The 72,089-nt window shown below is 39.3% G+C and overlaps 2 protein-coding genes across 2 annotated transcripts; one reads left to right on the forward strand and one right to left on the reverse strand.

Annotated features, from left to right (window-relative positions):
• Positions 1–13,944: 13,944 nt before the first annotated feature.
• On the forward strand, positions 13,945–17,334 carry ACRALDRAFT_1025694 (uncharacterized protein; the record flags this gene model as incomplete). The annotated part of the gene is made up of 2 exons (XM_071014762.1): positions 13,945–14,167; positions 14,246–17,334. The coding sequence occupies 2 exons, from the start codon at positions 13,945–13,947 to the stop codon at positions 17,332–17,334; spliced, it is 3,312 nt and encodes a 1,103-aa protein (XP_070880275.1).
• Positions 17,335–68,407: 51,073 nt separating this feature from the next.
• Positions 68,408–70,808, reverse strand: ACRALDRAFT_1059114 (uncharacterized protein). Its single transcript, XM_071015972.1, has 4 exons — positions 70,308–70,808; positions 69,633–69,915; positions 69,295–69,540; positions 68,408–69,243 (listed from the first exon to the last, which is right to left on the reverse strand). Exons 1-4 carry the CDS (start codon positions 70,523–70,525, stop codon positions 68,842–68,844), a joined length of 1,149 nt encoding a protein of 382 aa, XP_070880276.1. The 5' UTR covers positions 70,526–70,808; the 3' UTR covers positions 68,408–68,841.
• Between the last annotated feature and the right edge of the window lie 1,281 nt (positions 70,809–72,089).

The raw sequence follows: 72,089 nt of genomic DNA on the forward strand, positions 1-72,089 counted from the left end.
CGGCGAAGATTATATTCCTAGAAAGAGCTTTTAGTAGCCGCCTCTATACCGCTCTTATTACCGCGAAACTTCTAAATAATTATTATACTTAGGTAGTAAAGATATAAAGTATTACTTAGAGACTCAAAGCCCTCGCTATAAGGCCATATTTTAGTTAAATACCCCGTAATAGTAATAATAATAATAACCACGCCCACGACTATAATAGTAATATAAAGATAGGAGGAGTTAATCGAGTATAGACTAGGAGGAAAGAGATAAGAGAGTGCTATAACTACGGAAAGAAGGGATACCTTACTAGGAAATACCGCTTAAAGAAAAAGGACGCTAAAGATTAAAAGGAGAGCCGTGTAGCTAAGGTCTTAGTAACCTCGGATAATAAGATAACCTATATAAAAGTTATAGATAATAATAAAGACTTACAAAAAGAATAGCCTTAGTGCGAAAACGGGTATTAGAGCCTATTATAAAGAAATAAAGGAATGAGAAAGAGTTTATATTATAGTTATAAAGTAGTTACTTAGCTTTTATATAAGCGCAGATAAATAAGAAGTTAATCACCGCTCTTATAGATACTAGATATAACTATGATACTACTATAAGCGAATATCTTATAAAGTCCCTCCGCGTCCTATTAGTCGATAAGACCAGAAGGCCCTTCTCGGGGTTCTCCGATACTATAGGGTCTACTAAGAGTTCTAGTATCGCTATATATAATCTCGAGATCGGTGGATATATATAATAATTATTCGCTTATATAATACTAGGATTAAATTATAATATATTCCTAGGGAAACCTTAGATAGAATATAACGATATCACTTATTACGTAAAAAGGCGTCGCCTTTATTATAGAGTGGCTCGGATTAAGATCCGACTCTAGGGCGAAAAAGAGCCTAATAATATTAGAGCTATTCGCGGAGCTTAAGTAATAACCGGGTTAGTATTTACCGGTATTATATATCGGTTATAAAGAAAGTAACGGTTTAAAAAAGAGGAATTAGCGCTCTATATAGTTAATATTAAAGATATCGATAAGGCCCTCTAAGGTAAGTCTTTAGTCGACCCCCGGAAGTATATCCTAAAGGAGATCCTATAACGATTTCCTGACTTATTCTCCGATTTATAAGCGAACCGCCTTCCCCCCTACTAACCCGGGGTTAACCACAAAGTAAACCTTATATAAGGGCCCGACGGTAAGGAGCCAGAACTGCCCTAGGGCCCTCTTTATAATATATTTAGAGAAGAACTGCTAGTCCTGCGGAAGACCCTTACCGACCTAATCGATAAGGGGTTTATATAAGCTAATAGCTTAGCCGCTAAAGCTCCTGTTTTATTTATAAAGAAGGTAGGAGGTAGGCTATAATTCTGCTATAATTACCGCGCCTTAAATACGATTATATAAAGAGACCGCTACCCTCTCTTACTAATTATAGAGATACTTTAAAACCTAGAGCGAGCTAAGTGGTTTATAAAACTCGATATAGTTACTATATTCTATAAAATCCGAATAGCCGCTGGCTATAAAGCGAAGATAGTATTCCGAACCCGATTTAGCTTATTTAAATAGTTAGTATACCCCTTCAGACTTAGCGGCGCCCCTATATCCTTTTAATAATATTAATAAAACGCTATGGCATTACCTTAACGATTTTATTACTGCCTATATTAATAATATCCTAATTTACTTAAGTAGATCCCTACGCGACTATAAGAAAAAAGTTAACCTAGTATTATAGTCACTAAGCGATATAGGGCTAACGCTTAACCTGGCGAAGTACGAGTTTAGCGCAAAGACCGTAAAGTATTTAGGGTTTATAGTTACCGCCGGTTAGGGTGTTTCGTGTAATCCTAATAAACTAAAGGCGATTTAAGAGTAGGAAGCCCCGACCTTAGTAAAAGGAGTCCGAAGCTTCTTAGGCTTTATAAACTATTACCGTATATTTATAAAGAATTTCGCTTATATCACGGCCGCCCTAATAAGACTAATAAAAAAGGATCGAGTATTCTCCTAGGGTCCTAATAAATAAGCGGCCTTCGAAGAGGTTAAGAAGAGGTTCTAGGAGGAACCGATCCTATAGTAATAGGTCTTAAGTAATAAGACCTTCGTGGAAACCGATTACTCGGGATTCGTACTAGGAGGTGTATTAGTTTAAGAAAATAAATAGGGATATTGTTATATAGTCGCCTATTACTCGGGGCGACTTATAGGAGCCGAGCATAATTACCCTATCTATAATAAGGAGATATTAGCGATTATAAGTTACGTAACGTATTAGAGAGCAAAGCTCCTAAGTTATAGTCGCTTTATAATCCTATCCGACTATAAGGCCTTAGAATACTTTATAACGAAGAAGATACTTAATAAGAGATTATTAATATCTGCTATTAATAACTACTTTATAGTTATAGGCGGTAGAATCAGGAGCAAAAAGATATATATCTTTATACTAATTTACCTATCTTAATACCTGATTATTAATATAGGTAATTAGTAATACAGAGATACAAAATATGAGCAGGGATAAAAGTCTATTACGTAATAAAGAATCTACTACGTAATATATTACGTAATAAAGACTGTACTACGTAATATATTATATAATAAAGAGTCTACTGCGTAATAAGGAAGTAGTCTATTATATAATAGGCAAAGCTTATTATTACTGCTTTAAGACTAGTCCGTCTATATACTATTTATCTATATATATCTACTTCCTCTTCTTCTTCTTTCACTCCTTTTCTTACACTTCTTTTTATATTTACTACATTCTACTATCAGTGCTATAGAATATTACTCTATTCGATTCACTTAGCCTTCTATTCCTTAAGCCCCTTTTACTATCTCCTTCTTTAATCTATAGCTTCTAGTTAAGCTTATAGAGTTTATCTAAACTCTTATAGGTTATAAGCCCGGTAAGCTTAAATACACGCAGGCGCCAGGTTTTATAAATCTCTTTATCCACTACTTAAAGCTTAAAATCTACTTTAAAAATAACGAAAAAGAGGTTCCTTTCCTACCTATTCTTAAACGCTACGCTCTTAATATAAGAGCTTCGCTAATCGAGCTTCTTAGAAGTACTCAGTATTTTCTGGATTAAAACGGACTCCTTCGACTAATAGTCTTAGACTCCCCTCCTTTTCTTTATAAGGAGAGTCTCTCCTTTCTCCCTTATAACGATTATCTAGTATCCTATGTCGAAAAAAGGCAATAAGAGTTTATTTATAAAAAGAAGACCTGTTTCTTAACTCCTTATTATATCCTAAACGAAAAACTTCGACCTTATATCGACTACTAAGAGCCGTACTTCGAAGCAGGAGGAATCAAGGAAAATATTAAATAAAATAAAAGAAACTAATAACTTCGCTATCCTTCTATACCACCTACCTATCCTTTTCCTTAGCTAAGAAACAGCCTAATCGACGAGTCTAAAGATATTATTAATCTTACTAACAATAATCAGGATTAATTTTTATCCTAAAACAACTCAGGTCCTAGTATCTACTCTCCTGGTTTATCCCTTTAGGAATTATTCTTATACGCTTCTTTTCTATCGGTCGCGTTTCTAACTTATTAATCTACGGCTCTTTTCTATTAGTCGCGTTTTTAATTTATTAATCCACGGCTCTTTTCTATCGGCCACGATCCGTTTTATCGGTTCCACGATCTATTCTATTAGTTCCACGATCCGTTCTATTAGTTTAATTACCTCTTCCGACTAATAAGGGTTTTTAAAATTACTACCTTTCGAATCGATCCGATTATCTATTATAAAGAAAAAATCAGAAAAACATAAAAACATAAAAATAAGTATTAATAAGAGCGGGGATTAAACGTATAAAACAGCTATATCTTTACCACTACGTCACTATTCCGTTAAGGTATATAATGACTTATAATTAACTAGTATATATACTTAGTTATAGTTAAGTAGAAGTCTTATATATTAGATATCATCTATAAAAATCAACCGTTTTAAATACCGTTTTTAGTTTCTAATTCCTCTATTATTCGTGTTATAAAAGCCCGACCTTATTCTCTATCTTTATTTATTTAAAAATAGGAAATAACGAAGATATTAAAGAGATTTCTATCTCTAAACCTCGAGGTTAAGAAGGCTATAAAACATGGACTCTTAATATTAAAGCTTACTTCTTTCGAAAAGGAAAGCTTCTAGAAGAGGTTATAGCCTTACTTCCGGCTAACCCTTCTAATAAATAAAGAGAAGAGTCCTTAAAAGCTATAGGAGATATTCTATCTACCTTATTAGCTAGACCTTTAACCCACGTTTATAACCTTAACTCCCTACACGAAATATAGGAAAGGCTTAAAGAATTATATAAATCTAAAGGCTTCTAGGCTGATTACGAGGTCCTACGTTCACTATTTAACCTTATGGTATCTGACTTCTCTAAGTTAGAAAACTTTCTGTATAAGGTATAAGAAAAGATAGTAGAACTATAGACCCGTAATATAGAACTATTACATAAGGTTATTTTTGCCTGGATCTTAAATAGCCTTAATAATAGATATAATTCTATAACTAGCTAAATAACTTAAGCCTTACGTTATAATATTCAAGAATATTCTCTTAATAGGCTTATAGGCGAGTTAATCGACGCCTCCCGTAAAGTGGAACGCTCTGATACTACGTTGCTTTTAAATAAAGGATGTAAAAAGTCCTCGAAACCTTAGAAAAAGACTAAGGGAAAACACTATAACTACTATAATAAAGCTAGTTATAATACTACCGATTACTTTAAATTACACCCTAAGAAGAAACCCAGTTAGTTTAACTCTAGGGGGGGTAAACAGTAAAAAGTCTCTAAAAAATAAAAGGATAAAAATACCAGATCTAAATCTGTTAATTTATCTAAAAGAGATCGGCAGATTTTAAATCTCCTATATAAAGGAGACCAGTTATCTAAAAAAGAGCAAAAGGTTATAAACCTTATATCTTAAAATCCAGACGGAGAAAATAATTTAAATAACTCCGAAGTCGTTAATATCATATAATAACGTTAATAAAGCCCTACTATTAATACTAAAGAACCTAGTATTAATAATGATATTATTTTTAAGGATACATATCCTTTACCTATCTATACAGAAAAAATGGATATAACAGAAGATAAAGAAAAGGTATTAAACCATTAATCTTCTTTATATTCACTATAATTCACTGATTTAAATATAGATCGAATAGTGGAAAAAGTTCACGAAGTCCAGTTATCTTCGTGCCCTTTAGATCTCGAACAGAACTTCTATATCGATAGTGGAGCTACGTCCTACGTTATATTTAATAAGGGATTATTTATTTCTATTAAATCCATGTCCAGAATAGCTAAATAGGGATAAGCAAATAGTATTTTCATTACTTAAATTAGAGATACCCTAGTTAAATTTAAGGATACTAATAAACAGCTTCTTCTAAAAGACTGTTTATATATTCCTAAACTAGGTACTAATATTATTAGTCTCCCTATTTTAGATACCGAAAATATTCGGGACTTATAGGGAATAAAAGACTAGTAATTTTTAATAATAAGTCTTTATTAAAATATACTACTGCTTTATTATATAAAGGTCTTTACTGGACCACTATACGGGCTATACGCGTTAAAAAATCTAAGCTATTTATATCTGATAATAAGCTTTAAAAACAAAAAAGAGGGAATTTAAAAAGAAGATCCCTTTATTTAAAAGATACTTTATCTTTATAGCATAACCGACTAGGCTATATTAATCCTAAGGCTTTAAGCAGTTTATCAGAAAATACCTTACTTCCAAAAGATATATCTATATCTAAAGAAGAGTTATAAAAGATTAATAGCTGCTATGCCTGAAAAAGCGTAAATCCTGTTACTTTAGTTAATAGGTATTCAGTTAATAAGAATAGGGTATATATCTATTTAGAGCGTGTTTATATAGACCTATATAGCCCTATTACACCCGCAACCTATAACCGAAAACGCTGGATCTTATTAATTCAGGACCGATTAACTAGATATATTTGGGTTATTTTACTACCCGATAAATCTAAGGAACTTGTTACTAAGGCCGTTACCGAATGGAAGTTATAAGTGGAAAATATATCTAAAACCACTATTAAAGAAGTGGATACCGATAGGGGAAGCGAATTCGTTAATAATTCGTTCAAGCGTCTATTTATAAGCGCTATACATCATATTAAACCCCCTTATACACACGAACCTCAAGGCTCCATTAAAAGAGCAATAGGGATTATAATCATTAAAATTAGGACTCTGTTATATCATTCAGAGCTACCTGTTTATCTTTAGGGAGAAGCAGCAATAACTATAGGTTATATATATAACCGAACCCCTAATTGAGCTATTAGCTTTAAAACGCCATATGAGTTAAAGAATAATAAAAAGCCTGATATTTGAAATATTAAGCTGTAGGGATCTATAACGTATTATAGGAATACGGACCCTAACCTTAGAAAATTAGGCCCACGAAATTTAGATGGTGCTTTAAGAGGCTTTAATAATTATAACTATAGAATATATAATCCAGATTTAAAAAGAATGATCTGGGTTCGAGATGTGTATGTTATTGAAAATCGGTTTTTAAAGTCTTTAACACAGCGCGAGGAGTTTGATTTAGTTATACCGACAGATCAGACTAAAACTTCCCCTTAAAGCGATCCTATAGAAAATACCTCTATCCAAAAAGAAAATAACTTACGGGCTACCTCTTATTGTAGTAATAGGGCTCTAACCGGGACTATAGATCCTAAAAAAGACCCACTATAAATAGGACTATCAACCTCTTATAAAGGTGATAATAAGGCTATTAAATATTCCAGAAACCCTCTAGATAATCTAGAAGTGGTGCTTCCACCTTTTAATAAAAAGGGAAGCTATAAGGATTTTATCTCTAAGTCCTTAGATCAATTTACAGATCAAAGAAGTAAGGCCTTACTATATTTATCAGAAGATACCCTATTAGGAAGTTTTCAACCGCTTACTATAGAGTCTATACTCTTAACTGCAAACACTATACTTAAACCAGCTACATACAAACAAGCCTTAAAAAGCCCTGAAAAAAACTATTAGATAGAGGCTATAGAAGCTAAGATTCAAGAATTAAACAAAAGAAATACCTGGAATATCATTGATATTAATACACTCCCAGAAAAGGAAAAACGCAGCCTACACGTCTTAGGGGAACGGTGGGTCCATAAAGTTAAATACGATAATACGGGAAAACCTATTAGATATAGGGCCCGTTAAGTTATACAAGGTTTTAATCAGGTACTCGATATAGATTACCTCGAAACCTTTAGTACTACCTATAGACCAGAACGCTATAGGTTAGCCCTTATCCTTAGAGTGCGTCTCGGTTAGCAATTTAAACAACTAGATATTACAAATACGTTCGTATGCGCTAATATAGATATTAAAAATATCTATACTATACAGCCTATTGGTTTTAAAAACCAAAATAAGGCTAATAGTCAAATATACAGGCTTAATAAGGCACTATATAGGTTAAAACAAAGCCCGCGTTTATAGTATTAATACCTTACTAAAATCCTAAATAATTTATAAGTAAAGGTATTACCTATAGATAATGGAATCTTTACGTATTATAAAGATAACGAAAAAGCCTTATTTTTATGTCACGTTAATAATATAATTATAATAAGCCCTGATAAAAAGACTATAAATTAGTTCTATACGGAATTATCTAAGGATATATCCCTTAAAGATTTAGGAACCTTAAGTACGCTTTTAGGCCATTAAATTACTATTAATTCCGAAAGTAAAGTAATTTATATAAGCCAAACGGCCTATACCGCTAGAATATTATAACGGTATAAAAATCAAAGCCTTAAACCAGCTAATACTCCTAGTATTATAAAAATAACTTTGTTTCCTACCCAGGAAACTGCCTATTAAACCAATATAAATCAATATCAACAGGATATAAGAGCACTACTATATTTATCCTTATATACTAGACCCGATCTAGCTTTTATAGTTAATAGATATACAAGATATATAAGTAATCCTTTAAAAGACCATTTTATGGCTTTAAATAGGATCTAGGCTTATTTAAATACCTATCCTAATATTAGTCTTATTTATAATTATAATAAAGACCTTAATATATTCGGTTACTCTGATTCAAGCTGGTCTGATATACCAGAAGACAGAACCTTAATAGGCGGTTATACCTGCTGTATAGGGTTAAATAATCCTATAAGCTGGAATTCACAGAAATAAAAAACTATAGCCTTATTATCTACAGAAGCCGAATACATAGCTTTAATTAAATCCTATAAGGAAGTCGTATATATCTATAACCTATATCAGGACCTTATTACAGGTCTTAGGTTAGATATATCATTATAAACTCCTACCGTTTTACTTAATAACGAAGGAGCAAAGAAAATAACTTAAAATCCCGAATTTCATAAAAGAGTAAAATATATCGATAGGCAATATTATTACTGCCGTTAATTATACTCAGATAGGAAAATTAAACCCGTATATATTAATACGGATTATAATATAGCCGATATATTAACTAAGGGTTTAGCAGCTCTAAAGCATAAAACTCTTAGTGGCTATATAAATTTAGGCACTATAGAAGAACTTCTAACAGAGTATAAAAAGCCTGATTTTACCTTATTAACTGAATTTAAATATTAAGAGTTAATCGATTAATAAAATCAGAGTAATTATGGGTTTTTTTATTCCTAAAAAAGGAATTTTCCTATAAAATTAGTGGGTTTTTACCTATACAGGTTTTTCCTACTATAAATATACTTAGGATATTTTTTCCTAGTATCAGGGTTTTTTACCTAAGTAAATATCACCTTTAATAAGCATAAATTGCTTTTAAACTTCTTATAACGAATAAGAAGAAACTAAGAAAAAGGGAAATAACTTATATACCTCCTATAGCAGCTATCAGGCTGATCTAAGCTAGATAGTCTAGCTTACGAGGGGGTGTTAATATCTGCTATTAATAACTACTTTATAGTTATAGGCAGTGGAATCAGGAGCAAAAAGATATATATCTTTATACTAATTTACCTATCTTAATACCTGATTATTAATATAGGTAATTAGTAATACAGATATACAAAGTACAAGCAGAGACAAAAGTCTATTACGCAATAAAGAATCTACTGCGTAATATATTACGCAATAAAGAGTCTACTGCGTCATATATTATGCAATAAAGAGTCTACTGCGTAATAAGGAAGTAGTCTATTGCATAATAGGCAAAGCTTATTATTACTGCTTTAAGACTAGTCCCTCTATATACTGTTTGTCTATATATATCTGCTTCCTCTTCTTCTTCTTTCACTCCTTTTCTTACACTTCTTTTTATAATTACTGTATTCTACTATCAGTGCTATAGAATATTACTCTATTCGATTCACTCAGCCTTCTATTCCTCAAGCCCCTTTTACTATCTCCTTCTTTAATCTACGGCTTCCAGTTAAGCTTGTAGATTTTATCCAAACTCTTACAGACATAAAGCCGATAGGCCGGCGAGCTAGCCTAGTTTAACTTTATACTAGAATACCGTAAGGGTGCCGATAGCTATACTACCGATACTCTTTTACGAAAAGAATAAGATAAACTAAAGGACTTCTTTAATAAACGGGAATAGGCATAATATATATAGTTAATCCCCGAGACCTTAATCCCCCTAAAGATCCGCCTCCTTTACGAATACCTATAAGTATTTGAAGCCGATAATAAATTATAATAGCTATAGGCCGCCACGGTAAAAAAGGATAACTAGTATCGCTAAGCTATATAAGCCATATCTAAGGGCGATTAATAGTTTCCTCCCTTATTAGGTCTCCGAGCCTAGATCACCGAATACAGGACTACCTTATAAGGACTACTAATATTCTGAGATCGCCTATAGGTGCTAGGAGCTTAAGAAGGGAGTATATTAGGAACACGAGTAATCTAATCTATACACGACTCCACGATTAGAGGCTATCTAGGGCGAGATAATATAATTACTCTTATAGCGAGACGCTTCTTCTAGCCGGGAATAAACTAAGATATACGTAGGTTTATACGTAACTACGATATCTATAACTAGAGCTATACGTGGAGGAACGCTTGACGAGGACTCTTAAAACCGCTCCCGATTCCTGAACGAATAAGGAGTGACCTGCTAATAGACTTTATAACGGATCTGCCCCCCGCTATACTAAAAGTATAGGGTTACTAAGGTTATTAACCCGCACGTTATAGAACTAGATATACCTTCGAACGTATACCCGAGGTTCTATATAGACCTCCTACGATATACGAGCGAAGACCCGCTTCCTAGTTAAATCTTATATAACCCCTAACCCGGACCGATTCGTGACGGTCTAGAAGAAGACGAATAGATAGTAAAGGAAATCCTGTGCGCTAGGAATAAGAAGGTAGGTAGAGGCATGGTAAGGGAGGCGTTAGTAAAGTAGGAAGGATATGCCTAGATGTCTTAGGAACCGACAGAGTCCTTATAAGAATTAACCGCCCTAGACCGCTATAAAGAGAAGTATAGCCCGATTAAAGTTAATAACGGACTACGCGAATATTATAAAAAGAAGAAGGGTTATAGGAAAGGCGGTAAGGATTAAATAAAGGTTAGAATAATAGTAAAACCGTTTATATTAATTAAATCGGGGCGGATAAGCCCCGCCCCTAGCTACCGGGTTTAGGCGTCGAGATTAATATCGTTATATTTATCCTCGTAACCGTTAACGCTTTCGGCGATAACGGGAGACGATATAGATAGCGCGACCTTAGCCTACCTATCCCTTTTTTTCCCTTAAAGGACTTAACGTCCTCCGCCTTAACTATAACCCCTATAATATTCTTAACCACCTATAGGAACCGGTTAAGCTAGCGTAGGCCTTCTATCCCTATAAAGGTAATCATTATACTAGGAACGGGCGTAAGGATAGTAGGAGGCGCTATAATAGGTATAGGTCTACCTGCTATAACGTAGGAGTCCCTGCGGGGAGGGGAGGCAATAGCTTATACCGATAAGCGAGGCTTATTAGCTCCTAAGTCGATAGGCGTTAAGATAGGCTCGTCCTCCTATAAAGTACTAGAAGCCTTTTTTAAGACCCCGGATGCCTTTTAGAAGGCCGAATAAGCCGCTACGAGCGCCTTTATCGCCTTAGGGCTATAAAAGGGGTTATCGTTAACCACCTTCGCCGCCTCTAAGAGTGCTACTAATAGACTAGCTATCCTAGGCGGAGGAGGAAGGTATTTATAACCGCCCTTTAAGTAGTTATAGTATTTAGGGTCGGCTAACCTCGCTCCGGATCCTGACTAGTCGCGATAGCGCTGCCTATCCTGGCCGGAGGTAATTGCTTTTATATAAGTGAAATAAAAGTCCTTACGGGTTCTTTTAGAAGGATATTTTATTCTATAAGCGCGCTTTACGGGGCTTTTAAGCACTATAAAAGTATTGCCTGCGGAACGCTTACCCTTAGCCTTAGCGGCTCGGGCTAGCTAGGCGCGGCGGTCTATAGCCAAGGCAGGAGTAGTGATCTCCTTACTAGCCGGGGCGGGAGTAAATACCTCCTTACTAGTATTATTATTATTATTATTATTAGCCCCCTATATTATATATATAAGTTAGTAAATATCGCGCGAGGCTTATAAGAAGAACGAGAAGATATACCTTAGCGGCCGGAGATAATCCCAGAAACTGAAATATCTTTTAGAGAGAGATAATAGGTTAGAACGATAAAACGGCGTACGAAAGGGTAGTAGGCGATAAAAAACGTACTATTAATAGTAAAGGATGTTATTAAAGAAGAGAAGAAAAATAGAACTATAGAGGTAACGGTGAAGTTAGTATTATTAATAAGCGAGTTATATAGTTAGGGAAGGTACGTATATCGGTTCCTTATATAAAAGGAACGATCCTATAACCCGCCTATAAATAATAATAATACCCTTATATAACACGTTAATTAACTTTATAACTATAAAGAAAGCCCGCCTTAAGTGCCCTTTAACGAATAAAAGAGTTATTTAGGGTAGCAGAGCTGCTAGAGGTCGTTATTTAATCGATAAAGAGACGTTATTTAATTAAATAATAACGCTTTACTAGTATACCGAAAATCGACGGCTTACCGAGGGGAGGAGGGGGGTAATATTACGGGTTAACCCCGAGGAGATAATCCGGTAGAGCACCGGACTTTCCGACTAATTATATTGCGCGTCTAGTGGGTCGCCGTGATATTATATTTAGGTTCTAAGCGCCTATAGAGATTTCTCCTTTTCCTCCTTTTCTCCTTAGCTTTAGATAATTCAATTATTCGGCCTTACTCTATGAATAACTTATGACCAGCCGCTTATACGGGTTAACCCCTTAAAAGTATAGTTCCGGTATAAGGCCGGAACCGCTAATTAGTATATAGACCCGACGCTTAGACCTCGCGCTACCCTTACCATGGATTCGTATAAACCTAGTAAATCCTATACTGCTTTATAGACCTTTTCCTTTCCTTTCCTTAATTCTAGTTAATATAATTATTCGGCCTTATTTAGTGCGATTAATCTATAACTAGCCGCTTATATAGACGTCTAGTTATATAGCTATAACTATATACTATTTATTTTAACTTAGATATTATACTTATAGGTATTATAATTATTACTTATTATAAGTATAATATTAACACTAACTATTAGAATAGTTAGAAAACTATGCTATAAAAGGAAAAAAGCTAAGCTAAGGCTAAGCAGCTAGAACTCTGGTTATATTAAAGGTTATTGCCTAATTAGCCGGCTAGATGTCTTTATTAGTTATATAACCTCCATATCCATAATAGATTATAGCCTAGCGGCCTTATCAGGGAGCTTAGGCATAAGTGCCTAATAACTGCTAATTCTATATAGGACTCTCTAGGGAGACCTCACGTTTTAATAAAGAGACCTTACACGTGACATTTTTATAGGGCCATAACAAAGCCGCTAAGCTCCCTAAGTATCCCATACAATTTATATATACAGCTTAAGTAGATTCCTGTACTTAACATTAACATCTCCATTTTTTAGGAAGAATTTTTAGGTCATTCCCGCCATGCCCACCCACAGGCCAGAGGGGCATATATATATATATATATATATATATATAAAGTAGTTACGACTTCGTATCTAGGTAGTACCATTATTCCTATACCCCTTCCTTCCCTGTACTAGATGCCCTTTTTAGGCGGCTTTTGCCTTAAACTATTACTGACTTAAGGGAATATCGAGTAGTGGTGTAAGACTACCTTAGTATAGTATAACGTATAGTTAGGCGTGTATATAAAAAGAGGTGCGGTACTTAAGCGGCCTTATGGCTTTGCCATGGCCCTATAAAAATATCACGTATAAGGTCTCTCTATAGAAATATAAGGTCTCCCTAGAGGGTCCCTTCTATATACGCTGTTTGTATAACAAATTTTCCCTTGATCCAGCAGATGACTCATATCCACTTCCGGGGCCGGAATAACCTATTCCGTTCCTATTTCGGTCCAGCCTGCGCAATATCTTCTTCCCCTTACGTGTACTCTCACTTTACCCTCCTATCAACACATACCGAACGCTCATTTACCGCCCGCTTTTGACGTTAATCAACAACTTCTTACTCGTCTTCGCGTTTTTCTTGCCGCTCCTCCTGCCTAGCCCTTAGACTGTGCAAAGGGGTTCCCTGCACGGCTACCTTCCTATATCCCATAGTCCCGTCACCGCAGCTTTATGCAGAATTGGCCTACCGACTCGTTAGCACAACCCTGTTCGCCGACCAACCCCCGTGAAAATCTTATCTCCGCCCAAGATGCCGATTGTGACCCGAAGCCTTCCCGGCCTGCCCACCGGCACTACGTCGGTGTCTCCAGCAACGCATCGTCTCAATATCTACCCGATGGGCAACTCGGCTCGTCGATGTATGTCGTCGATGCCGACCAGCTGGACGGACGATTATACGGGCTGAGCGTCAGCATAGGCCACTCCATCGGCTGTCCAAACCCAGTACCTGGTCAACGCATCATTGATTATGAAAAATGTGTGACCCATTCAGCTCTTAAGGATAAGACCTTTGGGGTTAAGGTCGTGAGGCGATCAGAATTCGTTTCCCACGGAATGCAGTTGACAGACTTCCCAAACGGTACGGCACGATGACTTTTCTTAGCCCTGGGAGTACCAGTATTGTTCAGCTAACGGGACTCGTGGCGCTTGGCAACAGAGATTTTGACCCATATCCTGTCACATCTCCGTCCTGATTCCCAGGCATCTGTGGCACTGGTTTCCAAGCGGTTCTACTCTCTTATCACCATGCCACATGTATGGCGGATGGCGTTTATCCGCCACTTTTTGGGACACGAGAGCATGAACTTGCTAAAATCTGAAATCACAGGCGTTGGTCCTCGGCAGCAGGAATACACGGACGTGGTGCGGCCCGAAACCCGATATTTTGCGCGTCTGACGGCCCTGGCAACGTGGCGGAGCGAATACCTGCTTCGCACACGCCTCCTTCGTGGCCTGGTGCGGGGCAAACCGGGTTCAGGGCTAGATTCTGGAAGCGGTGCTCCGACCAGGACCAACAAGAAGCTCAGTGCCGTTCTGACATACAATTCTAAGCTTCCATGGGCTGTAACCAACCTTCATGTCGTCTTTCTCAACGGCAAGAAGCCTTCTCTGGCTGTGCACGGCTCTGCTGACTTGGGTGTCGGCACGATGAGCGATCCAACCCTTGGAAAAGTGGAAAAGTGGGGCTCGGATGACCCCTTCATACTTCAACAGCTCCACGAGGTCTTTCCTAACCTCGAGCCATATGGGGTCGGAGAAGGACCCGCTGCCAGACCCAATGTCATGGACGTCAGTGCTCAGTATGGAAATTTGGCCGGTGAAGGGTTTCCAGGCGGTCGTCCCTACTATCGGCCCATATGCGACAAGCGCGGTCGATATCTGGGCCATGACACCGCCGTTGTGGACACCTGCGCTGATATTCCAAAGATCCCACAGTTGTCCGAAGCCATTTCCAGTGTTTGGATTGCCAAGTCAGCCGTTATTACATTCACAACCCAGTCTATGGTTGGAATGCTGACGGGTTCAACCTTGGGCGTTGTGACCTCGTATGCCCTGGGCTGTGACGCCAGCGGGGGTCTATTTTCTAACGGTGACATGACGGCACGATGGATCCTTAGCCCTGGGGTCCCAATCATCGCCCTTAAAGTCGATGACCAGTACAACCAAAAACGGAAGAGGGCCATGCGGGTCTGGGCAGTGGCCCTCAACGCACTCGGCGAAGTGTTTTATCTCACACAACCACCTGTACCCAAGTTTGATTGCGCCAAGGGGCAAGATATCATCAAGAATGCCTGGCATGCTGGTCGCACTGTCTACTGGGACCTGGTGCGGGATACTCGACGCCGTCCTCGCACCCATGAGACAGACAGCAGTGTGACTAAAGGACTCTACTCGGTTCGACCTGCCGCAGACGCGATGAAACTGAGCAAGGAACAGCGTATCGCAGAAGCTCGTGAGATCGATAAGTTTTTACGTCACAAACCTTCGCATTTCCGAACGTCGTGCGACGGATGGGACATGCGGAGGACGCTCGAAGTGGACTTCGCCAATGATGACGGGGCTGGGGCGGGAGAAATTGTTCTAGTAATTGAATCTGGGTGGGAGAAAGGCCCGGGGCCTAGTGTAACCCGATACACCCGATTATTAACACCGAGGCCCGTGAGCTCCCACACGCCTGCACCACCGGCCACTACGGCACGTTCGCATCTTCCAAACTCCATTTTTGGTGGCGTTGATAGTTTGGCGCCGACGCCAGGAGATACGGTAACTGAAGCTGACAACTTTTCATCCACCCCACAAGGTTTGGCAATCCAGAATCCAGCGGATGGGCTCAGTGACTGGGTGGTTACTACGCTGAGCCTCCTTGGCCATGAGAAGATCGAGCTCACCTCGTCAGCTCTGGATATATCGCTTCATGCGGTTTTGACGCTTTCCGAGGATCCCCTTTGGGACACAGGGAAGATCTTCGCCCCAATTGGCTCAAAGAGCTATACTCCTTCAGCGAGTGTCGGTGGTCCCGCGGAGATACCAGGAAGAAGAGCCCGTATGTGTGCTGTGGGTACCAAAGGTGGCTCTGTTCTGGTCTGGAATGTTAGAGAGCCAAGTCGATCATCTGCACCGCTTGACCCTGTTCGCGTCATTCAAACTACATCACCCGAGATCTCATGCCTGGCTTTGAACGGATTATACCTCGTCCATGGGGGAAGCGATGGGTTGGTTCAGGCCTGGGATCCATTAGCGTCGACGCAAGATCCACTCCGCACTCTCAACGCAAGGCCGTCTGGCAGGGTGCCTCGTTATATGCTTACGATGAACCCGACCCTGCCCGCCGACAATTACCCGGCGGCGAGAGCCATTGCGCTTGATCTAGACCCAACCAATCTCAGAGGCGTCGTGTCATTCGGCGCATTTCTACGGTACTGGGCGTATAGTGCGACGAGATACCCCCCTGGACGCAAACGCCGATTACGCCATTCCGACATTCACGGTCGTCTCCCTGGCCGTCGCCAGGGAGTGAAGGTCACGGGCTTCATTGCGGCCGAAGCTGCCGAGCTTCGACACGAACAAGCCCGTCAAAGCCAGGAGCAGGCCAGGCTACGTAACCGATTTGGGGTCGGCGCCTTGACCGAGGACGAGGCTATTCAGTATGCACAGATGATCTCCGAAGAGGCTTTTAAGATCGACGAGCTTCGACGAACAACTGCTAGTAGCACTGAATCGGCAGCTGATACGAGCTTCGATTCAGCTTTGTTATTTAGCGAGAGCCCTGTGTCAACGATGATACCAGAGCCGAGCGTGACGGGGATTTCCAGCAGTATCTTTAACCGCCCTCCAACAGTGGCAGAAGAGACTCAGTATGACATGCAAGTACAACAGGCACTGCGTCTATCTCTACTAGAAGGTGTCGATGACCATGGTCGGGCGCCTCGCAACATTGGCTCTGGCGACAACGAAGACCCCATTATACATGAAATGACGGCTATGGGGCCGAGTGCCAGGTCGGAATCGACGTCACCTCCTAACAGTCACGTCGTGTCAATGGCAAACATTGGCTCTTCTAGGCGTGAGGCCACGACTTATCCACAGGACGAAGCCGACCTCGCACTAGCGCTTAAGCTAAGCCTCCGGGAATATAAAACCACGGCTAATAACAGGGCCGTTAGAGACAGCATTATTAGGCAAGAGGAGTTTCCGGCCCTTGACTTCCAGGGCAAGGGAAAGGGAAAGGGAAAAGCAAGGATATAAGATTAGCCTAGTATAGCAGATATTTCGGTTGTATTTGCCTTATATTGTAGAGGCCCGTTATTCCAACTGTACTACTTGGTTATTCCGACTAGTTCCAATCAGACCCAATCTTCCTACTGCCTTACCGATTTATATCTTTAATCTACGTCGTCAACCTATATCGTCAATCTACGTCGTTAATCTACGTCGTCAATCTACGTCGTCAATCTACGTTACTATCTGCGGAATAGGAGGCGGCGTGTTTATTATCTCGTCACAGGAATAAGATAGCCGTGGGCGTGGGCGGCGTGGACATAGACGTGGAAGAGGCGTTACTATTACTGCTGCTATTAGCTTCGATCGAACTAATAAACTTATCCATTAATACAACGTAATTAATCCGAGCGATTAAATTAATTAACTTATTAAAAGACCTTAGAGTGGTTTACGATTATAGTTACTATTAGTATTCCGAAGAGTCTATCTAAGTTATATATATAAACTATAGTCGGAATAACTAAGTAGTATAGTCGGAATTACAAGTCTTATATTATAATAAAATAAAACCCTATATACTAAAGTATAGAAAAGATATTATAAAGGCTAGGATAGCTATAATTACTAAGTGTTATATAGGCTAGACGAAAATAAGAATATAACGGGTTATTCTTATAAGCGACTAGTCACGAGTTATTTATAAGGTAAGGCCGAATAATTAAATTATCTAAAGCTAAGAAGAAAAGGAGGAAAAGGAGAAATCTCTATAGGCGCTTACGACCTAAATATACTACCGCGGCGACCCGCTAGGAACACGATATAATTAGTTGGAAGATCGGGTACTCTACCGGATTATCTCCACAGGGTTAACCCGTAATAATTCTGTTCCGGAATAGATATAAGTTATCTTTAATAGGATTAAGGGGAGCGTTTTATAGTAAATTAGAATTATTTTATAGAGTTTATTAAATTAATAGATTTATTACTAATTGTATATACGATATTTATACGATAATTAATCCTTATATACTTATAGATCTTTTAAAGCTATATTCGCCGAGCTACCTATAGCGATAATCTATTATAATAACTACCCTATAACTATTATTAAAATAACGGACTTAGATACTATTTATCCAGATTCTAAAGACCAGGAAGTCTAGTCCTATTAGTACTAAATTGATTTCTGAAATCACGAGGTTTAGCGCTTTCCAAAGCCAGATAATCCGGATCCCAGGCTCGACTATCTAACTAAACCAGCCAGGACTGGCTTTCTAGTTGTATAAGGCTTAAATAGCCCTACCTAAACTATAGTCGACGTAATAGTTAATATAAAGACCTTCTATAATAAAGTATATTAATAATTCAAAAAGAGACGTAAGGAATACGATAAGGCCGAAAAGGGACGTAACGCTTCCTTAATTAGGCCGAAGATATAATTACCCCGAGCCGCTCAAGGGCTCTATTAAAGGGGACTACGCCTAAGACACTATACGCCTCTATAAAGGCCGACTTCGGCCCTTACTTAGCTACTCGAGAATGAGACTGATAGCTTAAATACGAATAATATAAAAGCAGGCCTCCTACTAACCCTTAGAAGGTAGGCGGCTAGCTAATAGAGTAAAAGGACCTACTAGGTTATTATTATAAAGCCGACATCTAAGACTTTAAGGATATATAGATTAATGACTTCTTCTAAGCTTATGCTTAGGATAAGGATCCCTTTCGCCTACTACACCTTATATCTAATTACCTTAATATTTTATAGCCAGGCGACTCTACAGCTAAGCCTCCTATATCCCTGGTAATTCTTTCTAAATGCGGCTTTATGGTTTCGAAGGATCTTTATTAAAAGCTGTGTTTCCTCGGGTAAGAGTATGAGAGGTATAGAGAGTATCCGTGAATTCGGGTCATAAGGCTCTGGGTTTCCTACTAAGAACAAGTACTGAACTCAAAAGTCGTATTATTATTAAGCCTTGGAGGCCTCTCTCAAAGAGACCCTAGGGGCTTAGACCTGACTACTAGGTGGCTACGTATATTAGAAGAGGCTTAACGTATATTAGAAGAGGCTTAACATATATTTAGGATATAAAAGGTAGTTTAGAGTATATAAAGGGGGCAAGAACCTTTATAGTAAGATTACCTTAGTTAATTAAGGTCCTTTAGTTACTTAGAGCTAAGATTATATACCTAATACCTTCCTAGTAAGTGGCTACTAGAGGTCTATAAATAAAGAACCTTTATGTAGATCTTCCTTAAAGAACTCAATGAATAATCTTATTATTATACCCCCTCCCTTAGTGTACGAATAGGCTTCTTTGTATATTCGCATAATAGCTTCCTTTACTCCTTACTTAAAGTCTATAATATTCTATTTGCTCTCTTCTTCTATACAGGTATAGTAACCGTCAAATGCTATTAGTAGACTTTAATTAAGTATATTACAATCCCCTTTATTACCTTATCCCCTTTAGTAGAGCTACCCTTCGTCTTTATTATAGGCCTAGGACGTCTTCTCTCTTCTAGTCCTAAGCCAGAGCCAGAGTATTACTCTAGCTCCGAACTTAGCGACCCTACCTCCGACTTAGGAGAATCTAATAATAATACTAATATTATAGCCTCTTATTCTCTACTACCTAATAAGTAGTAGCTAGGCCCGCCTACGTAGACTATTATTATAGTTATTCCGTTTTCGCACCCCTTTATAAAAGGTTTTATTCTATACCTATGCCTTAGACTCTAGGAGTGATATACACTAACCGTATATATCTCTAGCAAGCTAGTACTATAGGACCTATAAGAGGATTTAAGTAAGGTAATCTCAGGGTATAGTAAATAATATATAAATAGAATGGATTCTCTAAAGGAGAGGGTAAGGTTCCTGCTCTATATATCTACGAGGGAACCTAGGGCTATCTAAGGCTAGGAACTACACTAGATATAGTGCTAGGACGGTGCTAGCACCGATCTAGCGCTAACTGGTTTAGTGCTAGTATAGGGCTAGCATTAATCTAGCGCCATATGGGTTTAGTGCCCGTATAGTGCTAGTATTAATCCGGAGCTATATAGTTTTAGGTCCTAGTATAGTGCCGGATAGTAATATATAGTATATACCCCGGGAGAGATAAAGCCCTGTGTCCCGCGGGCTTCCCCTCGGTATATAGTCTACGTTATCTAACTTAGACTCGGTATAGCCGATTATTATACTAGTAATAGGTTATAGACAGGGTCAGGATAGTATCTATTTTAGCCGAGGCTAAATATATATAAAAAAGAATTATAGTATATAATAGCGCTCTATAGGGCGGTCTCCTAACTCCGTTAGGCTCCGTTTATAGCACTAGCAAGTATACCCGGATACCCGACCTCTATCATAGAATTACTAACCTCGGACTTAATATAAACAAAAGAAAATAACTAAGTAAAAGCAACGAGTACCGTCCAGCCCTACTCTATCCCAGAATTTCAATATCCGGGGCGTCCGGCTCTATATTAGGCAGGCCCTATTCCTATATAGGCAGCTTAAGGATAATAGCCGCGTCATCGGGGGAGATCTCGTCTAGACGACTCTTTAGGTTATTATCCACTAGGTCGTATAAGGCTAGAAGCTCCTTATAATTATTCTTAATATCATAGTCGTGAATAGCGGCGGTATAGTAAATAAGGTCTATTACCGTCTAGGCGCTATTAGTAGGGCGATGGGATATAGTGTTTTTCTTAGCCTCGTTTAGTTCTCCGTTACTCTCTAATTAAGCCACCTACGTATACTATTCCATACGCTATATTATGATAAGGAACGATAAATCGATTACCTACTAGACTTTATTAGATACCATATAGTCTTTAATAAACTATATTATAAACTTAGCGGTAAGTAAGGGGGTGATAATAGCGTGATGGCGCTAGCTTATAACAGCTAATATCTAGTTATCCGTCTCGAAGTCGGTGCGTTAAGCCTGGGCGTTAAGGTCTTTAAGCCTAGCGGCGAAGCCCTTAGCCGCCTATACCTAGATCTTATCTTCTCTTTACCTAGTAAAGAATAACGTTCTGCTTGGTCCTGAGAGGCCTATCTTGTTATATAGTCGCTTTCTAAAAGCGGTGGTATTACTAAGTATAGTAGCGCCGGTATTAGTCGGGGATAGTTATAAGCCAGTCTAAGCCAGGATATCTATAATAGAATAGATAGCGGACGTGAGCTATTCTTTAAATATCTATATATAATCCTTAATAGCCGAGGCGTAGCGTTAGATATACTCTCTATACTCTTTAGTTACCGCGATAAATAAGTCTAGATTAATACTCCCTTCGCTAAGCTTATTAACTATATCTATTAACGCGAGGCTAATACTATTAGTTTGTTTAATCTTCTTAATTATTTCGGCTAATAGGTTAGCACCGCGAAATACCAGAGTTTAGCGGCTTATAGGCGTGTTATTTATACGTATGGGAGAGCCCGTTTCTGTTACTATCACTCTGCTAGCCTGGCAGACCGATCTATATAGGAATTACCTATCTAGGCCGTGGGGTGTATTATATCTCGCTATTATAAGGTATTACTCGAATAACTAGTTAGATTACGGCTACTAGGCGATGGCCTGATTATTATCTAGCAGGAATTATAGCTGTAGATAATCTAGTATAATTTATTTAGCCCTGGCTATAGTAACGCACTTATTAGTAATAGGTTCTAGTACGAACATAGTGCGTTCTAATCGCCTGTTTTAATGATTATCGTATCCTCGTTTGGTGGTCTAGCGGTAATAACGCTTTATAATAGCCTCGTGATCTATAATCCGCTACTTAAATACTAGGCCGGCCGTTATAAGATAGTGGGCGACTCCGTTCTTATCGCTAAACAGACTAATAGCTCTAAAGTATCCTTTAAAGGTCAGTCCGGACCCGCCCCGTCTATTCTTAAACTAATAAGTAAACTCCTCGCGGAGTTCTTAGTCTTTAAAGCGATGGACGTCCGTAGGGTATATAACTATATAGAAGGTTACGTTAGGGGGTATAGAGTTATAGGTAGGCTGGTATACTAAGATTATAAAGGAATTAACAATTATAAAGAAATTAACGGGGGGTAATAATAAACTCGTAATAAAGAATGATTCTTAATATAGGAACGGAATATAATAAGGAAATAGGACTTAATAGATATACGCGATGGTTATGCTTAGGAATACCTAAGCGGGAATATAATTAGATCTATAATCGTGAACGTTATTATAATCGTTTAGCTAGAGGTAAAGGATAGAGGGAAATAGTAAAGCTATAGACGGCTAAGGGAAATGTTTTATTTTCGAGCCAGCTATACTACTTTACGTATACGCTAAGGCTATACGGCCGGCAGGGCTTCTATTCTTATTAGTTCGAGATTAGATAGTGTTATTCTTTTTATACCTGTTTTACCTGCTAAAGGAGCTTACTTTATTAAAGGGGACGGCCCTTTAGCTCTAGCCTGCCTCTGCCGCGAGGCTAAATAGGTCCCTTTAGTTCTTTAGAGCTCGCCGGGCTTAGGCCTTTTAACCTCCTTTACTCCCTTTAATACTAAACAAAGCACCTCTAAAGCTCTTTAACGGTTTTCGAATTCCGCTACTAGATTCGGAGCTTCTATCATATCTACCAGCATCTAGATATTCCACTAGTTCGGCTAATCTTTTTATCGAATAGGGTACTCGGTATATAGCCTGCCCCTTCCTTTACGGGTAATCTGTTTATCCAGGATACCCTTAATCTCGTAGTGCTTATACGGATCCAGCTATTACTCTTAGTCCTTATTATACACGTTAACAGGGCCTCTAGTATCTAGTATTTCCGGGAACCTAAGTATTTAAAGTTAAGTAGTACTAATAACAGGTTATATATTAAGGGTCTTAGGCAGATCTAATCGGTATACTAATAGCGATACTTACTTAAGGGCCTTAAAGGGGCCTCCCGTTAGGTACTAAACTTATAGTTAGCCTTACTTAGGAGCGAGTACCCGCGGCTAAGGCGGACGTATACGCGGTTACCGGGCTTAAACCGAATATTATCCTGTTTCTTATTATATAGACGCTTTATATATATCTATACTATTACGATAATAAGGTTCGTATCCTCCTAGAATATCTTATGTATAAACTTATAGTTAATATCGCCGATTAGGTTAAGCGGACTATTTATTTTCGTGTCGTATAGTATCTTATTTAGTATATAGCTAAGTATTTTATTAAAAGCGTTATTTAGGTTAAACTATAAGAGTATAATAACCTTCGGCTAGGGGCGTTTAGGTTATCCGCTAAGTATATATATATCCTGATCTTAACGGTTTAGCTTTTCCTCTCGGTGATATTATCGGTTTAGGGATACCAGGTCGTTAAGAACTTTAGCTTAGTTCCAGCTACCTTCTATAGAGTTATCCAGAAATCTAATAAGAACTTAGGGTTATAATCCGAGATAATAGCGCGGGGAATACCCTAATTACCTATCTAGAGGGCTTAAAAAAGCATAGACGCCTAGTCCTCCGCGGTATAGGTGCTATAGCCAGGGATAAACAGGGAGGCCTTTAAAAACTTATCCGTGACGGTTAGAAGGGCGTCTAATAAAGGGAAGCCTTCGCGTTACTAAGGTATCTATATAGAGGGTATTTTAGGTAGTCCGATAAAAAAGTCTATAATAATAGTGTAGAAAGGGATTAGAGGCGTTAGGATAGGCTATATCTCGCTAAGAGGAGCTTATTAATCCGTTTAATAGGTACGACATATCTTATATTAAGCGATATATAAGTCAACCTCCTTATAGAGTTATAGGATTACGAAGCGGCCAACTAAATTATATTCTATCTGGTTAGCTCCGAAATAATACTAATCGTTATAAGCGGCCTAAAGGAATTCCTTATATAGGGAGAAGGGGCTATAACGGCGTTTTCTCCTATTTAAATCTATTTGGTATAGGAGAATATTATCTACCTCGAAAAGGATCTTAACTAATAAGTTATATTAGTAGTTTAGGTAAGGATAGGTGCCTACTTTAAATCGTTAATATATCCTTTAATAATCCTTTATTATATATTATCCTTTATTTAGATTTCGCTAATATAGTATATAGCTTAGTCTTCCTAAATCCGGCCTAATTCCCCTAGACCTTTAGCCGGGGGCTATTAGTAGTAGGTAGCTAAGATAAAGCGTCGGCCACTATATTAGTCTTACTGGGAATATATTAATAATCTATCTAGAATTAACTAAGAAACTCGGAGGAGAGGGTAAGCTTTTTATTTAGCTTAGTCTTATCGGTATTAGATAGGATAATCGACTTTATAATACCGATAATAGCTATATAGTCTATAAAGACTATAGTCGGGTTACGATAAGCGGATTAAATAATAGTATAGGTTTTACGAACAGCCTATATAAGACAGGTAACCTTAAGTTCTATAGGCTAATACTTCTCTTTAGCAGTATTAAGCCCCTTACTAATATAAAGTATTAGTCGACTATCGGTTTTCTTAAAGGTTCCTTTAATAAGCTATTTAGTTTTATTAGCTAGTTAGAAGAGTATAGCGGAGAACCTATGCTTTTTACATCCTTCCTATACCTACCACCCACCACCCCCACTTTTATTAATACGGGAGATGATTCCCTAGCTAAATCCTTAATAGCCACCCTACTCCTAGGTACCACCCTGGACTTTAGGTTTAGGGAAGTCGCTAGAAATAGGGGAAAAAGGGTATCTGCTAAGAGCCCTTAATTCACGCTTCTTAGTAGTACCACGCGCACCACTCTACGGCACCTACGCTATACTATAAACGCCTTAGAAGGACGCTACGGTGCTACCTCCCCTAGGAAAAAGACCAAAAAATCTTCCTACGGACCTATAATAGCTAGACGGAAGAAGGCCTAAGCGCCTAAGCGCCTAAGCCGCTAGCTAATAGCGGGACGCAGCTAACCACTATAACTATCGGACCCCCCCTATAGGGTATAACAGTATAAGATAAGACTTTCGCGAATAGAGCCCGAAAATAATACTAATAGACTATAAACGAAGCCCTAAAGATACTATAGCGTCGAGGATACATTATCGATATCCTTATCTAGGCGGTTAAAGGAGGAGTCGAAAAAGCGAAGGTATCTAAGGAAGCCGACGTAACGCTAGCAGCCAGACTCGGTAACGAATTTATCGATCTAATTAGGACCAGAGGCCCGACTCTGCTTATAGGAACTATAGCCGATATAAAGATAAAGGAGGGTGCCCCGGCCCCCCCTACTAAACCACCGATTAGTATAAAGCCGGCCGGCCAGACTAACCCTAGCTTAATATCCGCTAGTATACCCCCTAGTACCCTAACGGAACTAAGCCAGTAAGATAACCCCTAGGAGCCTATAGTCGTTAAGAAAGGTAAAAAGAACGTAACCCCGAAGGGTACTATAAAGCCCCCTAAGAAGCAGCTATAGGGGGGAAAGTAGAAGGCAGACCTTAGGGTCTTCCTCCGATTCCTATCCTAGATTATCCCGGAACTAGAACGCTATAAAGCACTTATAATTATTAAGCGGACTATTATAGAGACCCGGAAGGTAGACGACCAGGATATTATCCGGATCGATTATACCCGTACCGGAGTCGCCCTATACCCGAGGAACGCCTAAGCTAAATAGAAGATTCTAAAGGTAGGGGATAATATTATTACCGTAACTAACGCCCTAGGTATATAAGGGGCGGAAGTCTAGTATACCTACGTAATCCATGAGGTAGTCGACTAGATTAGTAACCTTAAGGTTATAGAGGATATAGTAGAAGACGAAGCCTTATAAAGGACCTGGCTTAAGCCGGTACGGGTTTAGAGATAGAACTAACTAAACTATAGCGGACTCGTAAACTAGTTTATCTTATTCTAGATATAACCAAAGTATCGGTTCCGCTTATTTAAGACGTCTATAACCGCGAAGCCCCGGGAAAATAAGCGCTTTATTATATAATATAATAAATACTAGGGTTTTTACCCCTAGCACGCCTATAATAGGAAGGCCTAATACAGGGAGTACGGTTTTATTACTAAAGACTATACCTATAAGATCCGATATATTAACTGCTTTAGACCCTACCTAGCAACTAATCTAAATTACCCGGCACGGCTAAGGAGAGTAAATAAGAAAGTCACCTCCCCCTTTAAGGCAGAGCTCAGTAAGATTCGTGTAAAGGGTAACGCCCTCCGAGCAAAGCTTAACGCACCGCCCTAGACCTCCACGGATAAGGCTAATACCCCTAAAGATAGCGATACTACCTAGGGTAAAACCGTCTCCGATATTAGCGAAGCTAATATTAATAATAGCGAAGGGGATAATAATATTAATACTAGTAATAGCGGGGAGACCTAGAATAGCGTTAAGATAAACGTTAACGACCCTAAGACCCCCGAAGGGGACCCGGTCTAATACCCCTTATAGACTCCTAAAAGGAAGTCCGTAAAGAGGAACGATAAGATCCCGACTCTAGTATAGAATAAGAAACTAACGCTAATATACGCGTGGCTACGGAAGGCCCTAGCCGAAGAGGCCGGAGACCCTACTACCGGAGCTATAATAACCGAAACCCTAAAGGATAAATTATCGGCCTAAACGCTAGCACGGCTACTAGGGGGCCGGAATAACCTAGTCGGCTCTAATATATATTTAATAGAATATAGATAAGAACCGAGCGCTGCTTAGGGTAGTATTAGCGATAGCGTAAGAGGCCTGCCTTAATATACTAATATACTAGGAACTCCTAAAAGGAGATACTAGGAATAGAATACTACCTAACCTTCCTAGCTATAAGAAATACTTACTAATACGTATATAGCCCGACCCCGGGGAGGAACCCAGGGTTATTATATATATAAAGGCGAGCCTATACTTATAGTAACTAGAGTCGCCCCTACCCGGATCTAAGGACCTGCTTTTAGTTAAGGTGAATAGTATAAGCTTCTTAAATATCTACCGAGGTATAATATATAGTACCGATATATAGGAAGACTTTAAAGCCTCCGGATAAACGCCCCTATTAATATAACGATCGGGGGGGACTTTAATATAAGACACTATAACTAGGAACCGGGAGTCTCCTAGGTTACCGGTAAAGGTAACGAGATTACTAAGTGGATAGAATAGTATAGGCTAAGCCTATATAATACCCCCGGAGAGGTAACCTATAGCCGGGGGGGCGTATATACCGTTATAGACCTAGTCTTTTCGATAGCACTACTTATAGATATTAGAGTAAAGGCAGAGGCCGGCCCCCCGGTATACTATTACCTATTAATAGAATAAATCGGTATTGTATATATTACCCCGGAGAATACTACTACTAGACCGGACCGCTATAAACTGCTAGAAGAAGCAGATAAACGGGCTATAATCCGGAGGGTGGTCGTAGATAGCCTATAACTAATTAACCGCCCTTAGGTAAGGACCCTAGATTTAATTAATAAGTAAGTTAAATACCTAGTTAATATTATTATAAGCCCGCTTTAACGGCTCGGTAAGAAATACCGCGGACTAGCTAGTAATAGGAAACTATAGTAGAACGACGAATATAGAGTAGCCTATAGGGTAGCGATTAACCGTAGACGTTATAACCCCGACGATACCGAAGTATAGGATGCCTTCCGGAAAACTATAAAATAGGTTAGCAGGGAATATTAGAATAAGAGGATTAGGGGCGTTAAGAATGCCGATAAACTATATAAGATTATCGGCTAGTATAAAATAAGGGACGGTATAGCCGCCCCCCTAATCTTTTATAATAGTCTAGGCTACTTCGAAGACGCTAAGAAGGGGGAACTCCTTTATAAGACGAAACTAGCTAGGCGGCTAGATATCCCGGACCTAGAAGACCTATAGGACCGCCTATTAAAGGGACCGGTCAGGGCTATTCCGGAGGATAACCCTATCCTTAGGGATAAGGTAAGACGATAGACGGTAGAGGTTAATACCACGGCCCTAGGTAGTAATAACGCTAGCGTCCCCCTACTCTAATTAATCTAGCCCGAAATTAAGAAGGAGGTCATAGAACTCTTCGAAGCGTGTAGGCTAACCGGCTACTACCCCCGACCCTTCTAAAAAGGAGATATGGTAGTAATTAATAAACCAGGGAAGGATACTAGCTTTATCGCCGGCTATAGACCGATCCAGCTACTTAGCGTACTAGGTAAAGGCCTAGAACGTATTATAGTAAAAAGGACGGCCTATAAGGCGATGAACGCTAGAATCCTAAACCCTTAGTATATCGGGGTATTACTAGGGCGGTCCACGATTAACTTAATAGCGATCCTAATATATAAGGTTAAATTATAGCTTATATAGGGGAAGCAGGTTATTATAGTAACTAATAATATAAAAGGGGTATTCGATACTATACTATACGGTTAGTTTATCTATAAGCTACGTAAATAAGGCTAGGATATACCGACTATACGATAATAAGAAAGCTTCGCCTTAGTATAAAGGGTTAAAGTAATCTTCGGTGCCTCCTACCCCGAAGAATATACCCTACTAGACCTAGTAGGCCTCCTGTAAGGCTCCCCGGCCTTACTAATCGGATACGCACTTAGTATTATAAAAATACACCGTTTACCTAATAAGGAGAACCGATTCGGATACGCTAATAATATATATATTATCGTAGCGTATACCGATACTAAGATAGCGGTAAAGATAATTAAGGAGATACTATAATAGTAACTCTAATAGTATAGAGATAACGGAGTTAAGCTAGACTATAGTAAAGCCGAAGCCTAACTCTTCTCCCGCCGAAGGATCCCCTAGTTCCTAATAATAGAACTGCCCTTATTCGACTATAAGGTTATAGTCGCTTATACCGTTAACCTATAGGGATAGAAGCTACTAGCCCCGATTAGGTAGCTTAGTATATATATAGATAGACGCCTTGATTTCTAAGACTATATAGAGATATAGGTAAGGAAAGGACTTAAGGTCGCTAACTATATACAGGGCCTTACCGGAGCCACCTATAGCCCGAACCCAGCTCTACTACGATAAGCTATACTAGTATATATCCTAACTATTACCTACTATACGGCGGAGATCTAATAGGAGGGACCCCGGGCTCTAGCCTAGGGCCGCTATAATATTATCTATAGGAAGTAATGCCGGTCGCTATCCGGATACCTACCTAAAACCAAGGTAATAACCCGAGTATAGATAATTATAATTAGGACCGTGCTCCTAGCCTAGAAGACGGTCCTAGTACTAGCCCTATACCGGGAATCAGGAATTCTTATAGTAAAAGACTATACGGAGTACCTATAGTAGAGGTACGTAACCCGGATTACGGGACTTAAGAAGGACCACCCTATAATATAAGCTATCTCCCTAATTACTTAAGGAGACACGAGACGGACTAAGGCCCCGATATAGCGCTTAGGAGTATTACGGATAAAGGAACTAGTATATATAAGACCGCTATAATACCGACTAATAAGACCCTGTTTTACGGGACGGAGCTACTAGGATAAGATCCTATTTAATAATAGGATTAAGGAGGAAGCCACGGAGACCTTTAATAGATAGGTCGATAAGCTAGACCCGGAGTATACCCTAGTATTCTTAGACGGGTTATAAAGAGGCTGAAATATAACCTAGGCCTTTTTAATATAGCGTAGCGGAAGAGAAATCACCTTTAGTCGCGGATATATTCGTAATATAGTGGTTTTTAACGGGGAGGTAACCGGGGTAGCTAGAGGACTAGCCGCGGCGGTCCGCCTCCCCGGAATAAAAGAGATTACTTACTATATCGGTAACTAAGCGGTAATCTAGGGGCTTATTAGTATAGTACCTAAGTTATCGCGGTAAGAATTCCTATAATAGTAACGCCTAGTAACGATTTACCTAACCTATTTATAGTAGTTACCGGGATATATAAGGATCCCGGGTAATAAATAAACGGATAAACTCTACTTAAGCGAAGACGCTTAGGGGATTCTATTAGAAAATAAGAGGCTAACCTGGGTAAGGGTAAAAGCTATTATAATAGCCCGCTATAAGACTAGGCTTTAGAAATAGCACGCTAAGTCCCGGCTACGCCGGTATAAAATAGCCGTATAAAAGAAGCTAGGGTTTAGTTAAAAAGAACCGAAAGAACTAACCCTCCCCCGAAAGACCCTACTACGCCTAATCTAAGTAAGGATAGGGTATAGGGACTTTAAAGAATATTATTAAAGGTTTCGTTATAATAGCTATATAGCCCACTACGGCTACGGCTATACGAAGACTCCGGAGCACTTCGCCTACTACTATAAGGTCAGAAACTCCCGTAGATAGCTAGATAAGCTCTGACACCACGAAGATAGGAGGAAAACTCGCCGCTTTAACCCCTAGGAGACCTTTATAAAGATCCTAATAAATAGCGCGGCCTTCGCCGCGTTAGCGGATATAACAGGCTTCCTTAATAGGATCTGCCCGATCCCTTTAAATAGAAGGAGCACTAGCTAGAAGGTGGACGGACTAGTGGATAGTGGGATAACTATAGGCACGCAGACCTCTAAGGGTATATAGCGAGACACAGGAACTCTCTTTTATCTTATATACTTTCTTTAATAATATAATATAGATATCGTTAGTTATTATGGTTTAGGAGGTATAGAGTTAAGCGATTAGCACTATACGGCCTAGGCATAGATATATAGATATCTCACCGCCCGATATCCCGATAGCGGGACGCGGCGCTAGTCTTCACTGGCCGCCGCCAAGGCGTTAAATAGATACACACACACACACACACACATACACCTATGCTTTTTAGAGGCGCCTAGGTAAGGATATAATAAAATAAGTAGGTGTTTAAGGTAAAAGCGCCGATAATATTATAGAATATAGCTAACTCCTTAGTAATAGCCTTAAATATTATATGTTTAGTATACGCTTTACGGGCGTATCCCTTATCTTTCCCGATTTAATAGGCCTTAGCTAAGAGGGTCGTTTCTTATTATTAGAGGGGAGCGATTTAATAAGAGAATCGGGGAATAAGATAGCGAAGCCACCCTATTATCCCGATCTAATATTCTAAGGATTAAAAAGCAGTCGGAGGGCGAATCTTTTATAGAGCCTTAGTATATTCTTTAGTATTCGATAACCCGAGGGCGTTAACCTTAAATCCTAGTAATTAGACTAACAGATATCTAATAAAGGACTTATCGGAAAAGATACTAATCCTCGTTTAACTAAATAATAAAAGTATTATATTTAAGTGCCTAATATAATCGACCTTAATATCTAATATAATAATAATATTATCAATAAAAGCGAAGATAAACTCCTAGTATAGGCGAAGCAGCTAGTTTATATAGCGTTAGATATATATAGGCGAGTTATAGAAGCCTATTACGGCGACCTTTAATAATTCCTATCCTTATTAAGAAATAATACTAAACTGCTTATAATACGGTTTATATATAGGGAACTAGTAGAAGAAGGCCCGGGTATCGATAACTAGGATATACCTTTTCCCGCAAAGTCGCTTAATAACTTTATCCTAAAGCGGCATTAGGTATATATCAGGGATATCACGGGTTAACCCCTCGAAAGTATAGTTCCAGTATAAGACCGGAACCGCTAATCAGCACGTAGATCCGATGCTCGGACCTCGCGCTGCCCTTACCGCGGATTCATATTAACCTAGTAAATCCTATATTTCTCCGTAGACCTTTTCTGCTATGCACAAATATGTGCTGGAGACCAAAGGTCTATGCAAAGGTTTTATCAGAAAAGATAATGATCATTCCAAGTCCGAGCTCGTGGAGCTCTGCTATAGAGGCAGACTTTTATAAGTCTGCCGGCAGCTAACTAATCTAGCTATATACGTATATATAACTTTTATGTAGCAAATGCCGCCCCCGAAAAATATAATCGTCCCGATTATGTTATTCCCCCTTTTTTTTTTCTTTTTTTTTTTTTTTTTTATTATACTCTAAGTAGCGGAAAAGAAAATTATACTTATTATAAAGAGATAGCCTCCGGGCTGCCGGGGCGATAGAGCAAAGGGACATAAAATCGGAATTCTCAGTCCGATAAGTTTGCCTATTCGTCGGCCAGCTAGTTGCTTTAAGGCTGTTACTACTGGTTTAACTACGGTTATTACTAGGCTTAAGGTTACTAGGGTTAAGGTTACGATAATAGTTGCGTCCGCGAATTTATTCGTGACGGGGGAGGTATCGCTTATAGCGTCTTAGCTAATGTTACGGTTCCCGCTAGCTTCTTTAGTGCGGTATATATCTGCTATAGTTTCTTTAACTCTATCTGTATCTTTATCTAAGCAGTCTCTATATTAGTTAGTATCGAGTTTATCTTACCTAGTTCGGTAGCGTTATATACGATATCCTTAGAAAATCTTTTATTTTATATATCTATTTATAGTCCTATAGCCTTATTCTGTCTATCGATTACCTTTTTCTATTCGTCTTGTTAGTTTACTGGTTCGGCCAGTCTCTTGGCTCGCTTAGCGTTAATTCTCCGTTCTAGTCTTTTAACGTGATTATTTAAATAGTCTTCTAGTAGCTTAATATCTGCCCTTATCGCTATGGTTTATACAGACTATCCGGGTTAGTTAGTAATGGTCGGTGCTATAGGCTATGGGGTTACCACTATTACTAGTGCCGGTATGGCTATCTTTTGTTTCTTTACGGGGTTTGCGTTTATAAAGTCCGAGGAATCGCTTAGCTATATAAGTCGTTTTCGATATCTATTATCTTCGCCGTCTACGTGCTATAAATTAATGTATTAAACGATTATGTCTCGGTTTAGTATATTTAGCTAGCTATCGCTGGGTTTTCCGTTATCTCTTAGGGCTAGCGTAATTATATAATATCTAACGGATTTATCACCTTTAGTTAATTTTTCTTATAGTCTCTCCTCTAGACTTTTATAGTTAAAAAATATAGACCTAATTAATTAATTAACTCTGGTATTTAGGTGCTAGTCGATTATACCGTTTAATCCTATAACTATTAGCTTCTAATCCTTAAATATCGTTTTAATCGTGTCCTTATAACCAGTTTATTTTACGGTAGTTAGCTACGGAGGCTATACTATTATCGTATTATTATCCGTCTATTAGTTTATATCGTCCGCTTATTAGTCTAAGTTATTAATAGTTATATCGTCCGCGATTTTAATCGTGCCTATATTTAATAGGCCGGCCTTTACCGGGGTCTTATCTGGTTATTTTCCCTTATATAGTCTATACTCGTTATCGCCGTATACTATAATCTAGCTATTATTTATAATGAAACCTCCTTTCTTGAGGGTCTATCTATATTCGTCGTCGATTATATCCTTATCTTAATCCTCCTCCTACTAATAAGCGTTTTCCCAATAACGGTATTTTGCCGTCTTTGTTAGCGCTCTATTAAATAGTTCTAGTGAGTTCTTATCGTTAAGCAGGAAATTATCGTCGTTTATCCGCTTTTACACCGCCTTCTATTCCTTTTACTAGCCTCTAATTTAGCGTTTCGTTCCTCGTCTCTATATATAGTATACTGCCTCCTATGCTTTAAAGATATACGGGCTAAGGTTATTATTAGCGATATATTTATGTAAATTTCCGGGTTTACGCTTATCCCCGCCAGGGACTACGGTCTAGGTCGATACGAAAACCTATAACTTCGGTCGCTCCTAGGTAAGCCGTCTCCACTTAGCTAACAGGAAAAGAAGAATATTATAAAACTATTCTTCTGTATGATAGTTACTATTTAGACATTTCGAGATCTTTTCTAGTAGTCGGATATTATCTATCGATTTTTCGAAAATCAGCTTTCGCTAATCGAGGTTAGGCATATTATTACGGGCTTCGGGGGCTATAGTGCTTATAGATAGGCGTTGGTTATATAGTATGAGATTTATAGTGTCGTTAGAGGGTTCTCTGGATAGTCTTAATATATTATTGAATATGATTTGTGTTGCTTAGGGTTGTGCGGGAAATATATGTTATGAGGTTCTTTTATTAAGGTCGCGATAATTAATATAAGTGTGTAAAGGGATATAAATATAAGAGCGAGATAAGGGAGGCTAATCCTAAAGCGGAAAGTTAGTACTCTGTAATTCTGATTTTAGGGTAAAAGATAGTTCTTTTTTCTTTTTTCTTTTAGGGGTATTTAAAAAGGGGGTATAGGGATAGGATATAAGTGATGCTAAAAAAGAAAATGTGTAAGTATATGAAAGAGAGGTTTGGGGATATAGTGTAATATTAGTTGTCGATATTCGTCTAAAGGCTTTCGGTTCCGCCGCTTTCTTTCGATTCCTTTAAGATTTCTCCTTATCTTCTTTTTATAGTTCGATTTCTTAGTATTCTGCGTCGTCGCTCCGCCGGCCGTGTAGTAGGACTAACTTAATTAGTCTTTAATCCGTTTATCTGCTCGCCCTGGCTAGTTAGTCCCCTATCGTTTACTCCCTTGCTTAGCTATCCGTATCCCTTGCTTATCTGCCTAATCCTATTAGACCGTTTTCCGTTTATCCTATTAGTTCGGCGACGGTGATTAGTTATCTTCTCTTAAAATCGTATCCTAAATCGCTAGCGTTCTTTATTAACAGTTTTCTTAGATACTATTCGTTATATTAGGCTAGCTAATCTTATTACTTTATAAGGTATTCCGTTTATAGGCGGCCTCTGATCCGCACCACTCTCCATCTTTATAGTCATTCGATTTCGTACGACCTCTATTCTCCGTCGTCTCCGTCTACTATAATTAGTCCGGGCTTTGTTTTCTCTCTGCCGAAAGGGTCCCCTATTAGTGCCGGTACTAGTTATATAATAGAGACTACTCTGTGTACTTTCTAGGAATAAGGGAAATCCAGTTCGTACGCTAAAGGGTTTACGACTCTTACTACTCGAAACGGTCTAACCCGCTATTAAGACTATTTACGGGAGTCTCTAGAGTGGCCTAGTAGTTTATAGCCTCTATATAGATATAAATATATAGCGTTACCCACCTCGAAGGTATATAGTCTTCTTATCTTATTATATCGCCGTTTTATATTCTTTATTACGATTATAGCCAGATATTCTGCTTCCTAGTAGTATAAACTTCTAATATAGTCTATCCATTCTCTATTAAACGTTAGCGGCACTCCTATACCTATAATAAGTTCTGCTATAGATTATAGCTGGAATCCGAGTAAGAATTCGTTTAGTGATATATCGAGTATTATTATATAAGCTTAATTCAGAGTATACTATATTACCGGAATAATATCGGGCCAGGGAATATCGCTTATAGATATATAGTATTATAGGATAATTTTAACGGATTAGTCCTTTCTCTTTAACGATCCGTTTATCTAAGCGTGCTATATAGTAAAAATTACTAATAAAACTCTAAGTGCTTTAAATAATTCTTACTAGAATTCGGAAATAAATTTTAGGTCTCTATCCGATATAATCCTTATAGGCAGTCCCTTATCTATTAGCTAAAGTATATATAAAAGCAGTTTTACCTAGTCTTTTACCGTGTAGGTAGAGTGTCTTAGGATAAGGATCGTCTTTTTGCTTATCTTATATATCACCGTTAATATTATATCTAATTTATCGACCGGTTTACTCTTAATCTTCTAGAATAAGTATAGGTATTCGATAAGCGGTAAGCCGATAATAAAGTCGATTATAATAACGGAGAAAGGAACCGTGGGTGGTATAATTAGCTATAGCTCCCCTAAGGGCTTTTATCGATTTATAGCGTTATTTAGATAAACTAGATAGTGTCGGGCCTAACCTTTAACTACGCGTACTTTACCACGGAAGCTAAAACCGTTAAGTACGTGTATTATTTGTTTTATTCCGAAATAGTGATTATTATTATAAACTATTTATAGCACTTTTCGGATCAGAGCCTATAGGATAACTAACCTAAGCTTATTTACTTCTTTAATAATATAAAGAAGTCCGTTTTTATAGCGTGTCGGCGGGGCTTTTCTGGGTCTACCGCTTAAAGTACGAGCTCCCTCTCGGTAAGCCACCACTTCGTCGATTATTTTCTTATATTTAGGGTCGTCTCTATAGGCTTATTAGAATTCTGCCTTTAGATCGTCTAGTATTATATAATCGACTACTATATATATAAGTGCTTACTTATATCCGTTATCGGTTAATTCGGGGCTTATTAAGGCGACGAACGCCGCTAGGGCTTCTTCCCGATCTGCCTAAACGTCGTCCAGTTCGTTTACGTATAGTGGCTTCCGCTTATCTATTCTCTTCGCCTTTTTTCTTTTTATAAGTTCCTATAATTCTTTATCGTTTACTGTTAGTAGCCGAGATAAAGCGTCGGAGACTACGTTCTATTTACCCGGGATATATCGTATATCTAGTCGGAACTAGCTAAGGAAAGTCGAAGTAGCTACTAGTCGTGGGTTAAGTGTATTAATATCTATTATCTTAAGTAACGTCTATTCCACTACTCCTTTAGTTACTTAGTGGTCTATTAACACTATAACTAGTTATTTATATAACTATAGGCGTGTACGTAATATTTTACACGCCTAAATAAGTATATAGACTTCGAGTTCGGTTAATTTATAGTATGCTTTTATAGCTATTAGCTTTCGGGAGAGGAATAGAATAAGTTAAATCGAGTATATAGGGATTTTTCCGCTATCCTAGGGGCTAATAGGTAGAAGAGAAAGGCTCCTAGGCCGTTTCCGCTAGCGTCTAAATTAAGAAACGTTGTCTTATCTGGTATATAATAGTATAGTCTTATTTCCTTAATAACCTGTTTCTATATAATATCGAATACTTATTTTTCGATTTCTATTAGTTTATAGGTTAGTTTCTTAGTTTGCTTTTATCTTATATATTTTAGGGTGGATAGAGTGATTTTACCTGTATCTCTGGTCCTATTATTTAGTACCGTCTTTCGCTTCTATAGCGGCTCGACCTTAACTTAAAACTATAGGATAAATCGGCGTAGGAATCCGACTTTTCTAACGTATATCTCTAGATCCGATAGTTTTTCTAGTGTCTTAATTTATTATAAAGCTTTTATTCGATTTATAGTTATATATAAACCCAGACCGTTAACCTTAAAACCTAGTAAACGAATAGAATTATATACGCAGAAAGATTTCTTAGGAGATAGAGCTAACCGGATATCCTAGAAAAGTTTAAGGATTGTTTTTAGGTGTTTTATATACTCCTCGAAAGTATCGGAGAAAATAATAATATCGTCGATATACGCTCTATAGAAATATTAATATTTAAAGAGCCGTTAATCCATAAATCTGTATATAAATAGTAAGGAATTTCGGAAACCTATTAGCATAACTTCCGGTTATTCTAATCCTCGCGGGGAGATAATAGTTATTCGTTCCTTATACTCTTCTTTTACTAGTAGCTAGTAAAAGAACGAGCTTACGTTAAAGGCACTAAACCATTTCTTCCCTTATAGCGATTATATAATCTTATCTTATAATAGGATTAAGTATACGTCCAGCAGAACTACTGCGTTTAGCTTATAAAGATTAATAACGACTCTACCTTTTCTCTGGCCTTAGACTATAAGCCAGACTATAAAAGCTAGGTAGGCGAAAGGCGTGGGCAGCCTTTACTAAGTTATTTAGCCGAGTTTATATATTCTATCGAATTTATCGTTAAGAATATCTCTATCCTCTCCGCTAAGCTAATATAGCCGGGAATATAGGTTTACTATCTACTAGTTATCTATAAGATCGACTCGTATACATTTATATAGTGGTAACGGTATAATACCTTAGTCGTAGTAATTTAACGATTCTCCTTACTTTATCTGCGTTAATAGCGTAGACATAGACGCTATCTTTTATCACGATTTCCGGTACGTTATCGGGTTATTTAGGCTTTATTATACTATATTTCTATTCCTCCGTAGGTAGCGTTGCCTCTACTCGTGCTCCCTAGTTATAGTTTAATATCTCCTTTAGCTACTTAGGGCTCGCTCTTAAGATACGTCGGATAATCTCCGAGTTATCGAATTCGCCTCCCTCGGCTATCGCCAGCGCGTAGGCGTTTACCTATTCGACTTACTCGGTTTCGTTATCGTCCTAGGAGTCACATAGGCGGCCTATTCTATTATTCCTATATAAGGTCTTAGGCGTTTTTATCTTATTAATAAAGTATACGACCTTTAGGGTATCGGCGTTATAGATATATAGTAAGGCGTTATACCGGCTATATAGCTCGAAGTGAAATTCATAGTCTCTAGGTAGATTACTATACCTTACCGGAATCAGTATAATAGACTTTAGTGGCACTATAGTCGTCTAAGCCACTATAACTCTACGTTAGTGTCTATATCCTGGCTTCTATAAATATCCTAGGATTAGGACTATTATACTATAGCAGCTATTAAAACGTAATTATCTAGATAAGTAAAGGATATCGACTCCGTAGGTTTTTAAGAAGACCATACCTAGTAGTAGTTTCGGTTTTAGTTTATCTAGTACCTAAGCTATAACTATAAAATAGCCTTAGATCGGTATATCGCGTATATAACCGTCGACGTAAAAGTCGAATATAGCCACTTCCCTATACGTTAATTATTCCGGTAACTCCTTTTATAGGCTTCGGTTTTACTACGGTTCCGTATCGTATATTCTAGGCATACTCGTTTAACTATTTTTTATCGACTAGGATTATAGAGTATCCTAAGTCTACGTAGACGCTTATCGGTTCTCCTAAGGGGGTGAATCTGATACCGATTTTATAGTATATATATCTCTTAAGTCCTTATATTCTAGATACCTATACGTTAATAATTTCCTTAGGTTTAAATAAGAAGAAACTGTTTAGGGCTTCCGGCTTTAGGGGTCTTTATAGTTTACTAGTTATCTTACTAGCTAGTTCGTTAATTTACTATATAATTATCAGTAGTTAAGTAATTTTGCTTCTTATTTCGTTATCTTAGGTAGTCTATTCCGTTTCCGAGTTTAATTTATCGTTTATCTCCTCCGTCGTCTCCTATTTCGGTTTTATAATCTGCAGGGCAGTTTTATATAGACCCTATCCTTTCGGCTTCGGGTCTATACAGGTATTCGAGAATACGTGCTTAAACAGCTACGTTCCGCTTAAGAAGTATGCTGCGTATTTTCTATATTAGTGCGTCTATGGTTTCGGTCTAGTCGGTTCCTTCGGCTATATTCGTCTTTTCTGAGTAGATATATTCTTTCGGCTAGTTATAGAGGTGGCTGCGCCGCGGTTATACGCTTACCGGTTTATAGACTATATAGGAGTATAGCTAGTTCGGCTAGAGAAATAAGAATAATAGATATTAATTTCGTTAGCTAGTTGCTCCTTTTTAATCTTATAAAAGTATATCTCCTTTTCTTTACTAAGTACTTTATTAACTAAAATATATCCTTTCTCGCGTAGTTTCTTTTTATCGTTAGCTTTACCTAGGTTATCTATAGCTATATACACGATATATCTATCGCGGTCTCCGTTCCTGTTATTTACCTATTATCTTATACGTTATTAGTAAGGGCGTCTATCCTTATAAAACCAGCGGCCTCCTTTACGGAATTACCGGCCTTTACGGCCGCGATTACTATAATTATCGCCGCTCCGGCGGCCCTAAAAAAACCTATCGCGGTTATTAGAATTGCCAGGGTATAATTATCCGTGGCCGAAGTTATTATTATTAAAACGGTTACCTCGGTTACCTTAACTTCCTCTAAAACGTTCCTAATTCGCTAACTCGCTTACCTCCGTTATCTTATCCGTCGTGTTATCGTCTATATAGTACACGGCGAGTCTGCTAGTCTATGGCTACTATATATAGTTAATAGGGTTATTTACCTAGCTAGTTAAGGGGGGTCCTAGCTACTCGGCCCGAAATATACCGTTTTATAGTTAGTATCGTAGTAAAAGTTATCGGTTTGCTATTTAGTCTTTAATTTACCGAATAAACTCGTCGAGGTGTCTGTTTATATCTAGGCGAGTATAGATTTCTTATAATAAAGGGTCGATACGATTCTAGATTTCCTGCTATATATCGAGGTTAGTTCTGGTACTAGCGCCTAAAGCTCTATATAGGCGGGTAACTTAGTTCGCCTACTCGGCGAATACTTAACCGTTAATAATATCTTATACCGTGAAACACAGATCGGCGATCTTTATTATAGCCATTTCCGGATTTATTTATTAACGACGGCGTAAAGCTATATACTATTTATCTACTAAGCATCGAACTTCGCTATGCTATATTATAGTAAGACTAGTTAGCTACTAGGAGGCGGCTTCTCTAAGAAATAAGGCGTGTAAATTAATACAGGCTTCTTTAATCGACTCGGGAATAATTACCCACTCTTTAACGTTTTTAATAAATAGCTCTATATCGTGTTATAGCACCTTTTCGCTAAAGACCGATTAGGGTACTAAGGTTAGCGAGAGATACTTTAGTGGGCTAAAAAAACCGATTAAGGTTAGCTTATAGCGAAAAACTTATAGATTATTAGCACCTTAAGAGCTATAGTTTACGTTATTGCTTCCGCTAGCTACGCTATTAGTTATAGGTCTACCTATAAAGACACTTATTATCTATTAGAATTACTCGGTAGATAATATAATTATAGCTAGGGCTAATATAGGGGGTGGCGTTAGCTATTACGTCGTCTACTGCTATGGCTCCGGTTAATATGTGCCTAAGCTAGAGGCTTACGTCTCTTAGTCGATGTCTATTCTGGTTATCTAGTGTATTTATTCTGGTGCTTATAAATTTTCGCGTAATTAATAGGGAGGTGGTTATAGGGTTAGACTCAGGGACTCTATGTAATTATGGTACGGAGGCGGCTGGCTAGGAGGGTTTTATGCAGGGGGAAATACTTACTGGGTCAGGGTCTGCGATTCTGTGTGGTTATAATACGGGGGAGTCTAGGTCTAGGAATTTTATATAAAGGGAAGCGGGGTTATAAAATTAAATAGAGGTCTACGAGCTGCGTTAATATTAAGGGAGGTGAGTTAGGTATTAACGGAGTAGAGTCTGTTTTTAATTGAATTTTGCCGTCTATATTGTTCCACGGCCTGCCTACCTATTATAGGGATATTCTATAGGGTTTAGCTTAATTATCGTGAGTATATTCTGCTAGGTTATCGGCTTCTATTAATATTTAAATATCTAAGTACTATTATAAGTATAGCCTTTACTGCCCAGTTATCTATTTCCTATTATGGCGGGAAAGTCGGTCCTATATCTATAGTTCTGCTTCTATTACTATATCTACTAGTACGCTATTCTTTCTCGGCTCGGGTTTATAGCAAAGATCCTTCCTAATAGATAATAGAGATTACTCCGTCTAGTAATTATTATTATCTTACCTAGTTAGGCCGTGCTTATATGAATTTATGAATATAGAAAAGTTCTTTTTCAGCAGTTATCAGGGGTTCCATTTACAGTCGTGCTTCAAAACTAGCAGAGTTATAAGGAAAGTTTATAGCCGATACGGGGTGAAATTTAAGGTTTATAGCCGAGAGGGGTAAAGTTATCGCTTATCGTATAAGTTTATAGCTATTATATCTGTATAGGAAAGTGCACTAGGGCTAGTAATGACGCGTTCGAGTAGAATAAGGTTCCGAGAGAAAGTCGGGAAAATAAAATAAAGAAAAGTAGGAAAAGCGATAGAGAAAAGGGCTATATAAGTGTGACGATAGGAAAAAAACGGCGGATAAACGACGTTCCGAACGTCTTTAAGTTACTGATAATAGCGGTGGCTCGTTTTACTACGGTCGCGGAACGAGTTTGCTTATAGGATCTGGTCTCTACGGATTTATATAGACGACTACGGGCTAGCACCGTCGGGTTTATAATACGGTGCCGTTTATATAAATATCGGATAGCCAGAAAAAAGAAAAGAAAGAAAAGAAAAGTTCAGGGTATAGTATAGAGGCAAAACGATAGCGAACGAACAGTTACTACCATTTACTATACACAAATATATGCTAGAGACCAAAGGTCTATGCAAAGGTTTTATCAGAAAAGATAATAATCATTCCAAGTCCAAGCTCGTGGAGCTCTGCTACAGAGGCAGACTTTTATAAGTCTGCCGGCAGCTAACTAATCTAGCTATATACGTATATACAACTTTTGTGTAGCATTTTCCTTTCCTTCCTTAATTCTAGCTAATATAATTATTCGGCGTTACTTAATACGATTAACCTATAACTAGCCGCTTATATAGCTAGAATTTAGCGAACCCTACGCGCTGTGTTAGTATAGACTTGGATATAAACGCGCTGTTAGGCGGCGGCGGTCCCACGAACCCCGCTAAGCTAGCTAAGTGGATAGACTAAAGGATTACTAAAGCTATTAATACGATACTAAGTCTTTTATAAGAATAAATAGCTTAATAATAAGAGCTGCTTTAATAACTAGTACACGGCTTTATAAACGCCTAAGCCTTATAGCGACCCTCCCTAACCTCGCGCTACCTTTAGAGGGAGCCCCTATAAATAAACCTATAGAGTTAATAGCAGGTCCTACTACCCTGGCAACTCCCGCCCCCCCTAAAATCAAAGTCTTATAGGAGCTTTACGCCCCGCGCACTAAGGCCCTTTTATACCCCGCGAAGTTTAATAAAAAATAGGCAGAATACGCTATATAGTCGTAATAAATACGCGATAAGCTCCTCTTAGACGAACACCTATTTAATAACCGAGTAAAGATATCGTATTATATTAACTAGTACCTCGAAGAGAGTGCTTAGTGAATAGGATTAGCCTACTATGCTACTAAAGGACCGGGAGGTACCCGCGACCCCGAAAAGTTCCTTGTCTACCTAGATCGTATATATAAGGACTAGAACGAATAACCTCGCGCTGCCTACGCGCTACGTTCTTTTAAGCAGCCTAAGGAATAAACCTTCGCTTAGTTTTTACCGAAATTCGAAAAACAGATTATATAAGTAGGTAGTAGCGAGTAGGCTAATTTAACGAAGATAACCTTCCTCGAGGGGGCCCTAAGTTAGAAGCTACATAGCGCCTTAATCACTACGAAGTTACTATATAACTACCCGAGCTAAATTACTAAAATCCAGGGTATCGCCTAGAGACTAGAAGGACTACGCCTAATTAACCGGAATACCTATATACTAAACCGAACCTGGTACTGGGAGACACGAGATACTAATAAAGATATCGCGATAGGCGGGATTAATGAAGTCCGACCCGATACGATGATAGACTAACCTCGCGATAACCGGGGGTACTAGGGATATAGGAAGAAGGAATATATCTGGATAAACTATAAGTCCCGGGATAAGGGCTTAAAGGCTAAGGGCGCCCGCGTAGCGAAGGTTTAGGCCGAGGATAGTAACGTCGCTGTAAGGTCGGATAGTTTGGATAATAAAAAGTCGGAAAAAGAATAGCTTTAACGCGAAAACGGGCGTTAAAGCTAATAGCCGCCCTATACCAGGAGTAGGAGACGTTTAAACACCTAGCTAGCGGCGACTTAGCCCTAATATTAACGCGAGTAAATAAAAGTTATATATATACTCTTATAAATATAGGTTATAATTAGCCGTAACCTAAGGATTATAGAAATATAACTATATAATAATAGGAATACGCCCCGCGTGATTTAATGGCCTAGTGATATAGTAAAAGGCGCCGTGGATCTAGAAAGATACGATACTGGCGGTAAACCCGCGACGGGTCTTTATATACTATATAAAAGTAAAGGTAAACGTATTATTATATCGATGTATATATACTTTTAGAAGTTAATAGACCTAGGATAGTAAGAGAGTAATAGCTATTCGATATAGGCATGTAGTTTAGGGATAGTATTAACTTTTATATTGCCCTGATTATAATAGGAACTAAACTTAGGGCTCGATATAGTAGACTCTTATAAATTAATAATAAACGTTAGTATAGTTATAAAAGCAGGATACCTACCTATAATCCCATGCTTATCTAATAAAGGATAGCATAATACTCGTACTCTACCCGTATTCATCCTACGTTAGAATACTCGACCACTACCTCGCTATTTAGGGGTATCTATCTAACCGGATCTAATTAACGAGTACCTCGCTAGGGATTCGCCTAAACCACCCGGTCACGCAAAGTACGTATATTATCGTTATTAGCGATATTTCTAGGGGGGGAACCGGGGGCCCTAGCCTCGCGGCACCTATAGCACTGGTTATAGAGGGCACCGTTACGGCGAGTCGGGAAAGCTGTAATAGGGCGGTAAGTTCGATAGGTAGTATAAAAATATCCTAAAGAGGATAACAGGGTTAGTTATAAGAGGCGCCAGGGGCAGCGGCGGAAGGTATAACGCCTAGCTATAGGTACTATATAAGCTATAGGGCTGGTTTAGCGGCTGGCCTGACTATTAGCCTCGTTAGTTTTATAGTCGCTTTTAGGGTCGGTATAGGCCCGGCACGTTATATAGGTAGTATATTTATTACTATCGCGGTAGAATCTAAACTTAGCGAAAGGTTTAATAATCTTATGACGATAATAACGCCGGGTAGCGGGCGTATTGGCAGGGTAGCGATTGGGATCAGATTAACGATTAACCTGGCTAGTAGTTTCGCAGGTTATATAGGTGGCGTATATTCTATTACCGCGGTAGAATCTAAATCGGAGAAAGGCTTAACGTTCTTGTGACGACGGTAACGCCGCGTAGCGGGCGTAGCGGGCGTAGTAGGTGTAGGTATCAGCTTTAAGTATAATAGTAAAATCTCTTCCCGCGGGCATACTATAAAATCTCTTCCCTATAAAAATAAGTATAGTTTACGGGAAGGGATATACACGTTTACGTCGTTATGTTTTGTCCGAAAGTGATATCTAGTTTAATTAATTCCCTATATAAAAACAGGTACTGCTCTGATAATAATTGTCTAACGTGTTAGGGCCACAGGTTATTAACGTACTATAGAGGTCTTTTTAGGGCGAAAATCAATAGCAGAACAACTAAAAAGGTCCCTGCGTATAGTAGAGGTATAAAATCGCTTAACCGCCCTTTATAGGTCTAGGCTTAGTGAGTATAAGATAGAGATAAAAGACATAGGGTAGAAGAGACTTAAATACCTTAAGTCTTTTAATCGCCTAAGATACTCCTTAGTAAATCCGGTAAGAAAATTCACTTACGTTATTATTAGAATAATATCAGGGGTTTTTATATAAAGAGTAAAGAGACGTTATAGGATAATTAAAAAGGTAATATAAACTAATAGGTTAGATTAAGAGTTAAATTATTGGCTAAACCTCTAAGTCAGGAGTTTAGCTTTACTTATCCCTTTTATAGATAATCAATGCCTCCTTTCCGAGAACCTCGGGGAATCTCCTCGAAGATATCTTAAGGACCTTAATCTATCCGTCGGTGGTCCTCCCTATCACACTATACCAGGTCGGCCCGGATAGTCCTAGTCCCGGCGCCGACTTAACCGCCCGTCTCCGAGCGCTATACCCTATCTAATCCCCTTTATAATAATTAAGATATATTATTTCCTCCTGCTTAGGCTATCCCTGCCTTCGATAAATTATACTTATAATATCACGCCCCCTTTTCTAGTGCTTATATCCCTATGAGCGATATAGTTAACCGGGTACCCTCGCAAGGACCCTCTCCCGTCTAACCCTTATCCCCTGGATATAGCTCCCGGAAAAGACAACTCGGCCCGGGACGGCACCCGACTATAAATAACTTAATTAGCCTATACTAGGCTTCTAGCTTATAAGCCACTATTCGTATTTAGGTCACGGCTATCCTATTATAGGGGCTTTTATAAATAACTTATTAAAGCCAGAGCTAAATATAAATATAAAGGTTAACCTTATCTAAACCTTTATAATAATAAAGCTCGAATAAAGCTTCGTAGATCCCTTAACGCTCCGCCTTTAAGCTATTATTAAAGACCTCGTGAATAATCTATAAATAATCGTATCGCCTAGCTAAAGATAAAGCCTATAGACTTAAAGGAGTATACGCGACGCTTTATTATTATCTAAATAATAAACTATAGGTACGCTCCTAATACGGCAGGTATACCTAGATTACAGAGTAGGCAGGAGTAACTATATAGGCTCCACTTAAGGTCCAGTAACTATTATAGAATATATGCTAGCTAGTCCTCCTAGCTTATTATTATTTTCCTTCTTTCTCTTTTTACCTATTTAAGTCACTATTATAATAGCCTTATTCTAAAGCTTTATCTATAAGTTAATCCTTTATTATCGTATCTCGGCTACTCGTAAGGTATTATCTCGGCGGTTTATCTCGAGTTCTCTTAGGGTCTTCCTATCGCGTTGCGCGTGATCCTTAGCGGTTCCTTAGTTCTATTAATCTAATATCTAAAGTAGCTTATTATAAGCGTCCCTTATACGAATAATAATATCCCCTATTAAGAATATACCTTAATTCCGTATAGAATAATAATATAAATAGTTATTATATATACTTTCCTAGGCTTAGCTAACCCCTATATTCTGGTATAGCTCGTTAGAAATGTTAGTTATGTATAGCTAATAAGTTAGCTTATTAACTTAAGTCCGTTAGTAACTCTCCGGCTAAGAAGTCCGTTACTCCTATAAAGAACGGTAAGAAGGCCGGCGGTGGCCTTAATATCGTTAATAATAAGTCCCCTGTTATTAAGGATAGCGCTATTAAAAAGACTACTAAGAAAGGTAGCACTAATAACGGGTTAACTATACCCGGTATAGCGTCTAAGACGCCCGCTAAAGTAAAGGGGCCGGCCGCGCCTAGTACGGAGTCACTTATAACTCCTACTAAAGCGCGCCTAAATACTAAAGGGTCCGCTATACCCGGTATAGTATCCTAGATACCCGTTAAATAAAGAGGTTAGCCGCACTTAGTATAGGGTCGCTTACGACTCCTATTAAAGCGAGGGGCCTAGCCCTCCCTACTAAGAAGACCTTTATAGTTCCTAACTATAAGGCTAGTAAGGTTTTTACTCGGATATTCCCCGTGTTCGGGTTAAACGATAGTTTACCCGGTAGCTAGTCCACCGGTAACTAAAGGACTCTGTCTTTAGCGTTAATAGGCTATAAGGGTAATAATAATAACGATAATATCGATAATAGTAGTATTAATTATAAGGGGGATATAAGTATATCGGGTAGCGCCCACGGTATCCTTTATATTAGTAACGATAAGAGTAAGGATAATAACTTAATCCCTAGCGGAGGTAAGAGCTCCCTAGGTGATAATATCTTCGGCGACACTAACATTACCGATAAAGGTCCGGGGGCTAACGGGGGCGATAGTAATGCTACGCCTTCTAATAACGGTAACGGTTTAGGCCTTTACCCGGTTTAGGGAGTGGTTATAGGGGGCGACCTTTATAATCCCCCTTATTAACGGTATTACTCCGGGTGTCTTAATATTATCTTAGATAGTTAAGGCCCTATTATCTTTTATTTATACCGCGCCTCTAGCTAATAATCGTTTAAGTGCCACTACTATTAATATAAATAGAATAGTAAAAAGTATAAGGAGGTATAGTTATGCCCCCCGTCTAATATAGACCGTCCCGGTACCGATACTAACTTATTTATAGATAAACCTCCGTGCTACTTATACTATTATCGATATATAAGGGGTCCTTATAGACGCGGTAAGATATAGTGGCTTTACTAATAAAAAGCTTATAAGTTATCTCTCCCCTATTTCTTTCGCGCCCCCGTATTAACTCCTTTTTATTAGCGTGCCGCCTATAAGCTCTAGGGAGAGCTACGCTATGCTCTCGCTAATACCCAGCACTATAACTCCCGCGACTTTAATAATACTCGATACGGGTATTATCGTACTAACGTAGTTATAAAGGCTTAGGTTACCTTATATAATATCTAAGCCCGGGAGGCCCGTAAATAGATAAAAGTCCTTTATTAGATTCGCGACCTTCTACGGGTCGCTAGCGGTACTAAGGCCGATAATAATAGTAATGATAAGAAGCATTTCGTTAGTCTAGAGGTATATAATAAGAAGTGGATCTAATAATCTAATACGGATAGACACCCTATGTATATAGTATAACTACTATTATTTTATTTTCTTTTAGCGCTTAGAATATAATATAATAAATTTATAAAAATAAAGATAGTAACGGGACCCTCCGGGGTTATAATATACTAAATTAAAAAAGATAATAAAGAGCCCTATAAGGTTATAATAGTTTCTGCACTTTTCGAGCCCTCTGCTTTTACTAATCGTGCTAGTCCTAAGGAAGTTCCTCCGGGATATAACGCCTCGGTTCCTAGGTATTATCCTCGTGTCTATAATCCGCCTACTTAACTAAATACTGCCCCCTTTTCCTATTAAACCGATAAGCTAAAATCTCCTCCACCTTATACTCCTCTAACTCCTATAGCTCTATATCCACCTTTATCGGCTCGGGGGCCTAACTATTACGGGACCGCCAGGGCTTTAATAAAGAGATTAGGAAAATATTATAAATCTTTATCGACTATAGGAGGTTTAGCGTATAGGCGAGACTATAATAACTAATAACTATAGTGATACGGTACGGTCCGAGGTACTTATCTAAGAGTTTTTTACTAGGCCGTTTCTATTTAATATTTTTTAGAGAGACTAGGATATAGTCCCCTACCTTAAACCGCTATTAAGTCCGCCCGGTATTATAGAACCTCTTATAAGCCTCTTAAGCCTTCCGAATAAAAGTTTCTATTATTTAACAATTAGCGATTAGGTGCTTTACCCGTTATTTAGCGGATACCGCCCTAATATCTAATTATTTAAGTGACCGGATATTATTAGAGCTATAAGGGTTATAGCCTATTAACGCTATAAAGGGCGTCTACTTAATTACTAAGTACTACGTGGTATTATAGGTAAACTATATAAGGGATAGCTTATTTACTTAGTCGGTCTACTCCCGCGAGTAATAGCTATAAAGGTAATACTCGATACTTTAATTCTAACGCTTAGTCTATCCGTCGGTCTAAGAATAAAACGTAGTGGATATCTTTTAGTAAACACCTAAAAGACTATATAGGGTTTTCTAAAACTTACTCGTGAATAAAAGACCCTAATCTAAAATAATACTATCTAGTAACCTATAAACGCTAAAGACTTTTAACTATAAAATATCGGCTAAACTTTTAGCGGTTAGTATACTACTATAAGGGATATAAAGGGAGTACTTTATATAATAGTAAACCACTATAAGGATCGTATCCTTTTTCTTTCCGCCCTAATTAATAGGAGGGAGACCTATAATAAAATTAATTAAGATCTCCTAGAATAGATAAAACAGAACTAAGAGGCTAGCTAATAGGCTATAAGGCTTTAACTATCTCCCCTTAGTCCTTTAATAAACCCTATATATAGGCACGAACTTCTTTATATCCCGGGATATATACTCCTAATAGAATAAGTCCGAAATCCTCTGAATTAGTCTACCGGAACTATAATATCTAGCGGTGGGTTTATTATAAAAGGCCTATAGGATCTTCTTTCTTAACCCCTATATATTCGGGATAAAAAGGCGACCTCTAAAAAGGATTAGGCCCTCCTTATCCTTTAACCACGGGTCGGATAACCGGTCCTTCCTAGATAAAGAAATATAAAAGGGATCCTCCCTCTAGGCATTAGCTACCTCTTCCTTTAAACTTAGTAATAAGTCCTCGGAAACCCTAGCTGCTTTACCCGCTTTCTCCACTACTCTTAAGACGAATTGACGGGTAAACCTCTTAATAGGCTTCTAACGCTCCGCGTCTAGGTCCGCCTAATTCGAAATATACTACGGCTTCCGCGATAAAGTATTAGCCTGGTTCTAAGCTCTCGGCTAGTACTTAATCTTAAAATCGAATACCGATAGCTCCTTTAGCTATTACGTATACTACGGCTTAATCTTTAGCTTATTTATTAGGTACTAATAATTAAGGTGGTCTGTTAGAACTTCTATTAGGGTCTAGCTATAGGCTAGGTAGTGCCTTTAATAATAGAATACCTTAATAAAAGCTATTAACTCCGTATCTAGAGTCGAATAGTTTAACTCTATACCCCTAAGCTTTCGTAAAAAGAACACGATAAGGTATTATACCCGATCTATATACTAACTAATCACCGCCCCTAATATAAACCCCGAAGTATCTGGCTTTAGTCGAATAAGTAACTTAGGATTAAAATACCGTAAAACCGGAGCCTCCTAAAACTTTTAACGTAACTTATTAAAAGCCTCTTTCTCCTTTACGGATAATATAAACACCCCCTTTACTCTAGACTTCTTTATTAAGTCTAAGAGCGGCGCCGTAATCTTTAAATAATTCTTAATAAAACGCTAATAAAACCTAGTAAAACCCAGGAAGTCTTAGATAGTCTTTACCAAATTTAGCCGTTACTAATCGCGGATAGCCTTAACTCTAGACTAGTCTATATAAACCCTATCCACTCTAATAATAAACCCTAGGAACTCCACCTCTTAAGCCTTAAACACGCACTTTTTACGATTCGCGTATAATAACCACTCCCTTAACCTCCCTAAAACCTCCTTAATATATAATCGATAAGCCTTAAAGTCCTTACTATAAATTAAGATATCGTCTAGATAAATAATCTAAATCGTATCGACTAACCCACTTAAGGCCTAGTTAATATACCGTTAAAAGCTAGCTAGGGTATTAGTAAGCCTAAAAGGCATAACTATATACTCGAAATAACTATAACGAGTCCTAAACGTTATTTTCTACTTATCGCCGGGCCGTATACGGAGTCGGTAATAGGCGTCCTTAAGGTCTAGCTTAATAAAGACCTTTAACGATAAAAGCCGGTCTATAATCTTATATATTAACGGGAGTAGCGTGCGGTCCTTATAAGTAACCTTATTTAACCCCTAATAATCTATATATAGTCTTAACTTGCTACCCTTTTTTAGTATAAAAAGAATAAGAGTACCCGTAGGGCTAGAAGAATAACGAATCTATCCTTTAGCGAGGGCGCTATAAAGGTAATCCTATAACGCTACTAACTCCTCCTCCGCTAACGGATAAATCGGCCTAAATAGGGGCGTCTTCCTTTCCTCTAACTTAATTCTATAGTCCTACTAATAATATCCGGGTAGCTTACTAGCCTCCTCTATATTAAATATATCTAAGAACTTATAATACTACTCTGGCACGGCTAGTAATAACTCTTCTTAACCCGTAAATAAAGGGTCCTCCGGGGGTTCGGGTAGTGGTTTAGGTAAAGGAGTAGGCGTGGTCGTATCCTCTAAGATATAAGCTTAGATATAGCTAACCCGCGCCACCTAGGCCCTAATAAGCCTAATAATCACCTTTACCCTATTCGTAGCCCTTTTTAACTCCTTCTATAAGCCCACGAACTTTAACTCCTCCTTTTAAATCCGAAATATCTAACTCTTCTCTGCCTAGTTAACTATTAGGTTATACTTAGTTAACTAAGGGATACTAAGGATAACCTCCGACTTATCTTTACCTAAATCTATAATATATAACTCTATATACTATATCCGCGTACGATTCTAATTACCTATAATCCGAACCATAGATAAGATCGATCCGAGTATCTAGGTTATATATTCCTTATTTAACCACCTAACTTCCTTAGGAGGCCTAGTAATTACTTTACCGGGGGGCACTACGCGTTTATCGATAATATTAAAGTCGGTAGCGCTATCTAGAATTATAACTCGACGGTCCTATTTACCGTTTAGTCGTATATTAAGCTTTGCCCTTACTAGACTAGGGGGAGGGGATAACTCTAACGGTGCGTTATCCTAGGCCTAACCCTATAGGGCTTAGGGTAGGGCCTGTACCTAACCTAAAGTGGGCCGACTAGGAGCCATAGCCTCCTGATTAGGGTTAGTAGCCGAGGTAAAACTTTAGCCGGCCCGCCTATTCCGTAAGTAAGGGTAAAAAGGTCGAAGATAACCCTCCTCTCCGTATTTATAATATCTCCGAGGGCCTAAAAGTTCTAAGGTTATACTAGGGTTATCCCGCTATTAGGTAGGGGTAGTAGTAATAGACGCGGCTATAGTAGCAGGGGATATAGGCGTGTCTTTACAGGAACCGTTAGCTTAAGATAATAAGGGTTTATTACCGGTTCCGCGCTTCCTTTTATAACCCTAATCGCGGAGCGTATATAAGTAATAGCCGCGATCCCGATTAGACGGTTTACCCTTATATATTAATATAACCTTAGCTTAATAAGCCGCGACGTTTAACTCCTAGAAGGCCTTAGGCAAAATTCTAGTAATAATTTAGTTATATAGAGGTCTATTTAGTTTAGTTATAATAAACTATATACGCCACTTATTAGGAAGGGGGATAGATACCTTATTAAATACGGAATCTAATTTATTAAGAAATTAGTTATAGGTCTAACCGGGTTATTAAGAGGACCGTTCCGAAAAGAGTTCCGTAACTAATAACTCGCGAGTCTCGCTATCGACAAATTACTTAGTTAAGAAGGCCTTTAGCTCGGCCTATATCGCTTCTATTAAAGAACTATAGGTCCTCCTTTAGTAAGCTCGCTAACAGGACCTCGTATTCTTCTTAAGGCAGCTAGCGGCAAAGTAGACCTTCTTCGCCTTTATTATAAAGCTAGCTAGATTAAGATAAAAGCGTTCCTTAATCTCTTCTATAAAGGTCCTAAACTAATCGTACGACTTACTATCCTATTTCGGGGTAAGAAGGTTTACCTTAAATAGATCGCCGCGACCACCTCGGGGATAATAGTGGTTCGCCGAGTAAGGGGATAAGGTAGTGTCCGGGTCTTTACCACGACGAATAGCTTCTAAACGCTTTAACTTACGCTCTCGCTCCTTATATTCCTTATAATAACTTAAAAGGAAGTCTAGCTCTTCGGGAAGCAGCTAATCCATAGGGTAATTCTTTAATTCCTCGATATTATAACGTATACCCGACTAAGGATCAGGTTATAGCTCTATAGTATTAGACGATTAAGCTATAGGTATCTCGCGTTAAGGGACTATAGGAGGCTTACGCTACGGTGCTAGAGACGGTTCCGGCTATAGCTTTAAAGGGTCCTATAAGATAATAGTCTCCTGCTTACTAGGTAAAGGCGCGGTGGTATTACTTAGTGGACTAGGAGATAGCGTGTGCTTATAAAGCGATTTATAATCTCCGTCCTTAGGAGTAATACTAAAACGCCTATAGGGAGGTATAGTTATTTATTAGCTAACTAATAAAGGTAAATTATACTTATAACTCTTAACGGTTATTATACCCGTTAAAACGGTTAAGCGAATAATATATTAGGAGTTTTTATATATAGAGTAAAAAGACGTTATAAGATAATTAAAAAGGTAATATAAACTAATAGGTTAGATTAAGAGTTAAACTATTCGCTAAACCTCTAAGTTAGGAGTTTAGCTTTACCTATCCCTTTTATAGACGATTAATGCCTCCTTCCCGAGAACCTCGGGGAATCTCCTCAAAGATATCTTAAGGACCTTAATCTATCCGTCGGTGGTCCTCCTTATCACACTATACCAGGTCGGCCCGGATAGTACTAGTCGCGGAGCCGACTCGACCGCCTATCTCCGAGCGCTATACCCTATCTAATCCCCTTTATAACTATTAAGATATATTATTTCCTCCGACTCAGGCTATCCCTGACTTCGATAAATTATACCCATAATAAATAACTTCTTAATAAAATATATACTCTAAATATAGTAAACCTTTAAGTAAGCGAAAAGAGCGGTTTAAGATAATATATTGCGTATCTGCTATATAAATAACAGTTAATACCCTGCTTCTTTAAGCTCTATCTAACTTATATACCTATATCTAACTCGTAGGGATAGGAAATAGATAGGAAATACCGGGGGGGGGGGTATTAGTAAACTTAATCCGGGGTAAGGTAATCTATAAACGGATATTCGTAGTAACTTAGTAAGCGACGCGAATATAGAGTTAAGGGATATATTACTATACACTATTATCCGATACTATACCGGCACTAAAGCCCGTATAGCACTAGACTAGCGCTAGTATTATACCGGCACTAAAGCCTATATAGCGCTAGATTAGTGCTAGCACTATACCGGCACTAAAGTATATATAGCGCTAGACTAGTGCTAGCACTATACCGGCACTAATGCCTATATAGCGCCGGACTAGTACTAGCACTATCCCAGTCCTAGATAGACTAAGGTTTGCCCGTGGCTATATAAAGCTAGAACCTCGCCCTCTCCTTTAAGTAATATATCCTATTTATATATTATTTACCGCAACCCAAAGTTACCTTATTTAAATACTTTTATAGGTACTATAATACTAGCTAGTTAGAGATATATACGGTTTTGTATATTAAATAATAGTAACTATAATAAGATTATTCGATCTTAGTAAGGTATATGTACCGATCCTACCAAACGACTATATAGACTATTTTAGTTATATAACCCTAGGGTAAGTAACTATCCGTTATTAATAAACTGCCTCCCCTTAAATAGGACTAGGCGATAAGCAGCGACTATTAAGCTATAGCCTAATAGCGCCGATAAGGAACTATTTACCCACGCACCCCTTACTATATTTACTAGGCCCTTAGCGTAATACGTAAAGGTCTATATACTAAACCCCTATTTAGTTAAGGGTAAGGATATTCCGACTAGGGCAATCGGATATTCCGACTAGGGTCCTATGTTAATAGCCGGTGATACCCGCCAGCATATTCCGTGTTAGGCATTTATGCCCAAAGACCCCGTAAGCCCGATGGGTTATATTCGCAGAGCCACGTCACACACTATTCCGAATACGGCTGTACTTCTATTAGATATAGTATAGTGTTATTTCCCCTCTTTTGCCTATATATTTAACATCGTAGACTGGTACTCTTTCATAGTCTATAATAAATATAAGTTATACTTCGTACGATATTAGTGTCCTGATAGTTATAAGCCCGGCGCTCTGGTGAAACGCCTCTATTCCGGTCGATCCAACAGTTCTAGGCTCTGTGCCTCTCTCTTTTAAAGCCCTCTTTTTGAAGCTCTTAATCAAATAGAGCCTCTTTTTAAGTCCCTGCTCTGTTACGGATAGAGTCGTCTACTAGCCCGTCCGCCTGCCTATTATCACTAACCCTATTAACCGCCTCTATCTATTCCTCCTCCTCCTTCTCCTTCTCCTACTCTATCTAATTAGCTGCTTTTCCACGCCGTTATAATAACCTTAGTTATACTAACCTCCTCTAAGGACTAGTATTAGTGGTATCTGCGTGTAATAGAAGTCGCCCTATCTAATAAAGTCACGAAGCTCGTGGATCCGGATCTTAACGATGCTAAACGTCTAAAACGCCTCTAAAAGGTTAGCCCTCCTGCCGTAAGTAAAGACGAAAATTAGGATTAAAAATATAAGCTATGGCTCTTCGCCTATAACGAATATAAGTAGGAAAAGGCCGCGATAAAGGCTATTCTGGATTATATTACCACCACTATAGACCGGAGCCTCGTGGAGTCCTTCGCCGGCAAAGACGACCTAAAAAAGATCCTGCGAATCCTAAACGCACGCCTTAAGCCCACTAACGCCGCCTAGAGGTCACTTATCAAGCGCCGTTAGGACGATTATATATAATCTATTAGGAAGATGCCTTATTAACGCTGGCTTAACGACTTCCGTAAGTTATATAAAGAGGTAAAGACGTATTAGGTTCGCGCGATCGATTCGAAGATAGACTAGCTTAACGGGTTCTTTAACGCGATCGGGTCGATTTCCCCGGAGTAGTCACAAGCCCGGTTTTCTATAATATTAACGGAAAAAGACAAGGACGATTTACCGGATATTAAGAGCGTTATTAACGAATATACTACCTGGTTACGTTATAGGCACCCTCTGCGTTTAGATCGGAAGCCGGGATTATCGTTATTCTATATAGCCACGTTCCTAGGAAAAGATAAAGAAGGTTAGTAACTGGATCGGTAAAAGGATCGTTAATAAGGTTAGGGTACTAAGAGGGAATTTATCTACGATTACCGTATAGCCCGGAAGACCTAAAGCTACTATAAGCTAATTTAGACCTGCCTAAACGTTAACCCGGCCCGAAGAGGGAAGACCTTTAAGTTATTTAAGGAGACGGAAGAACGTTATAACCGGATTATGGCTAGTTAGGATAAAGATCGCCAAAAGAGGTTCTAGAGTAACCTTAAAAAGGACGCCGAAAGTAAGGGAAATAAGGGTTAATAAAAGTCACCCTCGAAAGACCCTTTTAAGGACTTATCTAATTTCGTGGCCACCGGGGGCGCCGCTTCGGACTCGGATTCGGAAGATAGAACCGGATCGTACGGTATATACAGCTTTTTATTAATAACAGCTAGAGCCTTTAAAAACGAGCTATTAGTCGATTCCGGCACTATAAGGTATATTATTAATAAGCGATACCTTCTAGAAGACTACCGGCCCGCGGAAAAGCTTATGATATTTAATACCGGTAAAGGAGAGTCGGATCCGGTTACCGGATTCGGGACTATAAGGCTGGAAGTTAAAGATCGGGATCGTTAGCCGTATACGCTGATATTAAAGGATATAGCGTATATCGAGGGATATCCTATAACCCTTATATTAGCCCTCCGCATGCTTCTAACAGGATCGCTTATCACCGGTGGATAGGCGTTAGAAATTAAGGAAAAAGATAGGACCGTTACCCTGCCTTTAAAGAACATAGGAGGTTAGTTTGCCCTTTAACTAACGGAATCATGGACCTTTTTTAATAGCTTAAGAGCCCCGATTATAAGCGTCGCCGACGCTTATTTATAGCACGAGCGGCTAGGTCACGTAAGCGCCGATGCCTTTAAACATATTATAACCGCCTATATAGGCGGCGCCGTCTCTAAAGGGGATTTTCCCCTCGTAATAGAGTACAAGAGCTACTCCGGTAGTAAGGCACGGAGGCTAATATCACGAAGGCTACTAAACCACCGACCCACACACCCTTAGCAGCGTATGGATATCGACCTGTTTTCTAATAACGAATCCTTTAACGGGCTTATAAAGCTAATACTATACCACTACCCCTATACGCACTTTATCGTAGGGGACTTCCTAAAGGACCTTAAGTCAGCTTTTCTATCGATCACCTCCTTTAAGCTACGTACGGCACGGCAGTACCAATATCCTATTATAGTGATCCGGCTAGATAATAAGCGAGCCCTGCAGAGTAACCTTAATAACTGGGTATATATTAGAGGGATCCTGATTAAGAGGTCGTCACCTAATACGGCCGCCTAGAACGCCGGAGCGGAACGTCACGGGGCCGTTATATACGCTATCGGCCAGGCCCTCGCTATCGCCTCCGGCTTCTAGTAGGATATATAGCCAGAGATTATAGCCGCCGCGATATACTTATATAACCTGATTCCACGCCGTAACCTCGGGTAAAAGTCGCCGAAGGGTTATATAGATAAGTGGGTTAATAAGATAGGTATTAAACGTAATACTAGCACCCCCTTAATCGGTCACCTAAAAAGGTACGGTTACTATGCCTATCTATTAACTACTAACTACTAACGTGGGCGCCGGAAGAACGAGAAGCTCGCGGAGAGGGCTTATATCGGTTATTTAATCGGATACAAGAGCACTAATATATATCGGATTTAGGTGCTAAAGCTCGGAAGAGTCCTGCGTATAAGAGACGTTAGCTTTAACGAAAAGATCCTATATAAGGATCGTGACATAGACCCACCTATGGCGATAGAGCTTTTTAAAGAGCTTAATCTGCCTGACGATACCGAAAAGGACGCCCTAGAAACCGTTAGCGTGATACCGATAGACGATTAATTCATGGTGTTATAGCAGAATACGATGATGGAGTCGTTCTAAGATATCAGGAGGCCGGAGCAGCTTAAAGTAATTAAACGAGCTGTAGTTAAATAGGTTATTAAAGAAAAAGAGGTTAAAGCAGTAGCTGTTAAAGTAATAGAAAATTCGACTCCCTCGCCTAATTCTAGGGGGGTGGATGAGTTATAATAGCGATTATAGCCGCCTAAAACGGCAGCTATAGTGGCTACCCGGGTTGCTCCTTCCATTAAAGAGCAGCCGGCCCAAGCTCAGGGCTCTGCCACAACGCCGGCCATAATTACTGCTATAATTACCTCTAAAACCTCTCCTATAATAACCTCTCCTAAATCAACGCCCTCCTCTTCTTTTTCCCCTCCTATAATAACGCCTCTAGCTTCACGTTAATTAACGCCTATAGCAGCTATTCCACCGGCTGCTATAATAGCTGCCCACTAACCGGCTCCTCCGGCCAAGCCTCTAGCTTCTATAACGTTAGTAGCGACCGCCGCTGCCGCTGCCTCTAACGATGACTCCGATGACTCTGATAACGATAATGACTTAGATAAAGATTCTTCTAATTCCGATGACTCTAACGATACTCATACGCCTACCGCCGGCGCCGCCGCCGGTACTACCACGGCCATAGGTTTATTATCCCCAATCAGTTAGTTCTAGAGGAGAAGATAACGGCTACTGCCACGGCTGCCGTAATAGCAGCCCCGGGCCCTTCTGCTATAGCAGCTGCTTAATAGCTGCCTCTACTAGCTACCTCTTTAACGCCGGCTGGCCCTCTATCTTCGGGCTCTCTAGAGCCGGATACCCGTCCATCCTTATCCACGGCGGGTACCCTATCTCCAGCTACCACCACGCCGGCAGCCTCCTCTTAGCCGTAATATAACCGCCGGCCACCGTAATAATACGCCGACTCTACCTTCCTTTATCTTAACCGCTTCGATATACCAAAGAAGCCGCTACTACGCCGTGATATACCCGAAGAGCCATCTAATTAGAGCCAGATAATACGGTCACTATATAGAACGCAGTGGGTTATAGCCGCCTCCAAAGAGGTATAGGCTCTTGTTAAGATAGGCATATTTAAAGCAGTAAAACAGCATACTACCGTTCCGAGCCGCCCTTTAGATCTAATATAGGTATTTAAATATAAGGTTAATCTTTCCGGCTATATCACTAAATTCAAGGCACGCCTCTACGTTCATAGCGATTAATAGCCTTAAAATCACCTTAACGCCTACGCCTCCACTCTGGCCGGCAGGACCTTTAAAACGCTTATAGCTATTACTACCGACTTTAATCTAGAGACCCGCTAATTTAATACCGTTAACGCGTTTACGAACGCCCGCCTTAATAAAGAGGTCTATATCAGAGACCCGCCGGGATAGAATATCTTATAGGCCGCTTTACACATTACTAATAAGGCCGGATTAGAACCGTTTTTAAGCCTCCTACGCCCCTCGAACCGTGGGATTAACCGGCTACTCCGGGCCCTATATAGCCTGCGCCGTTGCCCTAAGCTATAGCATCAGGAGCTCTCTTCTATTTTAGGCAAGTATAGTCTTACGTAGTTAAAGGAGGACGATTACGTCTTCCGAAGTGATAAGCTGCTTATATTCTTTTAGGACTCTCTAGGGAGACCTTATATTTCTATAGAGAGACCTTACACATGACTTTTTATAAAGCAATAACAAAGCCGCCAAGCTCCATAAGGTATACATACAATTTGTATATACAGCTTAAGTAGATACCTATACCTAATATGCCCGCCTATAGGCCAGCGGGGTAATACACGTAGTTACGACTTGTATCTAGGTAGTACTATTGTTCCTGTGCCCCCTTCCTTCCCTGTACTAGATATTTTAAGGGCCCCTTTTAGGCTGCTTTTGCCTTGAACTGTCACCGACTTCAGGGAAATCGAGTAGTGGTACAAGACTAGTATAACGAACAGTTAAGCGTGTACATCAAAATAAGCATAGTACTTAAGCAGCTTAGCGGCTTTATTATGGCCCTATAAAAATATCACGTGTAAGGTCTCTCTATGGAAATATGAGGTCTCCTTAGAGAGTCCTATTCTTTTACGTTAACGATATAGTTCTATTATATCGTAAAGAGTATATTAACGCCGCTAAAAACCTAATTAAGTAGCTATAGGAGCGGTTCTAGATCCGGGATTTAAGTCCTATTAAGTGGTTCCTTAGTATTAGGGTTATAAGGGATCGTTAACGCCGAAAGCTATGGTTATTACTTAATAACTATATTAACGAGAAAATAAAGGCGTTGAATATCGTGACTAGTAGACGGGTCACCACGCCGCTCGCCTTTCCGGATACGCTAGAACCGAATAGCTCTTAGGCTTTAGAAGACTCTATCTATCTATATCTATAAAAGGTTAGATCGATTAACTACGCCGCCTATTAAATAAGGCCGGATATCGTAAAGGCTGCTTTTAGATTAGCCGAATTCGCTACTAATCTATCCGGTCAGTATCACAAGGCCGCTAATAGGTGCCTTAAGTACCTCGACTTAATAAGGTCCCTCTGCTTATCCTTTAGGCCACGGGATTCCGAAGAAACCCCAGCTAAATACGCCCTCTTTTATATAAGCGACGCCGCCTTTAAAGACAATCATACAACTCGGTACAGCTCCTAGGCATATATAACTATGCTTTTTAAAGGGCTTATCGACTAGAAGGCGAATAAATAAACGAGCGTCGTTATATCGAGCATAGAAGCAGAGCTCGTAGCTCTAAGCGCCGCCGCCCGGCAGTATATCGCGACGCTACGTTTAATAAAGGATCTGATATTAACCTTTAAGGTTAATCCTATCACTATCTACTACGATAATAACTAGACCCGTCAGCTATTAGAAAGCCCGCGCCCATAGGTAACGTCGAAATTAAAGCACCTCGATATACAGGCCCTATAGATCCGGCAGATCGTTTAATAAGGCGCGATTAAGATTAATTAGATCGCTACTAATAAGATAGTTAGCGATAGGATAACGAAGGCATTACCTCCGTAAAAGCACGCTACGTTTATTAAGATACTTAGGATAGAAAAGAGCCCTGCCGGCTCCGGCTTAGTTTAAGCGGATCGACTACTATCGACTTAATAGTGGTTTGGATTAGATTATGATCGCGATTAACGATCGTTAGATTAACTATAATTATATAACAATTATCACGTTATTTTAGGATCGCAAACAAGGCATAAGCTGTTTAATAAGCCGTTAACCTTTGGATTAATATCTAGGCTTAAAAACCCTAGATTTTACGTTGTTTTTAAGCTTTAATTCGATCAGAACCGTCAGGATTAATCCTGCGGCTCTAGGGGGGTGTGTCAGGCATTTATACCCAAAGACCCCGTAAGCCCGATAGGTTATATTCGCAGAGCCATATCACACACTGCTCCGAATACGGCGGTACTTCTATTAGATATATCATAGTGTTATTTCCTCTCTTTTGCCTATATATTTAATATCGTAGACTAGTACTCTTTTATAGTCTATAATAAACACAAGTCACACTTTATACGATATTAGTGTCCTGACATTCCGATTATACCTAGATACTTCTATATAAAAATAAGGGAAACACTAGGACGCCTGTATATTTTAATATTAAGCCCGTAAAAGTGGAGTTATAACCTAATAAGTTCTCTTACCTACAAGCACTCCATTTTCTCCAGTTAAGCGAGGTCTCAGAGGGCCAAAGTATATAGAGCTATATCATATCAATATTATTTCATCGTTCTATTATATCCATTATATGCTGCTAGCTTAGAAAAGAGGCTATTAACACCTTATCCTGGAGCTACTGCTCGATCATAAGTCAATAGAAGTCTTAAACTAGAAATACTTAAGGAGGCGCGCTGATAGTGGATTTAATATAATATAACTATATATACCTAGCCCCGTTAAGACCTCGTTTTATCGTAGAAAAATGGACCGTTTATAAGTAAGAGAATATACTCCATATTTACGGGCTTAATATCAAAATGTACGGGCGCGGTAATCTTTCCCAAAAATAACCGCAGCGACGATACCGACGATACACTTAATTGATCGTAGCGACGATACACTCAATTGATCGTAGCGATAATACGCTCAATTGATTATGTACGTGTCTGTAAGTATCTAGACATAACAGGAAGTTGTTGCAGCTGGCGTCAGGCGTTATCAGTAGGACCCCAGTCGGAATATCCAATTGCCCCAGTCGGAATATCCTCACCCTTAGTTAAATAGCTATACATAGCGCCCTAAGCGGATATATAGCTAAAGCGGTACCGGTTACCCGTAATCTACTAAGTAAAGCGCCTCCCTTTTATTAGGACTAAGCGAGTAAGTAATAAGTATAAGAGTCTATAAGTATTAGTTATTTAATAAGCCCGTATCTAAAACGACCTAATAAATACTAAATAGTATTATTATAGGACCCGCTTAATAATAACCGACGCTCCTTACCCCGTTCTTCTAGGCTCTATAAGCGGCTGGTCACGAGTTATTTATAAGGTAAGGCTGAATAATTAAATTATCTAAAGCTAAGGAAAAAGGAGGAAAAGGAGAAATCTCTATAGGCGCTTACGACCTAAATATAATATCGCGGCGACCTACTAGGAACACGATATAATTAGTCGGAAGATTCGGTGCTCTACCGGATTATCTCCACGGGGTTAACCCGTAATATTACCCCCTCCTCCCCTTAGTAAGCTATCGATTTTCGGTATATTAATATAGCGTTATTATTTAATTAAATAACGCCCCTTTATTAATAGAATAATAACCTCTAGTAGCTTTTTTATCCTAAATAACCCTTTTACTCGTTAAAGGGCGCTCGAGGCGAGCCTCTTTTATAGTTATAAGATTAATTAACGTTTTATATAAGGATATTATTATTATTCGTAGGCGGGTCATACAGTCATTCCTTCTACATAAGGAACCCTTATACGTACCTTCCCTGACCGTGTGACTTACTTATACTAATAATACTAACTTTGCCGTTATCTCTATGGTTCTGTTTTTCTTCTCTTCTTTAATAATATCCTTTATTATTAGTAATACGTTTGTTATCGCCTATAACTCCTTCGCACGCCGCTTTATCGTTCTAACCCCTTATCTCTCTCTCTAGAAGATATTTAAGTTTCTAGGATTATCTCCGGATTCTAAGGTACGTCTTCTTATTCTTCCTATAAGCCTCGCGCGACGTTTACTAACTTATATATATAATATAGGGCGTTTATAATAATAATAATATAATACCAGTAAGGAGGCACCTGCTCCCGCCCCGGCTAGTAAGGAGATTGCTACTCCTGCCTTAGCTATAGACCGCCGCGCCTAGCTAGCCCGAGCCGCTAAGGCTAAGGGTAAGCGTTCCGCGGGTAATGCTTTTATAGTGGTTAAGAGCCCCGTAAAGCGCGCTTATAAAATAAATTATCCTTTTAGAGGAACCCGCGAGGACTTCTGCTTTACTTATATAAAAGCAGTTACCTCCGGCCAGGATAGGCAGCGCTATCACGACTAGTCGGGACCTAGAGTAAGGTTAGCCGACCCTAAATACTATAACTATTTAAAGGGCGGTTATAAATACCTTCCTCCTCCGCCTAGGATAGTTAGTCTATTAGTAGTACTCCTAAAAGCGGTAAAGGTAGTTAATGATAACCTCTTTTATAGTCCTAAGGCGATAAAGGCGCTCGCGGCGGCTTATTTAGCCTTTTAGAAGGCGTTAAAGGTCTTAAAAAAGACTTTTAGCGCTTTATAGGAGGATAAGTCTATCTTAACGGTTATCGACTTAGGAGCCAGTAAGCCTTACTTATCGGTATATATTACCGCCTTCCCCCCCCACGGGGACTCCTATATTATAGCAGGTAGACCTATACCTATTATAGCGCCTCTTACTATTATTACGCCTATTCCTAGTATAATAATCACTTTTATAAGGGTAAAAGGCCTATACCGGTTTAACCGGTTTATATAAGTGGTTAAGAATATTATAGGGGTTATAACTATTAAGGTACAGGATATTAAGTCGTTTAAGGGAAAGAAGACGGATAGGCAGGCTAAGGTCGCGCTATCTATATTATCTCCTATTATCCCTAAAAGCGATAATAGTTATAAAGATATTCGTAATAATATTAATCTTAATACCTAAACCTGGTAGCTAAGGGCGGGGCTTATCCGCCCTAACCTAATTAACGTAGGCGGTTTTACTATTATTCTAAGCTTTAGTTAATCCTTACCGATTTTCCTATAACTCTTCTTCCTTTTATAATATTCATAGGGTCTATTATGAGTTTTAATCGGGTCGTATTTCTTTTTATAACGATCCAGGGCACTTAGTTCTTATAGGGACTCCGTCGGTTCCTATAATATCTAAGCGTATCTTTCCTACTTTACTAACGCTTCCCTTATTACGCCTTTACCTACCTTCCTATTTCTAGCGTATAGGATCTCTTTTACTATCTATTTGTCTTTTGCTAAGCTATCATGAATCGGGCTAGGCTAGGGTTATATAGAACTTAGCTAGGAAGCGGGTCCTCGCTTATATATCGTAGGAGGTCTACGTAGAACCTTCGGTATACGTTTAAAGGTATATCCAGTTCTATTATATACGGGTTAATAACCTTAATTACTCAGTATTTCTAATATAGCTAGCTTAATTTACGCAATAGTCTTAGGGTAAAGTAGTTTATAAGCGAGAGCTATATAAGGTCGCTTTCTTAGAGCCGTTTAGCAGGGATATAACGCTTATTCGCGGACTCTTTTTATTATAGTTACGTGGCTATTATCGCGGCCTAGGCGAACTCTGTGGCTTTTTAAAGGCGACAGAGCAGGTTATAAGCTATAAACTCCTAAGCGTCGCTACTTAGTTTTTCGTCGATCTATATTAGATTAATATTATAACTATATTCTAGGAAGAACGGGCTTATCTTTATAGTTAAGCTCTTTTAGTTATTTAATACTAGTTAGGCCGCGGGTAGTAGCTTATCCTAATCGTCTTAGGCGTAGTAGATAAGAGCTTAGAGGTACGCCTATACCTCTTAGTTCACTTATTCCGTAACGCCGTCGGTCTACGGGTAATAAGCTATACTTAACCTTTATTCGATCCTGGCTAGTTTATAAAAGTAGCGCTAAAAGCGACTCGTCTAGTTAAAGCCTTTATCGCTTATAATTAAGCGAGGTATACCGCGAAATCGGAAATAATAGTATAGGAACCGTTCGGTATAGGCTTCCGCTTTGATAGAGTTTATCGCTTCGAGGGTAATAACCTTCGTTAATCGGTCGGTTATAACCTATAAGTACCTGCACTTCTTCTTTTTAGCGGGTAGCAGGTCTATTATAAAGTCTATTAATAGGTCGCTTTTTATTTATTTAGGGATCGGTAGCGGCTTTAAGAGTCCTTATCTAGTATTCCTCCACGCATAACTCTAGTTATAGATATCGTAATTCCGTATAAACCTACGTATATCTCTATTTATCCCGGGCCAGAAAAAGCGTCTTACTATAAAAGCGATTATATTCTTACGCCCTAGGTAGCCTCCGATTATAGAGTTATCTATAGCGTGGATTACTTACGTTTATAGCGTGCTCCCCTCTTAGGCTCCCGGCACCTATAAGCGATCTCGGAATGTTAATAACCCTTAAGAGGTAATCCCGTACTCGGTAATCTAGGCCTAGAGGCCTAATAAGGTCCGCTAGCCAATCTAACGACTTATCTTCGATTAGGCATAGGCGTTACACTCTACCATTACTAGCCCCTTTAGTTTAACGCTCTATGACTGCTCTTTTAGTTACTTGATTATATCGGGGCCGGCGTGCCCTAGCCGAAGGTGCTATAGGTTACTATCGGCTTAGCTAGCTATCCTGTTAATTTGTTTTCGGACTAGTAGATTCGGGGCTAGAAGAGTAGTAATAACGGGGGCGTTAGTGACTGGAAAAAGCTTTATAACGGTTTAATCGTAGTGGATACTTAGCTTATAAAGGATTAATCGATTACGGTGGCGTATATAATTATTTAGTGGCTCCTAATCCTACTAGTAACCGTTCTAACGTATCTTCTTATTAGAGACTAGGTTATAGACGAAATCTTCGTAATAGGCTATGTCTTTTAACCGGAACTTTATCGGGCCGGCCGTTCCTTCTATTATAATAATAACGTCTCTATATCCTTAGATCGGCACCGTTATAGTGCCGGCGATTATAACGTTACTAGGGCGGGCCGGTCTATAATCCGTAAATCTGCTTCTATTATAGAAAACGTAGGAGGTGGCACCTAAGTCTAATATAGCGGACTACCGTAAAGGATATACGGCGGCTAAGAGGGCGGCCGCCGGGGCTTTTAGTCGGCATAGCTCGTAACGGATAGTATTTAACGCCTTACCTTACCCTTTATAGAATATATTTATAAGCTTTTCTAGCTTTATAGTCTCCTTGATTTTAAAGGAGACCTTATTATTATTATCAGTTACTTTATAGTCGGTGGCGGTAGCTTTTATAGCCGTACGGAGTCACGCCTCCTTAAGGACTTCGTTATTATTATCGCTATTACCGCCGCCGCCACCGGCTTTATTATTATTATCGGTGGCTTTGATATTACTACCGACTTCGTGGCCGGTAACGGCGGTCCTCTTCTTTTTATTTCGGGACCTAATCTTCTCTATAGCGCCTTATAGGTCCCGGTCTATCCTAAGGGACTTCTCTACGAGCCTCCGAATAGAGTTATTAGCTTAAAAGCCCTCCCGCGCTGACTCTAGGAATAGTATTTAGTAGCCCTATAGATCGTGGCCGCGCCGGTAGTACGCGGGGTACTTATTTTTATAGAAGAGGGATTATAAGCACTTAGAGCTTATATAGTTAGTTAACTTGCCTTTAGGATAGACACTATGGCCCCGCTAGGCTCTGGTCCGGTTAGTCCTCCTAGCCCGTTATAGCCTATTATTATTATTACCTTTAAGGCTTAGGGCCGGGAAGGCTATAGTTCTATGGCTTTAAGTAGGCGGTATATTGAGTTGTTCCGCCGCCTTCTTCCTTTCCGCGACGAGGGTTATCGCCGATACTATTTTAAGGTCTAGCGTTACTTCCTTTATATCCACCTAGTTACCTAGGGCAGGTTCTATAGCGTTAAAGAAATCGTTAATCTAAATCTCCCGGGGTTTATTATATATCCCGACGTCATAATAGTCCTAAAGCCGGTCCTGCTAATCGTCTAGCTAGGCGGCCACCTTCCGAGGGTTAGTAGGCGGCTTATTCTCATATAGATCGTAGTTCTTTTAGGAGTCTTTTATACCGGTCGTGATATAGGGTATAGCGTCGGCTTATATTATTATATAGATTTTTTCCGGGGTTATACCCCTTATTATGGCCTTCCGTCTTTTTACTACGATAGACTCTTTTACCCACTTAAGTATACTGTTAATACCCTTTTAATAGGTCTTATAGTCCTTACGATCTTCTTTATATCGGCGGTAGTCTTTAGTATAGGCGGCCTTACCTATAACCGTTAGCTCCGAGATATTAGTAGGTTACCCGTTAACGTTAGCGATAGAGGCGTAGGAGGTAAATTCGGGGCGGGTAGCCCGCTATGGCCTTAGTACTGGATCCTTAGGGCGTAGGAAGTCCTAGACTCCGTTACTACGGGCCCTGACTTTGTAAAGGCGTTGCTATAGCTCCTAATCTTCGTGGCTTATATAGATAGTCGTATTCGAGGTTATAGTTATTATAGCTATAGGCAGCTTAGCGTAAATAGCTTTAATAGGTTATCGAGTAAATAAGACTCTTAATTATTATAAATAGCGTATAACTTAATTACGTAAAATAAGCGATTAATCTGTTATTTTAATTAACTCTATAGAAATCTCTGATCGTAGTGCTAAATTCCTGCCCTTATTCCTGCGGCAGATCCACTCCTACTTTCGGGCCCGGAATAACCCGTTCCGGACCTGCTTTGGGCCAGCCTATGCGATAAGATATAGGCCCGGAATAACTAGTTCCGCGCCTATTGTAGGCTAACCTATATACCAATATTCTGCTTATAGACTTTAAGTTATACTACCCCATCTAGGCTATCTACCCTAGATACTATATTAAGTCTAATACCCTCCTAAACTTAACACTATCGCTAAAACCTTAACCTTATTACGCTCCCCGATTAACCACTTAGTATAGGCTAAAAAGCTAACTAAGTAGTATTATATTATATTAACCTTACTTCGGTAATTTAGGGGATACACTATAATTATAATAGTAAAAATAATATAATTTTCGGATTAGACGACTCCCTCTAAGTAAAAAAAAAAAACCCTCCTTTTACCTATATATTTTATATTATAGACTAGTATCGTTTTCTAATAATTATTTTAAGCCGCTATATTCGATATATATATACACCCTCTAATATATATTATATAGGGCTAATTAGATACTTAAGGCATAATTCTCTAATAATATCACTAAGACAAGCTGTGTATATATCCGATAGTTATTCCCTATATATAAGGAACCGTTTAATATAGGCCCTGCTCGTTCCAGGAATTATAAACATTCTGCTGCGAATAATCCCGCTAGAGAAATACGCGCTGTCGAGCACAGACGCCGACTAAGACCTCTAAGATATGTTTGTCCCAATAGGCGAAAACGGCCGCCAGCGCGCGATTTCTTGGCACCGAAACAGACAAATGAAACCGTCGAATCAATGCAGTATCATGTTTAATTCGTTTTGAGGTCAAGATTCCCAAATATAGACCTTGCATCGTGTCCGGCCATGTGTTGTTGTAAGTAAACAAGCGAACATACTTAGGCGGAGGAGACGGCGGATGTACCAACAGGCGCATCCGCAGGCGCATCCGCAGGCGCATCCGCAGGCGCATCAGCGGAGGCAGTGGCAGAAGTGCCGTCGGTTGGACCGGCATCATCAGTGGCATTGGCTTTTCCATCAGGTGCGTGAGCATCCTCGTCGGTTTTATCGGGGCTGTCGATAGCAACTTTCACAGCTATCTCCCGTCCCTCAATCTCCTTCCCGTTCATCTCCTGCACGGCCTTCTGCTGCATTTCCTCCGAAGCGAGAGTGACGAACCCGAAGCCACGCCCCTTGCGAGGCTCGCCGCGAGCTTGAAGTTTCTTGATCATGAAACGAGGAATGGGCCGCAGAGCAATCTTGGCGGAAGACGGTTGGTAGGCCTGGAAAAGTTCCTTAAGCTGTGATGTGTTGTCAGAAGAGTCCTCAACGGGATGTATCGAAAGACGGACCTTCTCCTCAGTCAGGTCGTAGGGCAGGTTCGCAACCATGACCTTGGTCTTGGAGGCAATTCCATCTGCAGGAGGACCACGCTCCCGACGCTCACGCGCTGGGCGAGCCTGGTTGGGTTTCTTGGACTTGTCAGAAATTTCGGCATTTGTAACATCACCCAACGCTGGCGCCTCAGCAGTGGCGGCCTGGGCAGTGTCTCCAACGGCGGTAGCAGACACGTCGGTGGCATCCTCCTCCTTGGTATCCTGATTGTCAACGACCACGATACACCCAGTCAGCCTCTTCAATGGAATGCAACGGTCATTTGCCGGCAATTAAGTGATTAATAAAAACTTACGCGTCCACTTCTGGCACTGCGGCCACCACGACCGCGGCCACGACCGCGGCCAGATGGGCGGCGCCGGCTACCTTCATCCGCGCCCTCCACATTTCCGTTTTCCGTCTTCTCTCCCACTGGCTCCGGCTTGCGAGCAAGTTGAACGGAGACCTTGCGCTCAAGGATCTCCTTGCCGGAAAGCTCAGAGATTGCGCGTTCGGCCTCGGATGGGGTGGAGAGATCAACGAAAGCGTAACCAACGGGACGGTCCGTGCGAGGATTCTTCGGAATGGAAACGGACTCGCTAGATTTATAGTTAGAAGCACGCGACGATGCAAAAGCAAACGAAAAAGAAAAACATAAAAGTAACAAAAGATACACAAAAGGCTGGTCTTGCCGCACGGCCAGCAACTGCCTGGCCAGGTTTCATCATGCACCTGACATCGTCGGAGGGGGAAGGAGTGCCAGGAGTCTTGTCTGCACATAAACTGTAGGCGACCAAGGCCGCGTGGGTTAAGCCATTCCCGTCACCGGTAATGATACAATGACCTTGTCGGCCAGCAATCCCAATGCCAAAACTGCATCAAGTCTGGATTATGCAGTCTACTTTTGGGAATTGGATTGCAGGAGAGGCAGCTTCCACATTCCACTGGCCACAACTAATGGCAAGGGCTGGGCAAGCGGGAGGTGACTCACACAAGGTATCCCTTGAAGAATTCCTTCAATTCCCCCTCGCTTGTCGCATAGGCCAAGTTGCCGATGTAGAGTCGACGGCCCTCCGCGGCGCTGGCGAGGACAGCATCATTGTTCGCGGCAGGTTTGGACTCGCTGGCCTTGTCGTTGATGGAAGTATTGCTCAGAGCATTGGTAACGTCGTGAACGGCCTCAGTGACCTTCTCCACGGTGGCAGACATTTTTGGCTCGATGGTGGACGAAGAGTGGCGGCGTTCTAGTGATGCGGAGTTCGGCTTGGAAGGATGACGTGAGACGAACCTGGACCTGGTGAGGGGAACGTCCGGGGGTTGATGAATGAAACTGACGTTCGCGTATATTGAACTCTGAGGCAATAGAGGGGGTTTGATAGGGTAGCTTCGTGCCCTAGAAGTTGAAAGGGGAGACAGTACGGCTTGTGTTGACGGGTGACACAGATTCTGGATATTGTGATGAGGGGAGAAAGAATCGAAAGGGAAGTTTGGCTAATAATATATTCACCCGAATATTTTTTCGCCCCCGTTATAGAATACAGCAACAGGTCAGGTATAAGGTCAATTATATGAAATTAGCAGATTATCCGGGCAGAAGGGATATAAGGGAACTAGTTAAGTATAAGGAACTATTAGCTAATTAACCTCTGGTAGAGTTGAATAAAGACACTTTAATATTATTCTTTCTTTATATAAATATATTATAGTTAATATACTCTTATTTATATTTTTAATCTATATTAAGAAATCGTATAGCTTCTTACTAAGACCTTATATAGTAAGGGGGAGACTTTATATATAGCTATATAATTTACTTCTATATACTCTACTATGACGTATATAAAACTAGGCTAGCCTCCTAGATAGTAGTAAGTACTAGTATTTATAAGCCCCCTATATATTATATGCCATCCACTTTATACTAAATAAGAAGGTAATATACGCATATATGTAAGTATAATTATAGCCGTAAATGCTATATATTTATACCTTATAATAAGCCTTAATCTATATACTTAATACTATATATCTTAAGTAACTAAATAACGACTACTTATATCTCTAAATTTATTAACTCTAACGTATTAATAATATATAATATTATTATACTAGGTACCTTATTATAATAATATCCCTATTATATAATATATATTTTTAATAACCCTAGTTATATAGTTATATTATTTATTATAGAATCTTAATAATCCTAGTCACTTAACTATATAATATAGTATATTTTAATGAATTAGGCTACGAGTAGTAGGCTGTACGCGCGGAAGAGAGGAAAATCAAGCAAATAGCTGTTGAATTCGTAGATCCGTAGGATTACTGCTTGTTACGCGAGCTTGAAGCTGCGTATGATATTATTAATATTGTATGTAAAGAGCTGCCTTCTAGGATTTCTTCCTGGATCCGGGCTGGCAAAAGACCCTGAAAGATTGGGTGGCGACTGTTACGTTAACAGCCTACGCGACGGTTATCACGTCACGTTATTAGCTTAAGTAATAACTAAGATATCGTATTTACGATACCTAGTGTATTTATATAATATATATCGTAAGCTAAGTATATATACACGTATAATACGTATAATATTATAGTGCAGGTTAAGCTGGTTATAAAGTAGACGTCTAGTTATCTAGCTATAACTATATACTGTTTATTTTAACTTAGATATTATACTTATACTTATTATACTTATTACTTATTATGAGTTTATGAGTATAATGTCAATACCCCCCCGTAAGCTGACTCTTATATAATAAGTGCAGCT

Source organism: Sodiomyces alcalophilus (genome assembly GCF_042370955.1).
Source record: "Sodiomyces alcalophilus JCM 7366 unplaced genomic scaffold ACRALscaffold_1, whole genome shotgun sequence".
Taxonomy (NCBI): domain Eukaryota; kingdom Fungi; phylum Ascomycota; class Sordariomycetes; order Glomerellales; family Plectosphaerellaceae; genus Sodiomyces; species Sodiomyces alcalophilus.

What these genes read in the sequence shown, in the direction of transcription:
- ACRALDRAFT_1059114 (XM_071015972.1), bottom strand. Translation starts at nt 70,525, where the DNA reads ATGTCTGCCACCGTGGAGAAGGTCACTGAGGCCGTTCACGACGTTACC. An exon ending in TTCTTCAAGGGATACCTTGT is followed by an intron (nt 69,916 to 70,307) that starts GTGAGTCACCTC and finishes CTATAAATCTAG; the next exon opens with CGAGTCCGTTTCCATTCCGA. An exon ending in ACGACCTGACTGAGGAGAAG is followed by an intron (nt 69,244 to 69,294) that starts GTCCGTCTTTCG and finishes AACACATCACAG; the next exon opens with CTTAAGGAACTTTTCCAGGC.